At 32.5% G+C, this 72,089-nt stretch overlaps 2 protein-coding genes and 1 long non-coding RNA gene across 3 annotated transcripts; 2 read left to right on the top strand and 1 right to left on the bottom strand.

The window, feature by feature from the left end:
* The first annotated feature begins 14,869 nt into the window (after positions 1-14,869).
* On the top strand, positions 14,870-20,680 carry LOC134695581 (bifunctional 3'-5' exonuclease/ATP-dependent helicase WRN-like). Its single transcript, XM_063556840.1, has 3 exons — positions 14,870-15,845; positions 17,267-17,408; positions 19,719-20,680. Exons 1-3 carry the CDS (start codon positions 14,982-14,984, stop codon positions 20,276-20,278), a joined length of 1,566 nt encoding a protein of 521 aa, XP_063412910.1. The 5' UTR covers positions 14,870-14,981; the 3' UTR covers positions 20,279-20,680.
* Positions 20,681-20,835: 155 nt separating this feature from the next.
* LOC134695580 (uncharacterized) lies at positions 20,836-28,037 on the bottom strand. Its single transcript, XM_063556839.1, has 4 exons — positions 26,483-28,037; positions 25,241-25,510; positions 23,490-24,321; positions 20,836-21,949 (listed from the first exon to the last, which is right to left on the bottom strand). Exons 1-4 carry the CDS (start codon positions 27,695-27,697, stop codon positions 21,213-21,215), a joined length of 3,054 nt encoding a protein of 1,017 aa, XP_063412909.1. The 5' UTR covers positions 27,698-28,037; the 3' UTR covers positions 20,836-21,212.
* Positions 28,038-28,234: 197 nt separating this feature from the next.
* Positions 28,235-39,136, top strand: LOC134696661 (uncharacterized). Its single transcript, XR_010102984.1, has 4 exons — positions 28,235-28,459; positions 34,566-34,664; positions 35,817-35,934; positions 38,873-39,136. It is a non-coding gene; the product is annotated as an uncharacterized LOC134696661 (long non-coding RNA).
* The last annotated feature ends 32,953 nt before the right edge of the window (positions 39,137-72,089 follow it).

Here is a 72,089-nt window from a genome sequence, read left to right as displayed (position 1 = left end):
ATATAACAGAAACTAGTGATTCAATCAATTTAGATAATGTATCCTCATATAGAATACTTTACAGTCAGGTAATGCGAAATACTTAATTTTCTTAAAACTTCATAACAATTTTTTTTTTTATGCATACACATACATTTCGTTTATGATATCCTTACATGTAATTTAATTATTTTATTTATGACAAATTAACTTTGTAAGTATCTTATCACAGTACGCACAAAATTTTTATCACATCGTTATAGTTTGTTTTCCTTATGATTTTTTAATGTATAATTAGGAAGATGATGTAATTTAATTTACAACCTCTGAGCTCGAGCATCTTGCACAAATTCTATCATGTAGAGAAATATCCTGATATTTTCCATATTCATATTGAATAGTGTGTGCTGAAACACGCAAATTTGTCAATTTTTTTTTAGATCAAAACATTTTCATAGTTTGCACTCACATAAAAGTAACTGTACACTTGTTACTTCTTACCATTACAAGGTAACAAAACAACAGGACTAGGATGTTTGACAAGGGATTTTAACCTACTTTATCATATGTTTTTATTTCTTATGTCTATTGTTTTCACCTGCTAGGTCAACATGTCATATATAAAATTGAGAATGGAAATGGGGAATGTGTCAAAGAGACAACAACCCGACCATATAAAAAAACAATAATAACAGCAGAAGGTCACCAACAGGTCTTCACTGTAGCGAGAAATTCCCGCACCCGGAGGCGTCCTTCAGATAGCCCCTACACAAATTTATACTAGTTCAGTGATAATGAACTCCATACTAATTTCCATATTGTACACAAGAAACTAAAATTAAAAAAATACAAGACTAACAAAGGCCAGAGGCTCCTGACTTGGGACAGGCGCAAAAATGCGGCGGGGTTAAACATGTTTATGAGATCTCAACCCTCCCCCTATACCTCTAGCCAATGTAGAAAAGTAAATGCATAACACTACGCACATTCAAAATTCAATTCAAGAGATGTCAGAAGATGTAACGAAAGAAAATAAACAAAATGACAATTATACACAAAAAACAACAGACTACTAGCAGTTAACTGACATGCCAGCTCCAGACTTACGTTAAACTGATTGAAAGATTATGATTTCATCATATGAATATCAGGCACAATCCTTCCCGTTAGAGATTTAGTATCATACCATCATAACATATACGAGAAGAACATAACCCGTGTCATGCCAACAACTGTTTTTTTAATAAATGTGTTTAGTTCCGATGCAAAGACCCTATAAGTGAATCAATATTATTAATTAACGCCAAAATAAGCAATCTTTAATGACCTGCAATAGTATCGTAACTATATCCCTTCTTGATAAGTCTATTTAAAGGTTTTGTTAGTTTCTGAGGTGAATACTGACATTTTTGTGCTTTATAGAGAATATTTCCATAAAAAAAATGGATGTGAAATACCTGAACGTATAAGAAGTCTGCATGTTGAGCTATATTTACGAATGATGTCCTTATACCGATGATAAAATTTAGTAAATGTTTTGACTAGTTTGTGATATCGAAAACCCTGGTGTAATAATTTTTCAGTAATACATAAATTTCTCTCGTTAAAATCTAAAACATTGTTACATACACGAGCGAATCGTACAAGTTGAGATATATAAACACCGTAAGATGGTGACAAGGGAACGTCACCATCTAAAAATGGGTAATTCACAATAGGAAATGAAAAATCATTTCTTTTATCATAAATTTTAGTATTTAGCTTTCCATTAGTGATATAGATATCAAGATCGAGGAAAGGGCAATGGTCATTGTTAGTATTAGCTTTATTTAAAGTAAGTTCAACAGTATAAATTTCTTTAGTATACATACTGAAGTCGTCATTATTGAGAGCCAAAATATCATCCAAATATTTCAAAGTATTATTAAATTTGTTTATCGGCCGGGACAAAAACAAATTCCTTGGCTAGCTCTTTCAGTTTATGTTTGATACGAGAAATAGGTTTATTGTGGTTATTGTTAATAATAAAATGTTCTTTAAAATGTTGAATACGTAAATCAACTATGTTCATTACTGAATTAAAAAATGAGTCCAAAGTTTTTTTGTCAGCTTTTTTCCCGTTTTATCCATTTCGAACAGTAAGTGCGGAGTGAGTCGTGGATGATATTACGACACTCATTCCAATTAATAACTGACGGGGGACAATATTTAGGTCCTTTACTGAGAAATGATTTTATCTCTCGGTCTTGAACGATGTTAAGACCTCCTGTTATAACATGGGAAATGGGTCCATAAATGTATGCGGAATTACTACAGTTACATGAAGTGGGTGTATTTTCACTAATATTAACATCTTTACACAGTTGGTTATAATTAAACACAAATTTGCGGGTAGATTTCTTGTAAATATAACAAATAAGAGGGAGCTGAGTATTGTAAAAATATCCAGGAATTTGTTCTTTAACAGAATGGTCGTTAAATATACCGGTAATATTTACAAAATCAAAACTTTTATTGACATGCTTTATTTTGATAAAATGTTTTTATGATCTTCCGGCCGATCAATTTTTGGAAATAGTTTAAAATAACAATATGCCATAATATTTTGAACTATTTCATATTTTACACTGTTATATGAAATTGTGTTGCAATCCTCCAAAATTTTAATTAACCTATGAACCGATAACGAACAGACCTTTCTTAACAGATAATGTCTGCCGTTGTTTTTTTAAATAGAAATTAAGTCCGAAATATTGGTATGATTGGTCCGAAATTTTCTTTTATTGCGATTTTTTCTAAGACCGTGAGAACGGGTTTTACGAACAGGTTTAGAAACTATATCCAAAATGTTAACGGAATCGGTTCTTGATATATTACCAATTCCCATGATATTATCATTAAGACCGAGAGGGTAGATGTTAAGTTATCTTTATCATCTGATTTTCCTGTATTTGACGAGTCTGGCTGTCTTGTTTTTGCTTTTTCACCTAAATAGTTAAGCATGAAACTGCTCACAAAAAAATATACTATTTAAGACACATAGAGAAAAAAAGATGTAGCTATTTATGCATCAAACTACCATGTTAATAAACATATTGAAGATACAGTAGCATCTCGTTTATTTTAACGTGTTATTGTTCTTAAATTGTAGGCACAATTTTTACTTGCAACATTCACATTGACTTTCGAAATAAAGTTGGATTATCATTATGAGGAACTAAATGCAAATCATGATTAGTAAAATCACAAAAATACTGAACTCCGTAAAAAACAAAACGAAAAATGACAAATGATAAAATCAAAGCTCAAACACACCAAACAAATGGATAACAATAGTCATATTCCTGAATTAGGACATGCATTTTTTTATGTAGACAATGGTGGATTGAACCTGGTTTTGTAGACTTTCCATACAACAAAATGGGAAATAAGATTTGTATACCTGTTGAATTATTAATAGTAAACAATTTTCATAATATCAACTCAATTAACTGATGTTCAAATAATACTGCTAATCAAACAATTACCCACAACAGGACAGGGGTGTTTGACAAGGGATTGTTACCTACTTTATCATATATTTTTATTTCCAAAGCCAGTTGTTTCCACCTGTTTGGCTAACATGTTATACATACAGTTACCTTCCTCGTCTGTTTTTCCTTTATTTGACGAGTCTGATGGTCTTGTTTCTGCTTTTTCACCTGAATAATATATATATATATATATATATCAGTCTAAATATTTGCACAACGGTACTGATATAAGGTGTTATTAAACGAAAATGTTGTTATAAAATCGTGTTGACAAATATTTCGGCTCAACAAATGGCCTTCTTCTTGTGTCACAAGTTTTAACAATACTGATACATAATGTATAAGGTTTGAAAATAGATCAGGTGATAATACAGGTAAGTTTTGGTCGATTGATTTTAATCCTGAATATCATAATTTAAACAAAACACTATAAATAAATATACGTGACTCTGTATATTAACAATAAAAATAAGTGAAAACAAAACTGTTAGTATTTCTTATTGATGCCGTTTGGGTGATGTACATTAAGTTCCTTTATCCAAAAGCTTTCCCGAACCTGTCGCTGTGCATCACTCCAGTGAATGTTCTGTTCAATCACTAGAATTTTCATGCGGTTAAAGTCATCAAGTTTGTGATCTGACTGTCTGAAGTGCTGAGAGACTGGAAGAAGTGGCTTCTTAGATATATCACTCCTATGGCCATTGAGGCGTTTGTGGAAAGGCTGCTTTGATTCACCAGCATATTGGAGGCCACAAACCGAACATTCTAGTATGTAAATAACATTCATACTTTTGCAGGTAACATTGCAAAATATCTTATAGTTATTTTCGGTTGCCTTACTGTGAAATGTTGACGAATGCTGCATCTGTAAACAGCATTTGCAGCGTTTTTCTCCACACGAACGACATTCTCCAGGAGTTCTTCTATTATCAGACACTTCAGCCCGCACTAGTAGGTTCCGTAGACTACTAGGTTGCCTAAAAGCTATCATTGGAGGCTCAGGGAAAATCTTGGACAGTTTGGAATTCTTTTCAACTGATTTCCAATGCTCACGAATGACACCAAAGCTGTTTTTGAGAGATGGGTGATAAGTAAGAACACATGGAGTCCTTTTGCTTTTCTTTTTAACTTTGTATTCCAATAGTTTACTCCTCGGAATTGACTCCGCTTTCTGAAAGCTTTTTTTGATATTTCTGTGTTTGTAGCCCCTTTTCTTCAAGCGAGTTTCAAGTTTACGCAGTTGTCTTTTAGTTGTTTCTGTGTTGGAGCATATTCGCTTGACTCTAAGTGCCTGACTGTATGGAATGCTCTTGGTAAGATGAGCAGGATGGCAACTTTTAGGGGACAAATATTGATGAGTGTCAGTAGGCTTAGAATATAAATCTGTAGATATGATGCCCTCCTTATAAAATAATCCAGATTGAGGGTAAAACGTTTTAAATTGATAACAGATATCAAGCATCAAAATGTAAAATCACAAAAATGCCGAACACCGATGACAATTTAAAACGTAAACACTAGTAGCACGATTTCAGTCTGAAACGGTCATTTTGGTCTGATCACATCTTGATTGACTGGATTTACCGCTAGAGAAATTCGTCCAGATATTTCAGATCGTTAAGTCGCCGTTCAGATCGATAGCCTCATCAGGTAAATCAGTTCGTTAAGACATGTCAAGACGGAAAAGACTGAATCGTCTAGCAGGTTTAGACCCGTTAAGACCGTGTCAGACCAAAACAGACCATGGATACAAAATTACGTTCAACATGTTCAGACCCTGGTTAGATCCGTTCAGTATACCGGTTTGATAACACGAGTTGCGCCCCTTCTACTCGATAATGAATTTTAGATTAATTGTATATATGTTTTTTTAATATTAGGATTTGTTTGAAGTATATTTTGATTAATTAAAAAGAAAAATTAAATCTTCTGTTGATTCTTTATTACTTTTCTTGTTTTGTCGAGGAACTAATAAATTATTCGTCTATATATGTTGTTTATTTTTTAATAAATGTTAGTTTACATAAATATATATTGGTAATTAAATGCATGGACGTATGTTAATTGTATACACACCAGAATGTATGCCATAAACCTTAAAATGTTGTGAACACCGGTGACAATGTTTTTCGTATTTGAAGATTAGTAACGGAAAATCCTAAACGAAACCTAAAAAAGTTAAGGATCCACAGAAATGCTCCGGAGGCAAATTAACACATGCATATTTTTGTTTTATGTATGACATTTGCTTTAATTCGTTTTGTGTTGATATATGTCCTAGCTAATCGTTGAAACTGTTGCTCTTTGTTTGCATGTTTATTATTTTAGTGCGATTTACTCTGTTTAAGTTGGAAAAAAATATTCCCGATATCCGGAAATTCGAAAAAAGACTTCTCGGATCCCGAAACCTGATCATCATACTGCATTCATTCAGTCTCTGTCGGGACGGTGTTAAAGGATCACCGTATAGAAATTTTCATTCAAACAATGTATCCTTATAATATTTATTTTCTAATCCATATGATAGGTATATTGTACTTAGTATATATATATACATATGGCGTTAACTTAAACAAAATCTGTTTTAGTTAAAATGGTCGAGTTCGATGGCACGTGCTAGTAATCAACCTTGTTAACAGGTAACAAAATCAATGATCCGTAACGTAAGAAAGTACATGCCTATTATATATTACAATTACTCTCATCATCATTCTTAATAGAAAGGTGCCGTAGGGCTAAACGTTAATAAAGAATTCATGAATTTGTGTATATGTTCCAGACCGTATGAGTATTTGGACCGTACGCATACGGTCCGAACCGTATGAGTATACTCGTACGGTCCGACCATACGCGTACGGTCGGACCGTACGAGTATACTCATACGGTCTAGTACGAGCTGGACCATACCGGTATTTGGACCGTATGGGTATATTTTAGACAAACATTTATCAACAAACTTTTATTGAGTTTTACAAATATTACAATTAAATAAATAAAGTGAACAAGTGAACATTTAATTGAATTTAATAGTTCTGAAATTAATTGTCTATCGAAATCCTGTTTGGCACTCTCGGCCCGGTTGACACTTGCTGCCACAAGGAACGTCTGATTTCTTACATTTGCATGTCATTGTCAGACATGTTCCTTTACATTTGCATCACTTACTTGCAAGAGAAAAACTTGCATGTTTTGCGGTCGCATGCAAGGAAATTCCGTTTGTACTCCAATGTTCAGTTTCAATTTTCCTTGTCAAAAGTTCAATATCACCCATATCATAACATGAATTCAATATACCAAATTCGCATTATAGCTTGTACAAACTTGCATCTTTTCTGATGATATCATCAACCCTACATAATAATCTGGGAAGTCTCCCGATGCCCTAGCTATCGGCAACAACTGGTATTCGCACAGTGACAAAGCTACCTTTTTCAATTTTTGCATTAGTTTTTGACACTTTTTTATTATATTTTCTCATTGTATTTTCGACAGATTTTTTACAATTTTTGTCAAGTTTCTTCCGTATTCTGTCGTAAGAAGTCATTTGTCCGTCTTTCATTGCTATGGTACAGTTGTTGTTCTCAGGAGGGTCAGTTATAATGTTTACTTCTAAATAATCTAATAACTTCAATTCATCGAGCAATATTCAATTTCGTGTACATGTATTTCTGACATGCTAAATACATGAGATTATCGGATTAAGTTTACGCGACTGTTTTGAATAATTAAAATATTATGTTTTTATTCCAATTACTCTTCAAGATTTTATATTAATTCGAGATTTCAGTTATGTTGACCTGTATTGTAATCACTTGTAAACCTTTAATATAAAGGTTCAGGTGCTTACATTCAATGAATAAATGTTATTTCGGCAATCTGTTGAATTTTTTTTAGTCATTTCGCGGCGGTTTATTCAGCAGTATGACTTTAAGCTACTTTCTAAAATATACAAAACATGTTAAATAGGATGGTCTAGTAAGAATTGAAATTGAATATTTTTTTTATTTAATTAACATGATTATAGGGACTTGGTAGACTTTCAGTTAACATAAACCGTCTTCTTTCTAATTTTTATTTTATTTTTAAAAGGGGAGCAACCCCTGATAAACAATGGGAAAGTTTCACTCGTTTTGTGTCCAAATGATTAAAATCTGAACACGACTGGACACGGTCTGACAACATCTTGACGTAACTTTGTATCCATGGTCTGTTTTGGTCTGACATGGTCTTAACGGGTCCAAACAACCCGCTAGACGATACAGTCTTTTCCGTCTTGATACGCCTTAACGAACTGATTTACCTGCTGAGGCTATCGATCTGAACGGCGACTTAACGATCTGAAATATCTTGACGAATTTCTCTAGCGGTAAATCCAGTCAATCAAGATGTGATCAGACCAAAATGACCGTTTCAGACTGAAATCGGGCTTCTAGTGAAAGTGCCTGATCAACTGGCAAAATCATAAGCCAAAAATCTTAACATGAAAGATAACAACTGCCAATAGCTGATAATTATCAAATGCAAAATTACCAAGTTTATAGATATATTGAATATGGTTGGCACCACATTTTATTTACCTTTTTGTTGTTGTAAAATTGTTGGCGAAATTTGTACTTGCAACACTCACACTGACTTTCAAAATAAAGTCTGACTTTCCGTTATGAGGAACTAAATGTAAATCATGCTAGTATATACATTTGAACCACTTTCAACCCAACAAATTGGTAATCAGATATTTTTGCCTTTGTATACTTGCAAACACATTATTGAATTTTTTTAAAATATTTTTTACCCACTTGCATAATTGATGTACAAATACTTCTACTTATCAAATAATTACCAACAACAGGACCGGGATGTTTGACACGGGATTTTAACCTACTTTATCATATGGGTTTTTTTTTTATTTCTAATGGCTATTGTTTCCACCTGCTTGGCTAACATGTCATATATATAGTTACCTTTCTCATCTTTTTTTCTTGTATTTGAGTCTGATGGTCTTGCTTTTGCTTTTGCACCTAAATGATATATATTGGATTTTGTCAAAGTCCTTTTTTTTTGTAGTTGTAAATTGTATTTTGTTCTGTTGTTTTCGTGTGTTGTGTTGGGGATAACTACTCATCTAGTTCATTTGGTAGATTTAAGCTTGGATGGACGAAATTTACGCGATATGTTTGGTTTGCAGTTTGATCAAAAGAAGCACCGACAAAGCTAGATAATACAATTAATTACTAAATTACAACCTACTACAATTAAATATTAATTAGTATTATTATTTTCACTGTTATTAATATAAGTAAAGGCAACAGTAGTATACCGCTGTTCAAAATTCATAAATCGATAGAAAAAGTACAAATCCGGGTTACAAACTAATTCTGAGGGAAACGTATCAAATATAAAAGAACTACGACTCATCAGAGACACAACACCGAAATATAACACACGCAGAAACGAATTGTAATGTAATAATGGCCACTTTCCTGGCTTGGTACAGGGCATTTTATGAAAAATGGTAGGTTGAACCTGGTATTGTGGCATTCCAAACCTCCTGCATTAATGGCAGTGTTAATTATAATTATTAACATGACAACATAGCACGACAGGGTTACAATAAATAAACAGATAGATGGGCGAATTATAGGACAGAGAATGAAACAAACCAATAATAGCCATGAAAAGCTAACAGGTTGGAAAATATTTGTATACGTCATCCAAATCTAATCTTGACTTTCATCCAAAATCTTTCTTGATTTTCGGAACACGTTTTAGAAATTTAAATGTGACGCCACGTCACTTTAGGCGTTGCAATGACTATGGCTTACACGGCTGTGATTGTCATGTATTCATTTTTATTCTTTAGCTAGTCAACCCTTCAGTTTAATCATGTATATCTATTATATAGTCATGTAATAAATTTACTGTTTGCAAAACTATGTATTATTCTTGATGTTTTTGTCCCAGGCGGATAACCCTGGCCTCACAACTTTTCGAACGGTTGGTCCTTGGCGATCTTTAACTTTGTAGTTGTTATGGCTTTCCTCTGAGCATAGTTTTGTGTAAATATTTTTAACCTGTTACCTTTTGGTGACTATTATTCGTTTGTTTCTCTGTCCAATATTTTCTCCAATTAATTTATTGAAGCCCTGTCGTGTAATGTTGTCATTTTAATGTTATAATTAAAACTGTCATTGAAGAAGTAGGTTTGGCATGCCACAACACCAGGTTCAACGCTAAAAAACTAAGGATTTTCTTATCCCATGCATAGATTACCTTAGCCGTATTTGGCACAATTTTTTTGAAATTTTGGTTCTTCAATGCTCTTCAATTTTTTACTTGTTTGGCTTTATAAATATTTTGATATGAGCGTCACTGATGAGTCTTATGTAGACGAAACGCACGTCTGGCATACTAAATTATAATCCTGGTACCTTTGATAACTATCAACGCACCATTTGTTCATCAAATGCCCTGTTCCAAGTCAGGAAAATGGCATTTGTTACATTAGATTTTATTTCTGTGTGTTTTACATTACGGTGTTGCGTCTCTGTTGTGTCGTAGTTCTCTTATATTTGATACGTTTCCCTCAGTTTTAGTTTGTAACCCGGATTTGTTTTTCTTAAATTTTTAACAGCGGTATAGTAATGTTGCCTTTATGTATAGCGAAATCAAATAGTCCAGATTAAGTTTAATAAGTTTTTAAAAAGTTGACAGATATATTACGCATTATAAAATAAAACCACATTAATACTGAAACCCGAGGAAATTCAAAACGCAAGATATCTTATAAACTGGAAAATAAAAAAGTAAACCCCTCACACAAAAAGATATCAAATACGAAGGGCTCATTATGAAATTCAAATAAAAGACAAATGGTCAAAATCATATGTAATTGGCATTCCTTATGCTTGAAATAAGCTATTGAAAATGATAATTTACTTTTTATTGTTGTTAAATTGTAGGCGAAAGTAGAACTTGCAAATTACACATGGACTTTCGAATAAGACTATCCAAAAAGGACATGGATTGCAAATCATGCTTGGATATATACATTGCTACCACTTTTAACCCAACAAATCTGAAAACAAGGATTTTTGGCTGTGTATATCCGTCAAATTATCCATTGCAAAATATGTTAAAAATTTTCACTCGATTTACTGATGTGAAAATACTACTAGGGCAAAAATGCCACACATGTGTCACGCATGTACCTAAAAACACATGTGTCACAGGTGTGTTACATGCGTTATACACATGTTTCTTGCCACGCATGGGAATCATGCGTGATACACATGCGTTCACATGCGTAACACACGCATGTGAATCACATGTGTCAAAAATACACCTGTGTCACGCATGTGTTGGATAACGCATGTGACCCATGCGATATTTGCATGTGTAACACATGTATAGTAAAACGCATGTGTAACGCATGTTTGACACAGGCAAATTTTGTTGACGTTAAGTTAAATTTTTCACATGATTTTTAGGTAAAATTATTCACTTGAAATTCACTAAAAAAAAAAAATCAAATTAAAAATCAAAAATTGTTTATTTTAAACATCTAATACCTTGCATTTGCCTTGTAAGACATGTTTTCCATTGAAAATCTTAATTTACTTTCAAAAAAATCTATTTTCAGTGAAATTCATGTGAATAATTCATAATAACAATGTTCATGTGAAAAAGTTAAATCAATTTTATATGAATTAAAACATGGAATTAATTAGAGAAATTCAACATTCTTGAGTTCAATTTTTGTAACATACATGTAGATGTACATGATGTATGAGATACAAATTCATCTGAATTTTACTTAAATTCCAAAATTTACTCCATTTTTTATTTGACGAATTTAATCATCAAAGCTATTCACCTTTTTCTGAAGATTTTCCATAAAAGGGGCACATATATAAATCATCAAAATTCAAATGATTATAATACTTATCTTTTATTTGGCATAGATTATCTCCCTTGATAGTGGATTAGATGTAACTACATTTTTTTTAAAATATTTATCTCTTGTTGTCATAAGGGTGGAATGATTCTAGGATTAAACACATGTTTTCTAGAGGTTATTGATGTGTAAACCAGAATGATTAACTCAAACACTGAATAAAAGTCCTTTGATAATGTTTGTGAGTAAAAGCCCCGGTTTACACATTTTATTAAAATAACCTCTAGGAAAACTGTGTTTAATCCTTAAAATTCTAAAACCAACATATATGTTATAGACTAGTAGACTAGTCTTAGGCCAAACAGGTGCTTCATGTAGTAAGTAATGGCGCTTAATTAAAGATTTGCACATCTTATTTAGGATTTTCTTATGTATAGCCCTTTTGTTATAAAAGTGACTGAATGTATATGTACATAAACATTGTACATGTGAGGCTAAATTAAAAATTACCTGGTTTGGTTGTTCAAACAAACGTGACCAATACATGAATGTTGACCATTCTGATTATCTGTCCAAGTACAAAACTATGCTAACAAGAAAATACACATGAGCATATAGAATGTACTTGAAAAAGTTTCAGAGTATTCAGGGGCGGATTTAGGCGGGGGCGTGGCGGGCGTGCGCCCCCCCTAAAATTTGCAAAGCATGGGTTGACTTTAACATATTTAAGTATCAGAAGAGACCATTCCATCTTTTTTAACATTCAAAGTATATAAAACAGTCAGTTTAACAGAATCAACATGATTACTAATCAACTGACCTACCCTTTATTAAAGTTCTGTAACTTATTTTGAAGAAAGGTGCATTTGATGACAAATATAATAGGTTTAAGCAGTTAAAGTAAATACAAATGTTACATTGTATTTCCGGTTTTTATCATAAATTTCTTTGATAATCGTAGTTCCAAAACATCCCTTACTCACTTTTACAATTTCATCATGACACGATCAAGAAAACAGTCGGCAGGTGAGATTCTTTAATAATATCCGTAATGAAAGATAGAAATAATGTTTCAAGCGAAGGTTAATTCATTAATTTGTATCTGTATCTCACTTGCAAACCTTAATATTTAGCTGAATTATGTACCGTATTACATGCTTGGCATCCCAAGAAAATAAAGATATCTGCCTAAATGCATCTCATTCTGGTTTTAGTTGTTTTGTGGCGAACACAAAACCTCTAAAAAATCACAAAAGTAAAAAAAAAACTTCTACTGGTAAAAGTAGAAGTTTTGGTTTGCAAAATATATTGGTCGGGTGAGCAGTTGTTAACTTTCCCGTCTCACTTTGCGTCCGTCTTACTCTATCTGTATGTAAATTGTTGTCAGGTGTGGATTGGGCCGGGGGGGGGGGGGGGGGGGGGGTCAGCTTGAAACTTTAATTTCTTGCTCATTTTACTGCACAATAGTTCGATATAAATACATTTCACCCTTTTGGAAGAATATTTTAATAAATTTACCTAAAAAAAATCCAAATTTTTTTCGCCTCGCTCCGCTCAGCGAATATAAAATTTTGCGCCACCCCTAACTGGTAATCCTACATCCGCCCCTGGTATTTGTCATTGAGGTCTAAGGTAATCTAGCCTGTCATTCAATGCGGCTCATAAGGTTTAGGGGAAAGAAACACTACTATCGTGTTTAAATCACAATAGACACCAGTCACTTAGTCTAAGATCGTCTAATACTTCCTGGGCCTCCCGTAGGCTTAAACCTTGTTCAATGTATAGAATAATATACCTGTAACCATATAACTTTATCATACATTTCTTCATCTTTTGTTTTGGATAAAAGCTGCCTCTGTTTAGTTTTTAGCAAGCACTTGATGGTGGGTTTACTGTTATAAACTTACCACCTCCACGTTTGACCACCTTCTTAGTGTTGTCAAAAGTTACACATGCTTGTGTTCTTTCAAAGTTTATAACATGGGAAATATAAAATGTCCCCAATTTCTCTATTCTATCTATAACTTAAGGGGAACGTAAATATAAATGTTGCTGCCTTCCCGGCATTGTGAGGGAACTAAAGAACTGAGTTGTTTAAGAATAGATCAAACCACGGATTTGTATATTGGATCAACAGTGATAATATTTTTAATCTGTGATACATATTAAACAGTCTTGTTATGAAATTATGGACAGATTTCTCCGGCCTGCAGGTGAAAATAAAACTTTTTAATGCCAAGATTAAAAAAATACAATACATAGTCTTTAGCTGTGGGTTTGTTGTTAGCAGTGAAATCGAAACAGGATACCAATTGCAATAGTAGTTTATAACCATACATCTATAATGAATTGAGAAAAGTCAAAAGAACGAAAGGTAAAAACGACAGTAATCGTTGGACTTACCATCACATAAAAACTAAAATTGTGGCATGCAGTGATCATGAGGGACCTATAAATTTTCATAAGAGTCCCACTGTCGGACTGCTTAAGAGATAGCCTCTCTAGTCATGCTTCAGTGATGCCTAAATAATCAATAAAGTTTTGCCCACATAAAGGGAAGGGGCACAGTGCTCTAAATCCTCCTATGTGCAACACGTACCTCCAAACTCACAGGCACTCGTCTACGAATTTGTTTTCCCTATATACCTTAAAATTCTCTATATACCTTAAAAAGGTATACACAGGCGTTTTTTTTTTTAGATGAGTGCCTGTGTCCAAAATATGATGAGTGAGTTCAGTTACTGTGAATGATAAAATTGAGAAAACAGTTACGAACTTCATCAGGAGCTTCCTGCTCAACATGTGGCAACCTATAATGTTTTAGAATATTTCAAGTGACGGCAAATTTAGTAAGTAAACCTTTGATTTGATTGTTCATACTCCCTCTTTTTTCAATATGACTAATGAAGCAAGATTTAAATTTTTGTACGTGTGTTGAGACTGATATACATGTAATTAGAATTATTGTTAAATTTATAAGCGACATGTACATTTCTAGAAATGCTCTATTAAGCACTAAATAACTTTGTGGTACCACCTCCGCATACAATGTTTATAAATTTGGTATGATATATATATGTTTGTATGTTTGTGTATAACAAATTTGTATTGTCTTGGTATCAATCTTGTGATTTTGGATTTTAAACCAATAAAAATTACTTACTTACCGTTTATTGACAAACATGTGATGATAAGAACTAGTGGGCTTTTCGAATATAATGAGAAGACTGTGTTGAAAATGTTTGCATAGTTCATGTCAGAGTTAAAAATTATTAAACAAAAGATGTTCTTATTTAATTTCCCATTCTCGATTCCAGACTAACTCTCTTATCTCATTAGACGTAAATGCGCGTCGAATACGGAAACCGGGAAATCTTTCACCGTGGCCGTTTTTTATACTATGACGCAAAAGGACGCAAAACGAAAGGTAAGCTGGTTCTCGACTGACTACTACACTTTGTTTATAGACAGCCGGTGATATCCGATGAACTGTTGGTTTTGATTAGTGAAAACAACATGTTTCCAATCAGCCAATCAAATTGCGCGTACTATATATTGCACTTCCCGCTGTAAACATGGAAAAATTCAATTTTATGCTACAATCCAAGAAAGTCTTATCGCAAATCAACATCTACAGATTGAAAGAGTATTCTTTTTTTAAACCATCTCAGGTTAAATGTCTGAAAAGTGCTTTAGTTGTAGATACTGTGTGTGTGTTGCCGACTGGATATGGTAAATCGTTGATTTTTGAAGCTTTGCCTTTCTTCAGTAACGGAGTTGTAATTGTAGTGTCGCCCCTGAATTCGATTCTGTATGAACAGTTAGACCGATATGGAGACCTTGCCATACATTTTAATGAACTTTTGTATAAGAACAGTGGAGCTAAGATTCCTTCAAACGTTAAATATGTGATTGGACACCCAGAACAATTTATTAACAAAGAAGCTTTTCAACTTCTTAAGTGTGAATTAAGAGATAGAATCACTCATATTGTGGTTGATGAGGCACATTGTGTTGTACAATGGGGAAATGGTTTCCGAGAACAGTTTTATGAACTAATCAAGCTCCGGTCATTGTTTCCTAGTGCCAAAATTTTGGCATTGACTGCTACAGCAACCACAGAAATGCAAGCAGAAATAGTGAAAAGATTAGGAATGAAAGGAGTCGGAACTATTGTTGGAAACATGGATAGACCTAATATTAAGTTGGTGGTTTCAACAAGACCAGCAGGGTGTGGTGGAAAAACACGTGTTGAAGACTCTTATGACTATATTTACAGTCCATTGTGTGCTGAACTTGGCAATATGAAGGAGTTATTTCCGAAGACAGTGGTGTACACAAAACTCAAGTGGTGTGGATATGGCCAGGAATTATTTATCCGATTGGATCCTGACCTGAAGGACTATGTAGCTCAGTACCATAGCCCGTGTACTCCACAGGTTTGTGCAATTGTTTATTATAGTACAAAATGTATATAGAATATTGCAAGTTTGAATTTACAACATGTGATATGCAAATATGAAACTCTCCACAAGACCAAATGATAAAGAATTTTAAATAACAAATATAGGTCTGAAACTGTATGACCTTTAACAATGAGCAAAGCTCATACTAAAATAGTATTGTGAAAAAAGTCCTTCTACATTAACACTTCTTATTTGAAGTCAATTATGCATGTGCCATTCTGTAACCATATTTTATGAAAAACATTGTTTATTACCATAACCATGTGTTGAAAGTTAGACAGTCATATGAACAATGTAAGGACCAGTGGTGGATCCAGAAATTTTCATAAGACTGACTGACTGCCTATGAGGGAGCCGCTCCATTCAGGCTTCAGTGATTCCCTATATAAGCAACCAATTTTTTCCCAAAATCTAAATTTGAAAAATAATGTTTATTCTATTCGTTCACCAATGCATCATGTGCATGTATATTGTACTTACATAAACCTAAGTTTCTCTACACGATTTTGCACGGTCACTGTACTGCCTTCAACAATGAGCAAAGCACATACATTGTACCGCATAGTCAGCTATAAACAGCTGACTATAAAAGGCTCCAAAAAGACAATATAAAACAATTCAAAGGAGAAAACTGTATAATGTCAGTCAGGGGTACTACTTGTACAAGTGTATTTTATTGACTTGAAGAAGTGAAAAAAAATATACACATATAAGTAAATAAATAATGTTTGAATAATCTCCCCTTAATTTTCTGAAAAATTTACTTGTATAAGTAAATTTTTCTTACAATCCAACAAAAAGTTTTGAGATGTAAAATCATGCCTTTAATGATTTTTCCCAGGTTTGCTCAAATTTTTTCATTAAAGTTCAATGTTTCATCTCATTAATTCATCAAAGAAACTGATTGAGCAAAGATCTTGTATATTTGCGCAAGGCCTTCAAAAATTGCTCCTTTGGGGCTTGTAAATGAGCAGTGTTAAGAAGATAACAGACAAATGGGACTTTCATTGTCCATGAAATTACACTTAAATGATTAGTAAAGACATCTGCAAAGGGTACACGATTTAAATATCTATTAGAGCAAAGAAATATTCAGAATTCAAGAAAAGAAGAAAGGTTGATTTTTTTACCTATACAAGTAAAAAAATCTGAATGCCGAAGGGACATAACTCAGCCAATTTTTTTTTACCTATACAAGTAAATAAAATTCACTTGTATAAGTATCCTACAAATTTACTTATATGTGTATATTTTTTTTTACTTCTTCAAGTAAATAAAATACACTTGTATAAGTAGTACCCCTGACTGAATGTGTTATAATGTACATGTATAACTTTTTAAAAAGAATCTTATATTTTTTTTTATTGAAATGGAAATATATTTGTATCTTTAAGATGAAATCCAAGGTACTGAACAGTATGGCACAGATGGACAGCAGTATTCGTTTGTTGTTTGCAACAGAGGCCTACAGCATGGGTACAGATGCACCAGACATTAGACGTGTTATTCATGCTGGGGTACCATCAACAATGGAAAGTATGTTATTGTTAATTTAAATTGTACAATTGTGTGTAGATCAACAATGTATACTACATATAAAAAAGAAGGTATTATTGCCAATGAGACAACTATCCACAAAAGACCAAAATGACAAAAAACATTAACTAATTTAGTTAACCGTACAGCCTTCAACAATGAGCAAAAACCCATACCACATAGTCAGCTATAAAAGGCCCATTTTTAAGGCCAAACTAATCAGTTCTTGTGTTTCTTGTATTAAAATAAGGAATAGCACATACATGTGAAACAGTTGAAAATATAGTTTATTGTAATTTTTTAACAAAAAACATTAATAACATAGCCATGACAAATGCATGATAACAGTACATGTTTAACAACATGTAAAAATGTTATACAGGTATTTCCTACTATAAATCACTTTTACATAAAAATTTGAAATTCAATGAAATATCAAATAACAGCAATTCTCGTCTATGACGTACATGTATATATTATTTAACAATGAGGAATCAAAAACACCTGACTAACTATTTTTATATATCATGTATACTGGTACATGTACATGGATAAACCTATTTCTTCAGTTAAAGTTGTAGTAAATGGTGTATGTCACAGATTATTGTAAAATTTTGCATACAACTCTGGCTCTTAGAGCTTCAACTGAAAATCGAAAAAAATAATGCATAATTTATCTCATTTGCATTGTATCATTTGAAATGTAACTGGTTGAATTCTTGCAAAATTGTTGACAAACATAGCCCATTTACTACTATTTGAATTCCTTGACCTTAATCAGATAAACACCTTTGTGCATGTTCCTCAGTTTCTTGAAGAACAGTGTCAATATCTATATCAAACTGTTAACATAACAGATACTACATGACTTAATACTTTTATCATATCAATGAGATAATAATGCATCACATGCTTTTTTTAAATAAAAAAAAATTGTGGCTTTATAACAGTAAATTAAATCTCATATTTTGACTGACACAGGTACAATTATTCATGAATGCCAATATTATTACAGTAATTATGGTTGAATAATACATTGTAACAGTCAATACACATAATGCAATACATAAATACATTGACATGTACCCTGTATTGTACATATCAAAACCAATCTTCTTCAAAAGAATATTGCAGTGTTTGATTGAGTTAATACATGTATAAATATTCAAAGAACTTGTCACAGAAAACAAAAAGATACGGGTAAAATGTGTAAGCTGAGGTCTTTAATAATAATAGTCCTTACCTCCCTTGGACTGTTCATGAGTGGAATGATTATTTTTTTTACATGGCCCTAATTAAGTTTAAAATAGATAACTTTTACTTATACTTAAGGTTTGTTTGAGTTTAAACATCTTGTTATATTCATTTAAGAATGATATTGATGCACTAATTTTTTAAATGTTCAAATCATATTTCTTATATAAATTTTAATATTTCTTGTCAGAAAGCCACGATACAGCTTAGAAAAGAATGGGACCAGAGATAATATAATTACACAAATCAAATATTCATTGCTGTGTAAACTTTCTAAATATTAAGTTTGTGACATTCTGTCAGTAAGGGATACTTCTTGTACAAATACTTTTAATTTTTTTTGAAAAAGTAAAAAATATACACATATATATTAAGTAAAAAATAATATTTGAGTAATCTCCCCTTAATTTTCTTTAAAATTTACTCAAATAAGTAAATCTTTCTTACAATCCTACAAAAATTCTCAAGTTTATCTTACCCACTATCTTAACATGTGAATTTAAGACAAGAGACCTATCAAAATGAGCAAGTCCTCAATACTGTTAGCATCAGGTTAGCATTAACAAACTACTTCCATTGATCCTACAAAAACAGATACCAACAGTAACAACTTGCAATTATTAGGTTTAAATGTGTTATATGAATTTATTTACATCTTAATTATCAACTTTGTCAGTTGAAACCGGTAAGATTTTTTCTCAGTACTGTTTTTTTTATAAAGGGACACAACACCACTACTATCTGTGTATGAAATAAGCCCAGCCTCCCTTCTTATACTTCATATAATATCTAATATTTAAATAAGGAATATAAAGGGACTTAACACCACTACTAACTGTTTATGAAATAAGCCCTGTCTCCCTACTAACCTAATATGAAATACACAGTCTACAGACACTTTTACTCAATCATATTCCTAGAAATGTGTAGGAGGTAAGATAAAACTGATTATTGATTTTGTGTGGCATGAATAATTAATACTAAAAGTATATGCATATAATATACACACAATTGGGAATTTTACAGCAAAAACACATCTCCATATTTTCATTGCAGCATACATACAGGAAATTGGAAGAGCAGGTCGTGATGGAAACCCAGCAATTGCCAAATTGTTCTTTAACAAAATGGACATTTCTTCAGCTGCTAAGGGTATGACTGATGGCATGAGAAACTATTGCCAAAGTAAAGAATGCCGAAGAGACTACATTTGCACTCACTTCGGATTCAACAATTGTTTTGATAAAGAGAAACATGATTGTTGTGACATATGTGAACTTAAATGTACATGTGATAGTTGTTTTGCTCAACTTACAGAGAACATAGAGGAACATTCAGTATGTGAAACCAAAAAAGTAACAGTTAAAAGGAAAACTGTCACAGAAATAAATCAGTTACTTTGTGAATATTTTGAAGCTGAAAACACTTCAGTGGAAATGCCGTCAGCAAGTTTATATACAGGACTTGATTCTTTGTTAGCTGCCAAAATAGCAAAGAATTACAATATTTATGACAACACTGATGTCATTAAATCAGATTTTCCTTTCATTGCTGAAGAAGTTTCACTTAACATTTCTCTTATTGTAAAAGCTATTGTGGAAAATGAAAAGAAATAGCTATATTTTGCAGCAGTGTATATTGAACTCTAAGAACTTCAGTATTCAGTGATATTGTTGGCTTTTTTCAAATCTACCTCTACCCTTTTTTATGATAGATAATAAAATTATGCCTTCCCAAATCACATACATACTAACTTAGGAATTCTGTTTTTAAATTTTCATTTTGGCTTTATCAAATATGTGTATTAAATTATAGCAGAACATGATATGCAGAACAGGATGCAACCCTCTGGCGCACCTTGAAAAGTCGTAAGGTTGTAAGTCCCTGGCGTAGATGGAATATGCTCGTAAACTTGACCTGCTGCAAATCAGAGTGTGGGGGAGAATGGGGGATTTTATTTTAAATTATGCTGGTTGATAAGTATGTATGTTGTTTGGGTGTTTGGTGATATATCATTAATATATTCAGTTGTGTTTTAAAATTTTCTCTTTAAACACAAACACTGTTTAAAGGATTAAATATATAGTGTGCTTCTCATTTTTTCCTGTTTCAGTTATTAAGAAAAGTCCATGAAAAAATTTATTGATATCATATCTTATATTATACTTTGCAGTTTAATCAGAAATCCCCAAAACTAAATATACTGGGTCGCAACTACTAAAAGGCATTTTTAGACACTGTGTATGCTGTTATTGCACCCTGCTTGAACAGTGCTTTCAAGTTTAACCCTGTATGGACAAAACCATAGCTTCTTAAAAAATAAAGACTGTCAAAGTGGACCATGGTTTGCACCTGTGTACTATCATCACATTCTTGTTACTTGATGAATTTGTGTTTTAATGGTATAAATTATCATGTCGAGGGCAACTACTTAACCTTAAGCAATAACATATTACAATATACATGTAGTCTTATGAAAGTCAAAACCACAGGAATTGAACATGTATTCTATCTTTAAGACAGAAATTATAGTGATAAAATAAAGTTTACTTATTTTCCAAGTTCAGTAGCAAACTTTATTTTCTGCTGCAAGATCCAGTTTCTAAATAGGTTCATGTCAAGCTGATTTTCCATTTTTCTTGAAATACCTGGGAAAGTGTCATGTTGGCGTCCTGGGTCAGTTTCAAAAGGTCGTAACTGTCGAAGATCGCTGATCATGTCTAATTCATCATGAATTGAGCTCAAGTCAGAATGCCTTTTACTCCTGATAACAACATTGGAAACCCTATCAAACTGTTCGGAAATATCAGATATTGCTGAAATTGCACTTGTCCTTTTGGATATGAAATCATCTGTTTTGTTGGAAAACATGTGTTTTAAATGTTTTTTTACACATTTGACAATATATTCCATTTGAAGGTCACAAGGTATGTGACTGTCTGTTTTCCCTTTTGTATTTACAAAGAGTGCATAAAATTCCTCTGATGCTTCTTGTTCTGACAAAATACAATACTGGTGTACGAGCAACCTCATTATTTCATATGCATATTTTGACATCCAATTGTTGGCTTTAAAATGCAGCATGGTCACTTTTAATAGACGCAAACCACGTTCTCTGTCTGGTGTTTTACAAAGGCTTAACAGCGCTTTAAAATGAACTCCTAGTTCAAGAACTAGATGTCCATAGGATTGGACTTTGTCCTCCTTTGGTGGTGTTTTCTTCTTCTTTATAACAAAGGATTTGAAGTTACCATTGGCCAATTTCAGACGTAAAACTTCTCCATCTTCTGTAAAACAAGAATTTTTATACATGTATGAAAAAAAATGCGAGTCACATATTAAACCAAATCGGTTAAATAATTCATAAACTATCGGGGTTAAAGGGTAAAGAGCCTGTAGTTAAGTGGTTATTGATAGTTAATGTCTTTTATATTTGGTACTTATCTTATTATTCTATATTTGGTGCTTATCTGCCTATGTTATGAAATTTTCACATATCACATGAACATAGTCCTTGATCACATTCATACATTTCAATGATTGCATGAAAAGAAGATAAAAGACATTTTGTAATATTAATTTCTCTATATTAAAAGTACACAAAATGTAATAGATATATAGAAAGACTATATTTTCATGGATCAGTGAACAAGTTAATTTATTAGGGTTAAGTCCACATCTCAGATGCTAAAAGAATTAGAGGGCTAAGTACTATATTTGGTGTACAGAATTATTTCAAGGTGTTAATGTTCAAAGTTGAGTTTTGGTATTTCCCCCCCTACCCCTGGTAATACAATGTATTATTAACATTTTCCTAGAATTGTTTTACAATGTACATGTGAATTTGATAGGTTTTATTTGACCCTGACCTCATCTCCATTGTTCTTTGCTAAATGTAATTTTGTTGTGTGTGGTTAGTATTTCATATACAATTATAAGCATAACATGTAAGTCAACTAAATTTGGTGTATAAAATGATTGTACAGTGTACATGTACAATGTATTTTGGGTTTGGTTTACCTTACCTTGACATTCTTTTCTTGGATCATGTTCAGATAAGTTGAAGCTTGCAATCAAGCTTTATATTTAGTACTATCAACATAAAATCAATTGTCAGTTAAATAGAGGACAGAGGTCGATTTAGGTAGGGGGCAGCCCCCCCCCCCCCTTTTGGGAAAAAAATTGGTTGCTTATATAGGGAATCACTGGAGCGGGCCCCCTCTTAGGGCAGAGTTTCATATTTATAAAAAAATCTAATTTTTAAAAAGGGGATATATATAAAATTGTGTTGCTTTTTTAAAATAAAAAAATCTCAAACTTTATAAGAATTAAATTTTACCTGAAACAGAAGAAAAACAATTTATCCATTCGGTCCTCACAAACTATGTCAGTGCTGTTTCATTCCATCCAGTGAAATAATTACCTATATTTTACATTTGGTTCATTATAAAATGTGAACTCTTTAAAAGGTTTGAATATTACAGTGGGAAAGGCTAATTTTGTAAGGTCACTCGAAAGTGTGAATATGTTCTAAATTGGTCAGACAATACTTGGTCATGTTTTATGAAGATTTAAGCCCCCGGCTTCGCCTTGGGCTTAAATCTTCATAAAACATGACCAAGTATTGTTTAACCTATAAGTATTGCTCTTTAAGTTTGAAAATTTTTTGACATAATAATATTTTAGTGTCAGGAACATATATTAAGGCAAAACTTTTATCACAATCCAAATTTGCCCAAATGTTCGAGGTTTATCCACTTCTGTGGCTATATATAGTATCAGGCTGCACTCAGTGATGCATTTTATTATTTAGTATTGTAAACCTACCATGAACTTCTTCCTCAGAGTTAGACCTGGAAGTATCACCTTCATTGCACCATACCATTTTGTCAACTAGATCACCAAATATTGATAATATCCATTCCTTCTTCTCACTATCATTTGTAAACTGACTAGGTGGTTCATGTCTATTTATTGTTGGGGCAGAAGTAGGGTTTTCCATTTCAAAAAAAGTCATAACAGCTTCTGTTATGTATGCATCTGTGAAGGATATTATGAAGTCTTTGTCGGCATCATAGTGTTCATTTACATTGACATTTACAGTGGTTCTTAATAGACGATTTGCCTCACATTTCATAGTGCCCATTTCATTTACACTTTGATCTTTGAAAAGTTGTTTCATTATCAACTTGACATAGTTCATGCAGAGATGAAATAGTTCAAAGGTAATTGGAGACAAGTGATCAAAACGTTCATCTGCTGTTATGCCACCAGCTCTTAAGCACTTGCTCCCAGAAAATCTTTCTCTTGTTAACTGGTCACCTCCTATCAAAACTTTAACTGTGTCATTATAGTCTATGTTAGCTTTACCAAAGCTCTCTCTTAAAAATGACTCATAGAAATCTAAAATTTTTACAACCTCATCATATTTTTGTTCATTATAGTGAAGAACAGGTAATGGAATCACCTTGTTTTTTGTTTTCAATTCCTCAGTCAAGGTTCCGTGAAAAAAGTTTTCAAATGGCTTACAAAATTCCTTGAAGAATGGTATGTGTTTAGAAGCCACTTTTAAAATGTGGACACTATAGTCTTCTCTTAGAAGATGCCAATCATTTCTGGAAGGTAAGAAAGTTTCCACTGATGCATATCTGTAGTCCAACTGAAATAAATTAATAATCCAAAATGAAGGTAAAAATAGGGTAAAACTTTTATTTTATTGTCACTATTATATTTATACTAGTACTGACCATGCCTGTGGTATATACCAGAACATAATGGTCAATTGAAATTTTTGATTGGTCATTAGAGCAAATTTCCTAATGCATGTAGAGCAAGACTTTGGTTAACTTACTTGCTTTGTTTGTTTGTTTATTGTACAGTTGTAGTTAGATACAATTTAAATATAATTTATATAGGTTCAACTATGCCTTTATATATATATAGTTTTGGTATGTCAATGTTAAACACAAAGCATATGTAAACGTTTATACAGAAACAAACAAGTCAACCAAAGTTTTATACTACAAACATTAGGAAATGAGCTGTACAATGAAAACTGCTACCTGTTCAATAACTGTCAGTAATGAAATAATGAAAGTGTTCTAGTCTTATTTTATGCATAAATTTCTATTTTTATTTTATTAAAAATCATATTAGACTATATATTTACAAAAAAAGAAGATTGCAAATTTATCAGAAGGAGATATCAGGAATTTATGTTAAAAGCAGAAGTTGACTTTTACTCAGTCAATACGTTATAGGACCTGTTATATGATACTGATTCTCGTCAAAAGTCTATAATTGATAAAATAATATTCAAGTGAAAGATAAAAACTGTTTCGTCCCTGCCAAGGGAACTCATCAGGTGGCTTTTAAATGGCTACCACGACAGTTATTTAATTTTAATTTACTTTCTTTTTTTTCTTTTTATATACAAATATCTAAATATTTGTATATCCATATTTCATACATGTAGTGTTACTAAAGCTGAAGAGCAACATTTACCAGAAATTTTTCTTACAGCTAAACACTTTAAAATATGTATAAAAAAACTCAATCAAAGGTAATTTGTAACATACCTGAGGCTTAATGCTGGAAAGCAAATCAAATGATGTGTTCTGAATGATGCATGCAGATCCAAATGCATGATGCATATGTGCATGGTTGTCTTTTCTTTCATCGTGCACATTTGTCATCCAGTTAATATTATCCCCTACAAGTCTAATTCTTTTTCCTGATTTTAAGGCATCTATTACTGCAGAATTAAAGTGACCTCCATACTTGTCTAATATGGTAAGACTATGTCCATAACTCATGCATGCCCCAATTGAATGTAGACGATCAAATACCTGTAAAAATTGAAATTTCAATAATTTTAGTCTCTTCAAGAAAATGAATAAATTGCTTAAAAGTTACTTTTCAATTCACAAGATGTCTGCTTATACATGTATAACCACGTCCATTGTCATTTTTCGAATAGTCACATAGGGAAATGTACCTTTTCTTGATATTTTAACATCAAGAATTGGTATAGTTAGACAATAAGGTCAATAGTAAACCTGAAGTTGCTTCACTGTAATTACATGTGTGTGTTTGATTACATTTAAAGATGCTTAGAATCATTTGTGGCTTTATTATGGAAGTTAGTTGTTGTTTATCATTTTTTTTTAACATAAATCATGATATGATGGTATTCTTATTTAGATTTTTCTGCAATTGTTATTTGGTTTTTATGTCTATGAATGCCTTATGGTATGAATTTTCTCATAGTTGTAAATAAATAAGCTTTATTTAGAGTCGGCATGGTATATAAAACATAGACAAACATAAGCTCTAATGAGCTTTTAACCAACATTGTAGAATGAATTGAAGTGCGTTTTTATGGATGCTTATATCAACATAGTATGTTTGATTGGTCATTATACCACTGTTATTTTAGTTATCAATGATTCATTAAATTTGGAGGAAAAATAAGCTAGGTAGTGATTTTGCATCTTTAATTTTTTTATATTGAATGGGAGATAACTCTTATACAAATTTGAGTAAAATATTTAAAGAAAACAAATTAGTTGGTTTAAAAAGAGACTCAAAGCAGGTACATTTAATTTTATATACAGTGTTCTCCCCAGATATTTCATTTAGCATCCTGGTAAACAGGAAAAATTAAAATACCATCTTTCTTCTAGAAATTAAAGCATCACATCTATAACACAATCTATAAGAAATTCACTTCAGATAGCATCACATTTAGAAATATAGCATCACCATGATGCTAACAGGCCCTAGGGAGAACACTGATATATATGTTAACTTCAATTTACCTTTTGATCACACAAGTTGTCAAACAAAATTGTATTGATCATGTGCTGAACCTTGCTCAATTCTTGGTTGCGACTCTGTGCTAGCAAAGAATAAATAAACCCTATCCTCGGGACCATTGATGTAATGCGATCAGACTTTGTTTTTTCTGTCAAGTTATCTGGTAGCATAAAACTCAATATTGTGCGACATAAAACTGGGAATTCATCACATAGTTCTTCTACAATTGGACTCCAATTAAAATTTATCATATCCTCAAATGATTTCCCATTCAATACACTAAGCTTGCCTCTTTTTCTGTTTTTTAAAATATCATGCTGATTGGATAATATTTTCATCAGTTCATCAGTTATAAGATGTTTGAAGGAATCATACTTTAAAAGAGTTTGAATAAGTGCAGATCTGGATCCCAGCGGCAGAACTGACACGATTTCAGCTAATTCTACTGGTGATAAATTATCATATTGTTGTTGTTTGACTATTATTTTTTTCAAACTTTTCACTGCTAATGTCTCTTCTTCTTTGGGTAAAGTTTCTTTTGTAGTCTTAATTTTTGATCTCTTCCTGGGTGTACTAACAGCACTATAGATGTGATCATGACATTCAACATTTATAGGTGTATCCTTAAATAATTCTTTACTACATGTAACTGTACTATTTGATTTGTTTTTCCTATTAAGAGCAAGACTATTTGTTTCAATTTCAATTTCAGGTGTAGACAGTGATATCCCAGAATCGTTAAGTGTATCATGATGCTTAGGTCTGATTGGCGTGCATGTAATATTTGATATGTCCCCGAGCTGTTTTCTCACAGTGTTAAAATTTTGTGGTGTTGAAATATTACTGGAAGTTGACATGTGTGTTGATTTGGGTGATGAAGGTGTAGGATTTTCAACATTTTCTCCATTGTTACTAAGTTTTTTGGCAGGGTTTGTATTTTCATCTGTAAAACAACGTTTGGGTGATATCAAATGAAAATTTTGATTACATTTAAATTTGAATTCTCTGACACTATTGTCAAGACTTGACAACTTTCGCTCACATGGTCTGCATATGGCACCGTCAACCACATCAATTTCTCCATATTTTAATAAAAGTTGAGCAATTCTTTTCTTTTGTCCATGACTTGAGTCTATCAATCTCCATTCAATTTTTTTCTCTTTTTGTATTTTACAAACCACGCATATGTTCAGGTTTGTTTTTCGTGGTGACGGCATTTACATTGTATTGAAGACAAAGTACGTTTATGATATTTCATGACATAATTAGAGTTAAACATAGTATGCATCAGTAATTTCTACTGTTTCAGTGTCAGTTCATTATTTTTCTGTGGTCTGAATTTCTTTATTTGCAATATTAGCAGTATTTATCGAAAAAATCGTGTCGTCTGTTTGTTTACATTTTCTCCATTGCCCGGCATTACTAAATGTTGCGTGTATATATATTAAAGTTGATTTATAAGGTTTACATGTAATAATGTCTTCTGCTTCTATCTTTACAATGTATATTACTGATTTTCTCTTCTTGTCTGATTCTTAATTTCTTACAATTCTTGTTATTTCTTAAAAAATATTATCGTCTGTTTTGTTTACATTTTCGCTAATATTCCGGATGTTGTACAGTGACGTTGCTATGTAACATAGTAACGTGAAATCTCGTTAAAATCTCCAGGGCAAAATTTTGCCCTAAAATCGGGCCATACCGGTTGTTTAAGTGAAGCGTAATACAAGCGGATTCCAGTTTAAACGAAAGGACGCTCGTCTGCTGCTTATTTGAAAGGATGATACAAAGATTGAAACAGAAGGTTCACAAAGCTATTGTAAACAGATATATTGAAATGGGTTGCATTGTCGATTAACTGGAAGAAATCGGGGAACGAAACATACATTTTAGAAAGTGTAGGCAGTGTATTGTTTGAGTACTTGGACCATCATGACCATGGGAAAGCGTAATGGCCAAATGTCAAAATATTATGAAAGGTAAATATCATAGACCCCCATCATAATCATGCACATTTTTTAGGAAGATGATAGTATTATACCTTCATGAAAAACATAGGGGTCATTGTGTTCATGTCATGCATGTAAACCAGAAAATCAGTCAAAAATTTACAAGAAGTTTTAAAACGGAAGCAAGTCAACTCGCCCCACTGGTAAACAACAGGACCTTCTTTTTTTTTAAATCGCCGAACTCATGTTGAGGGAGCTTATAGTCTATGCCACCATTTGTATTGAATTGGATACAATTCAGTGGGTGGTGGGGGTTTGATTGAAATTGAATATAAAAGCCAGGATAAAAAAAGGGTTACTTCGACATGTTTGACAACAATGGACAATGCAGGATAACATTTTCATCCTAGCCAGCCCTCCCCCTTTCCCCCCAAAAAAACCTAGTCCAAATAGCTATAAATAACTACCCAAACCCTAGTCCAAATAATTATGACGTCTTGAAAGGCTATTATAATGTTGATGTAAGGCGTCAAAGAAAAAATTATAATAGCCTTTCAAGACGTCATAATTATTTGGACTACCCAAACCCTTGAAAATCAAGTGGTTATACATCTTATCGCTTGTCGATGTAAGGCGTCAAAGAAAAAAATTATAATAGCCTTCAAGACGTCATAATTATTTGGACTGTTATACATCTTATCGCTAATCCCGGCTGACCCCGCCGCTTGAAATTTTGACGCATACAACATACACTTTTCCATTGTACATGTGGCATCATATATTTTGTATTGTGACGTTAAAATTTTACAGGGACTTTTGTGATATCCAGTAATGGGATAAAATCACGGGGGCGGATCCAGCCATTTAAAAAGAGGAGTTCCCAACCCAGGACAAAGGGGGCCTGAGGGTTCCAACTATATGTCCCCATTCAAATGCATTGATCAGCCAAAAAAGGGGATCCCCCCCTCCAGATAGAAATATTTTTAAGTCTGACAGTGTCACTGTGTCTAAACCACACCGGCCGAATTTGATCGGACTCGATGGTATCTAACGTCCGGCACAATGACGGAACATCAATAGACAGAAGAAAGATAGGTTTCTCCTTATTTTCTTATTTTTTTAATGATATCGAAGAATATATATACATATACAACTATTTTCTATTGTGAGATGCAATATTTTCTACAACCTTTCTATATTAACGGAGAAATAAGTCAAAATGCATGTCAAAATGACGAATTGAGTGAACCTTGCCTCGAAATTGTTTAATTTCTCTTTAAATTGTTCACATTGTACGGAAAGAAAGGTACGGGAAGATAAATACCGACACGGAGATTGCAAAACTAGTCATTATGAGCATCTCAATACTTGTATTTATGTGTATGGAACGAAAGAAATGGGTCATGTCAAAATGGAACTGGCCGGTTTCGTCAATGTATACAACCCGGTTTCGTCATAGATTTCAAAATGCATAACCCGGTTTGGTCAAATAAAAAAAATCATAATCGCATTACATTACAATTGATTATTTAATTTCAGAGTTCAAAAGGAGTTTTGTGGGTCGTTCGAAAACAAGTTCGTTCACCGGACAGCGGCTTATTATTTATATGAGTCTCAGATTCAAATAAATAATAAGCAAATTCCTACTCTTATAGAACTCAAATATTTTAATTTTACTTTGCATTCCGAACTTTTTTAACAGCATATTGAGATTAAAGCTCTTTAAATATGCGTTTTCTATATGAGTTATGGGAAAATATGTTGAACATGTTTAAACTTGAAATTAAAGTTTACGGTCTTAAAAATCGAAACACACAATTGATATGTGATTTTCTCGCACAAAAGAATGGACACCTTTATAAGTAATCTAATCATTCCATGTATGTAATCTTTTCTACCATCGTTAAAAATAAATCTTCTTAAGGATAAACGTTGATGATAAGACAAATGTATCTGCATGCATAATCGACATAGAATGTAGGATTACAACTACCATGCATTAAAATAAAATTTATTTATCACTAATTGTAACTATACTGCTATGAACAAATTAGTATAATAGTCTCAGGTCATCGATAAAATTCAATAGTAATTATTTTGTTAACATTATTAAAAAAAACGAGTCTGTACTGTCGCCATTGTGTTATGATGATCGTACACTGACGTTGGTCAATATATTTTGACAATATATACGGACAGACGGATTCAGTTTATTTCAAAGTGGGCGTATTTCGAACAACTTGTACATACCGCCGAGCGTAGCGGGTCGAACAATATTTTGATTATTTTTTGCTTTACAAAATCGTTAAATACAGGAATCAATATTTTGGCAACCGAAGGTGGGGTCGGGGCGTGCAACCTATACGTCATCTAGGTTCGCCACTTATCTTATAAAGTGTATAACGAATTAAAATATTGTAAGAAATGAGAAAACAGGGACACCCGGGAAATCGGATTATGTGAGTTGGATTATGTTTATTATAATAAATGCCGAATATCAAGTTCTTTTTATCGATTTCTATACATTTTTCTCAAATATATATAAAAGTTATATAGGAAAATGATAAGGCAGACAAATATACAAATAAATCGACTTGGCCGATATCCTAATACAACTTATTGACCTTTAATTACGATTTTTTTTTCATTTCTTTGCGTTTTCACACGCCCATCCCAATTTTGTCAGGACGTATTATTGTATACACCCGTCTGTCCATCCGTCCTTCCATCCGTCCGTTCCTTCATCTATCAGTCATTCGGTCCGTCCGTCCGTCCGTCCGTCTAGCTATCCGTCTATCTTTCTGTCCAGCGTAAACATGTCGCACCGTAACTTGAGAACAGCTTATCTAGTTTTCATGAAACTTAATAAAGTTATTTCTTGAAATGGTCAAACGATTTGTAAACCTTTTAGTGAAAATCAAATTAAATCTGTTTGAGTTACAGAACTTTGTAAGTAAAACAGGAGTGTGTTTTTTTTTAACATGTCGCGCCATATCTCAAAATGGTTAATCATTATTGCATCAAACTTTACACACTTCTTAGTAATATAAATCTTAACTTCTGCATACTTTAAGGTGATGTTTTAAATTTTGTTTTTTAAGCGTTAATTAGGTTTTCTTTGTAAAAAAAAAAAAAGGGGGGGGGGGGGGGGGGGGACATACTGCGATGTATCTCAAAACCTATATAAAAAAAATATCATAATGTTAATGTTAAAAAAATAATTAGATATCAGTGTTTGCTATTGAGTATTTATATTCCATTTAAAATTAGTTTGAAGATCAGTAAAATAACGGATACGACTTTCATTAGGAAAATGTGTAGTACTATAATTACCTATGTAAATAATGTAAACACGCCAAGTTTACTTTATAATACATATATATTTAAATTCTTTTGAAAGACAATGTTCAGATCCGTGTTAACGTTGCTTTTCATAAATTGTTGGTTTTAAAAAAATATAAAAAACAGGGTGATATATATAGACGAAACCGGGTGTTGTGTAGTAAACAACAATGACGAAACCGGTGTATTTTTATTTGACATGACCCATTTCTTTCGTTCCATACACACAAATACAAGTATTGAGATGCTCATAATGACTAGTTTTGCAATCTCCGTGTCAGTATCTATCTTCCCGTACATTTCTTTCCGTACAATGTGAACAATTTAAAGAGAAATTAAACAATTTCGAGGCAAGGTTCACTCAATTCGTCATTTTGACATGCATTTTGACTTATTTCTCTGTTAATATAGAACGGTTGTAGAAAATATTGCATCTCACAATAGAAAATAGTTGTATATGTATATATATTCTTCGATATCATTAAAAAAATAAGAAAATAAGGAGAAACCTATCTTTCTTCTGTCTATTGATGTTCCGTCATTGTGCCGGACGTTAGATACCATCGAGTCCGATCAAATTCTGCCGGTGTGGTTTAGACACAGTGCAGTGTGGCCCAGGTTAAAAAAAAATAATTGTCGTCAGTAAAACTGCATTTTCGGCCATCAAATCAACAATGGACGGTGACAAATCTTCAACTACTGTACTGTTATTCCGATTCTAATGCATAACAAAAAGAAATAGTATGTTCATGATGTTAGAGCTTGAAAAAATGTATAAATTTGACATACTAGTACAAAAAAAATCCCCAAAACTTCATGAATGAATTTTGCGCAAAGAACTTACATTTTGTAAGTCATGGCTAAATGTCATTATGTGACTTGAATCTTCATAGAAATGAAAACGTTCAAATTGGAACCTCTTTGATACCAATTCGAATAAAATAACTGTAAAACGGCGAATTTAAGATGGTGTTGTTCTATTAATGACAACATGTAGTAATCCAATCAATTCAAAATTCAGATCCCTCATTAGTTATCCCTGGTCATGCTGGTTTAAGCTGTGGAATTGACGGTAATTATATAAACTTTAGCCAATTGTAGGATAAAAATTGCATTAGAATCACTTATTTACTACATGTATTATTTAATGTTTGCATTTATTGGAGAAAACATTAATTAACTAACCCGTCGCCAGTAAACTTAATTTGCGACCATCAAATCCACAATTGATGCCGTCGGAGCTTAAAATACAATACAGTTATCTCCTAAACTTATGCATGGTCACAAAAAAAGCTGCCTGCCGGGTTTACAAAAAATTCTCATGTTAGGGGAAACCAACAATTAATTATCCATGGCCTTACACTAATGAAAAAAAACAGAGATCAAATGACATCAATTTGTTACCAACTATATATGTCACCATACATCCTTTAACAATGAGCAAAGCCCATACATTTATTATACCATATACTGTAAATTCTGAAATTAATGTATGCATTTATTATTGCTAATTTGTCTTAAATGCGATTTTAATTTTTTCGATTTTGAGAAAAATCCTGTTAAATTCATATAAAATATTTTTAAATGTGAGTTTAAATTATTGCGTTTACAACTCTGTCGCATTTTAGCAATAATAAAAACCTTGCAATAATTTCTGAATTTACAGAAATCAGCTATATAAAAGACCCTATTAAATGAAAATAAAAAATGTGTAAAACAATTCAAACAAGAATACTAACAGACTTAACAACAAATTAAAGGAAAACCTGGACCACTGAATTACAAACTCCTGACATGGGACAGGCACATACTAATATGCAGGATGTGATTGGGGCTGGACTATATAGTTAGCAGTTTGTGGTGCCAAAATAAACCCACCTATATATATAAAATAAGATGTGGTATGATTGCCAATGAGACGATGGTCCACAAGAGACCAAAATGACACAGAAATTAACCATAGTTACTATAGATCACCGTACAGCCTTCAACAATGAGCAAAGCCTATACCACATAGTCAGCTATAACAGGCCCTGAAATAAAACTGTAAAACAATTCAAATGAGAAAAGTAACGGCCTTATTTTATAATTTATATAAAAAATATGAACGAAAAACAAATATGTAACGTTAACACATAAACAAACGACAACCACTGAATTACAGGCTCATGACTTGAAACAGGCACATACATAACCTCAGTCCTTGTACATGATGTGAAAAGGGATTAACTCATCAGATCTATACCATGTATACAAAGAAGAAAGACATCTATTGACTAACAAAAACACACACAAAACGTGCTTTTTGACAGAAAATCTATTGGCATGCTGCAAGATACATGAAAGGTTGTTCTTTTGTTAAATGCCGGATATACATGATACATTGTATATGGATTATAACAGAAATGACAACGTGCTACGTTCGAACATGACTTCAAATCTTTCCTATATCATGTATATGAAAATGGTGTATTTTAACAGCAAAGATCTAATAAACATCTGACGGTAATTAATGCCTGAAATGATTTTAACTCTATACAGCAAAATATATCAATTAAAATCAGAAAGTTTATACTGTAAATGTATTTTTTAGCTACATGTAAGATGCTGTTCACCTGTTGATCTTCTTTCTGTTGTTTGCTTACGTAACATGTTGTTTGCATTCACTCAAAAGAAAAAGTATATATAGTAAAGGTATAAATTAGTGAGCATCAGTTCAACATGTTCATACTACAATGCACATCTAGTTTTTGTCTGGACTTCTTGATTAAATAATTTAGATTTACAATTTTAGCTTGTTACCAAAAGAATGGAAAGTACAGTATTAAAACCACTGGTGAACATGTACTATACATGTAGATGTGAATGTCCTGAAAAAAGAACAGATATCAAAGTATGTTCATCTGTAGAATTGCAGTTAATTTTGATAATTTGATGTACTGGTAACTTATGCTTTAAGTATAATTGTACATGTACACTGTTGATTATTTTTCTATCTTTCCAATGTCAAGTATGCTTTAATGCACCCTTACCCTAATCCCCTCCTACTGTCCCATACAAACACACTTGAGATGTCAGAAGTTCAAATAATCATAGCATCTGCATTACAAGCCTACCTAGGTAGACTGGCCTACCCAATGTATACTTTTGCTTAAATTAAGGGTTTAAAACTTTTGAAAACTGTTGAAAATCAGTTATACTGACTTTTTATGGGCATTATTTTTTTTTGTTTGTGCGTTTGTTTGTTCGTCTGTCTGTCCGTCCGTCATGTCAAAGTTTTTGGTCAAGGTAGGTTTTGATGAAGTTGAAGTCCAAGAACTTGAAACTTAGTACACATGTTCCCTATGATATAATCTTTCTAATTTAAATGCCAAATTAGAGTTTTACCATATTTTCACGGTCCACTTAACATAAAAAAATGATAATGAGGATGGGGCATCCGTGTATTAGGGACACATTCTTGTTTTCTATATGCCTTCATGATTTAAGCTGAGTTTTGATAGGTGATAGTATCATACATGTACTTAGTTTTGAGTCCTGCACATATACATCACTGTGCATTGATTGTCATTGGAGTTAAAATGACAATGACCGGGTTTTTTTAATATTGCTTCTTAGTGTTGATCAATTTACCTTATATATTAAATAAATAAAGTTTAAAAATTATTGTCGCAGATTGAAATTTTTTAATATTTTAAAAATAAGCTGAATTAATGAAAAGAGATTGTGGTTGGATTGTCAACAAGAAAACTTTTCACTAGTCGAAATGAAAAGGATGCTATAAATTTTAGGGTCTCAACAGTGAACAAAACCATACTATAGAGTCAGCTGTAAAAGATCCTGTCAAAACGAGCAATATTTAAATCCAGAAAACTAGTGATGTTCCAATTACCATGTTCAGTATATATTGGTTATAATATATAAAAAAATCACTTGTTTTCTTTCTCTTAACCAAAGGAGAACTTTATTGTCAATTTATTTTTATTGGAAGATAGTGCATCAGGTTCAGGTTTTATATGATAATCAGAGGAATTTAAATTTTCAGTATTAGCTCCTCAGATGTCAGTGGAAGGGGAAGCTATATATATACATTATATGTTTAAATGAAATTGGCGACAGGATTAGATATAGAGGAGATCCTATAGCTACAGTATATGTAACTGGTATGTATTTGTTGAGGTATTTAATGCAAAAATACAGTATTTAAATTTTAATACAAAAATACTGAATTCCAAGGCAATTTCAAAAAAGGGAAATCCATTGTGGTAGTTCCTAGGTTTTAAGAACAAAACATGTTTTTTTTTTAGGTTATTGCTTGAATATACTTTGAATAAACAAACTATGTGCCATGCAGGGGACATTGGAACCCTGTACTTTTTCTTATAGTTAAAACTCCTTAAAAATATATGTCCCTGCATACAATACCAAGAGGTTTCTGTGCACTTTGATTTTCATTTGTAAAGTTTACAAACATTCATACCAAATTTCAACCATAATGAACTTCCGCAGCAGAGATAATCAAAAAAGTAGTGCAAATAAACAATTTGCAGAGCATTTGGAGTTTTGAGTTATACCCCTATGGAAGATAAATGACAAATTTTGTAGCTAGATGTTAACAGAATGCATCTATAGAGCTATAGACATTCCATTTTTATATGACCGCCTTAAAAATTTGGTGTTCTTTGTCATCTTTGTAAGCATCGTCCGAAGACAATAAGTTTCCAGACAGTAACCTTAGTTTAAATGAATGGATCTCTATGAAATATAAACACAAGGTTTGAAACCACAAAAGGAAGATTGGGATTGATGTTGGGGTTATGGTCCCAACAGTTTAGGAACAAGGAGCCCAAAAGGGGTCAAAATAAGTATTTTTCCTAGGTTCCAGACAATTACTTGTGTGTATGTGTATGGATCTTTCTGAAATTGTACCACAAGGTTCCATACCAAAAAAGGAAGGTTGGGATTGATTTTGGGGGTTATGGCACAAACTGTTTATGAAAAAAGGGGCCAAAACAATACTTTTCTAATACTTTGTATAAATTGCTTTTTAGCTCACCTGGCCCTTAAACAGGGGCTGATCCAGTCATTTAAAAAAAGTGTTGGGGGGGGGGGGGGGGTCCAATTACATGTCTCCATTCAAATGCATTGATCGTCTAAAAATAAAGGGAACCTCCCTATGCCGTACGGATCCGTGCCTGTCTTAAGTGAGCTTTTCTCATATGTCCGTCGTTCGAAAACTTTTACAAAAATCTTCTCTGAAACTACTGGGCCAAATTTAACCCAACTTGGCCACAATCATCATTGGGGTATCTAGTTTAAAAATTGTGTCCCGTCACCCGCCAAAATAATCAAGATGGCCACCATGGCTAAAAATAAAACATAGGGGTAAAATGTATATTTTGGCTAATAACTCTGAACTCAAAGCATTTAGAGCAAATCTGACATGGGGGTTAAATTGTTTATTAGGTCAAGATCTCTCTGCCCTGAAATTTTCAGATAAATCAGACAATGGGTTGTTGGGTTGCTGCCCCTGAATTGGTAATTTTAAGGAAACTTTGTCTGTGTTCGGTTATTATCTTGAAATTTATTATAGATAGAGATAAACTTTAAACAGCAATTATGTTCAGCAAAGTAAGATCTACAAATAAGTCAACATGATCAAAATGGTCAGTTGACCCCTTAAGGAGATAGTCATTTTTTTACCAATTTTTCATAAATGTTTGTTATCTTTTACAAAAATCTTCTCCTCTGAAACTACTGAACCAAATTCAACAAAACTTAGCCAAAATCATAATAAGGGTATCTAGTTTGAAAATTGTGTGCGGTGACCCTGCCAACCAACAAAGATGGCCACCATGGCTAAAAATAGAACATATGGGGTAAAATGTAGATTTTGGCTTATAACTCTGAAACCAAAGCATTTAAAGGAAATCTTACAAGGGGTTTCCTTGTTTTTCTAGTCAATATCTATCTGCCCTGGAATTTTCAGATGAATTGGACAACTGGTTGTTGGGTTACTGCCCCCCAATTGGTAATTTTTAAAGAAATTTAGCCGTTTTTGGCTACTATCTTGAATACTATTATAGATAGAGATAACTTGTAAACAGCAATAATGTTATAGATAGAGATAACTTGTAAACAGCAATAATGTTCAGCAAATTAAGATCTACAAATTATAAGTCAAACATTACCAAAATGGTCAGTTGACCCCTTAAGGAGTTATTGCCCTTTATAGTCATTTTTTAACATTTGGTAAATTTTGGTAAATTTTTACATAGTGTCCTCTGTAACTAAAGGGCCAAGTTCATTATAGATAGAGAAAACTGTCAGTAACAACAATGATCAGTAAAAGTTGATCTACAAACACATCATCATCACGAAAACACAATTTTGTGATGAATCCATCTGTTTCCTTTGTTTAATATGCACATAAACCAAGGTTAGCAACACAGGCTCTTAAGAGCCTCTATTTTTTTTTACCAATTTCAATGGGGTTTTGTTCTTGAATTCATAGAGTTCTCTATTAAATATGCTGAATCAAATCGTGTATTATTTTTTTGGGGAATTTGGTCCCTGTTTTTAAATTGGTCTACATTAAGGTCCGAATGCCATATATATTATATATACAGGTAATGTGTAGTACACATGCATGAAAAGAGTTAGTTATCATTATTAATTATTCATTTATTAAAGTAAAAAAATAATATGTAGTATTATTGCCAATGAGACAACTATCCATCAGAGTCTAAATGACTGAATGTTAGCAACTATAGACCACTTTACATGTATGTACAGCTTTCAACAATAAGCAAAACCAATACAGAATTTAGCAAGCTATAAAAGATCATAGAATGACAGATGTAAAACAATTCCAAAGAGAAAACTTACAGCCTGATTTACTTAAAAGACAATAAGCAAAAAAAACCAACCATGATAAATAGCAAAAAGAAAACTATTATTTCTCCACTACAGTTGTTCACACGATATTTAAATACATATATGTAAGGTTGGTAAATCATTACTTATTTAATTTATGTTATCATTTTTGCTTGATTGGTAAGCCAATATTTGATGTTATATAGTGGTTTTTTTTAATTACAGCAACTGTATTCCAAGAGTCTGATGGCTGATAATGTATTACAGGATTTTATCATTCAAGCAACATCTTAGAAGCCTAGGATAAGTGCTAATGTACGAAGGAAGCCTTGGATACAAATAGCAATTACAGCAATTCCATACAGGATAGAACTCTTACACGTGGTCATGATATGGGAATGATGTATTCAAGAAATTTAAAACACATGGAATTAAATATTGTGTATATTTTTTCAACCACAAGTACTTTCTGATTATAATACAATTCAAATTCAAATTATTGTGTCAAATGACAATTATAGTCTAAAATGAATAACACATGTTTTAAACTGAATTTTATATAAATATTTGAAATTACAAGAATTTTTAGCTTATTATGCAGCCAAACTTTGAAATCTTCTAATGGTATATGCTTATTGTTTGTCAACAAATTGATTTGAAATAAGAAGGAAATGGTTGAAAATAACTGCAATTAATCAATATAATGTGATATGAGGTATAAATCAATCAGACAGCAACACAACAACAAAAGCACATAAAAGGCATTAAGGTGCTAACATACAGTCCTCAACAATAAACAGGTGTCTAAACAATTTCATGATCTACTTAATTGACCAGAGTCTACCAATCAAAGCACTGCTATTAACACCAAATTTTTGAAATATGTTTAGTTAGGATGAGACTTTAGACAACTACGGAAACCCTGGCTTGAAACAGGCACATGAATATGGGGCTGAGTAAACTACTTTTTTTCTTCAAAACTTTAAAAACAAAAATAGGCATCTTTTGCAAGTAAGACAATTAATAATAGGTTAGTCAAGGAGTAGTATGTGTTTTTGGTGCGTGTGTCTGTCTGTCCATTCGTCCATCTTATTTTAACTTAAGGATTTTTGGTTAAAGTTGTTGGTCACTGTATATGTAGTTAGCGATGCAGTTGAAGCCCAATCAACTTAATTGACACAAATAAGTGATATAATGGCTTCTAGTTCAGGTTTTGACCCTGACTTTGTGCTATACTGAACATGAAAAGTGTGAGCAGAATTTCAGTGTACTATATTATATAGTGACACTGTCGCACATTTTCTTGGGTTTTTTTTGTCATGCTTCAGCTTATATATTGATTTAAGTTTTGGTTTAACAAGTTACAGATCAGGTTCAAATTGTATTGCAGTCTGATGATTTTTATAAAATGTTTCTTCATGAATCATTCACAATAGGTAGAACAGGATAAATATGAAACTTCAATAATATTAACTATATGTATACTAATCACTTTTGCTGCACCTGAGAACTAACAAACATATCAACAACCATGATAATTAGACATATAGGAGGACATTTTGAAAAATATTTAATACAGACACAATGCCTTTTACATGCAGAAATCACGCATGTATCACAGGTGTATTTCTTGTACACATATGATTCACATGTGAAACGCATGATCACATGTGTGTATCATGCGTATCACACATTTTGAATTTTTTTTAGTACAGGCACCATGCCTTTTGAATGCAGAAATCACGCATGTGTCACAGGTGTTTTTTCCTACACATGTGATTCACACGTGAAACACATGATCACATGTGTATATCATGCGTATCACATTCGTTTTTCACACATGTGTCACATGCGTGGCATGAAACGTCTCTTTCACATGCGTGCGACACACATGTGAAACGCATGTGTCACGCATGTTCACATGTGTGGCATTTTTACCAGTGTACTGCTAATTCAACAATTTCGAACATCAAGACAGGGATGTTTGACAAGAGATTATAATCTAGTTTATCATATATTTTTATTTCAAATGACTATTGTTTTCCTCTGCTCGGCTAATATTTCATACATACAGTTACCTTTATCATCTGTTTTTCCTTTATTTGACGAGTCTGGTTGTCTGATTTTTTCTTTTTCACCTAAATAATTAAGTATCAAACTGCTCATAATGAAATATGCTATTATGTATTAATGACACACATCTATATAGATAAAGAATATATTACTGGACATTCTTATGCATTAAATTATCAAGGGAATAAATATATTCAATATGTTTGGCACCTCGTTTTTTATACTTTTTATTGTTGTAAAATTGTAGGCAAAATATTTACTTGCAACATTCACATTGACTTTCGAAATAAAGCTGGACTATACTTTTGAGGAGCTCCGAAAAAAAGCAAGACGAAAAGTTACTTTTCAAATGGCAAAATCAAAGCTCAAACACATCAAACAAATGGATATAAACTGTCATATTCCTGACATGTATAGACAATTTCTTATGTAGAAACATTGGATTGAAACTGTTTTTATACTTTCCTTGTTTACCTTTCGAATTATTTGTAGTAAAACACTTTCACAATTTTCACTCACATAACTGATGTACAAATTCTACTTCTTAACAATTACCAACAATAGGACTGGGACATTACTTGGGATTTTAACCTTCTTTATCATATATTTGTATTTCTAATGCCTGTTGTTTTCACCTGTTTGGCTAACATGTCATACATACAGTTACCTTTCTTATCTGTTATTCCTGTATTTGACGAGTCTGATGGTTTTGTTTTTTCTTTTTCACCTGAATAATATATATATATATATATCTTTATAAAACAGTCTCGATTGAGGGTAATACGTTTTTAAATTTATAACAGATTTGTTAAGCAACAAAATGTAAAATCACTAAATAATACCGAACTCCGATGAAAATTTAAATCGGAAAGTCCCTTACCAAATGGTAAAATCAAAAGCCAATATTCTTCACATTAAAAGATTACAGCTGCCAATAGCTGATAAGGAAATACAAGTAGAAGACACATGGTCAAAAAGTACGTAATTAGTATTTCTTTTGCATGAAACAACCAAGTTAATAAATATATTGAATATGGTAGGCACCTCGTTGTATTTACTTTTCATTGTTGTTAATTTGTATGCGAAAGTAACCTTGAATTATTCACATAGACTTAGAAAAGAAGTCAGATTATCTATAATTGAAATGGATTGCAAATCATGCTAGTATATACATTTGTACCACTTTCAACCCAACAAATGGGAAATAAGGTTTTTGTGGCTATGTATACATGCCACACTAGTAATTGCAAAACATTTGTATCATTTACACTCACATAACTGATGTACCGAAGCTTCTTCTTAACAATTACCAACAACAGGACAGGGATTTTTAACCAGGGATTTTAACCTACTTGATCATATATTTTTATTTTTGTTAAAGTTATTCTACGACAAACGACGACATGGGACGACGGACGACGGACGACGACAAACACCAATTGATAAGAAAGGTCACTTGCCCCCCCCCCCCCCCAAACCAATCGAGCTCAAAAAGAAGATTTCTGTATAATCATAACACTTAGAAATATAAATTGCACTGAAAAAAGGTCCTTCAAAATAAAAATTAAAACAAAACGATGTATAGAGAGAGACACTCCATCTTGCATACTTGTTTTTAACTTTTAACATTATTCAATCCGAGCGTTACCGTGAGAAATTTATTGACTTAACACACTAAGGCGTCAAAATTATGAACTTGGTATCTTTGATGAAATATTTCTTCACGCCCATCCTCGATAGAAAAAATTACCAATAACAACAAAGATAATATTGGTTAAGATATATCATGTTTTTTGTTTTACTTCGAAACATTCAATGGGACCCAATACACGTACAATTTACTTTATATTGTCGTTATAAATTGTAGGCGAAAAGTATACTCGTAAAATCCACATTGACTTTAAAAAAAAATCATAATTTTCACTCATATTACTGATGTACAAATATTACTGATAATCAAACAATTACCCACAACAGGACAGGGATGTTTTACAAGGGATTGTAACCTACTCTATCTCTAAAAAAATTAATGACTATTTTTTCCACCTGTTTGGTTAACATTTCATACATACAGTTACCTTTCACATCTGTTTGTCTTGTACTTGACGAGTCTGACTGTCTTTAATTGCTTTTGCTTTTGCATTTAAATGATTCATATCAAATAGTGCAGATTAAAGGTAATACGTTTTTAAATTGATGACAGATCTATTAAGCATTAAAAAGTAAAATCACAAAAATACCGAACCCCGAGGAAATTCAAAATGGAAAGTATCAACAGAAATGGTAGACTATAAAGCTAAAACACTTCACACGAAAAGATAACAAATACGACATGGCTCATTATGAAATTCGAATAAAAGACAAATGGTCAACATAATATGTATTTGGTATTTCTTATGCTTGAAATAACCAAGTTAACAAATATATTGAATATGATTGGCACCTCGTAAATTTAATTTTGTTGTTGTTAAATTGTAGGTCAAAGTATTACTTGCAAAATGTACATGGACTTTCGAAAGAAAGTCGGACTATCCAAAATCGAAATGGATTGTAAATCATGCTTGTGTATATGTTCCGAACCATATGAGTATTTTGACCATACGCGTATGGCCATGACCATATGGATATATACTCATATGGCCCGATCATACGATCGGACCATACGCGTATGGTCGGGGTAATTAACACCCTGTTAAGTACACTCTGTTACAGTTTACTTTTTAAACTTATAATATTCATATGGTGTGACTTGTTTATTAAAAAGATGCTATCTTATAGATGATGTTATTTTTTATTATTATAATAGATGAATAAGAATTATAAGTTTCACTTAGTTATTTTATTTTTTTTTAACTATGAGAAAAATACATTTTTATAGTTTTCACTTAATTAACTGATGTACAAATGCTACTGCTAATCCAATCAAACAATTACCCACAACAGGACAGAGATGCTTGACAAGGGATTGTAACCTACTTTATCATATATATTTATTTCTAATGACTATTGATTCCACCTGCTTGGTCAACATATCATATTTACAGTTACCTTTCTCATTTGTGTTTCCGTTATTTGAAGAGTCTAGATATGATGGTCTTGTTTTTGGTTTTGCACCTAAATAATAAAAAAAAAATATAAAACAAACTAAAAGCCAACTAACGCTTGTCTTCTTTTCGGAAACAATCAAAAAGAAGTATTGACAAATATTTTATGTTTTTTTTTCCTTTTTACAAAACAGTATAAAGTTTTGATAAGGAAGGGTAATTATTGGCATTCATACCACATGTTCCTATATCTCTTAAGAGACATTTTTTTAACTTGTCAAGAAGGAGTGACACTATCTAAATATGTTTTCTAGTCATGGATTAGGAATGAAAGTTTAATTGCGTCTATCTTTATGTAATTAATTGATACCTTTTTGACTGCTTTTGTAAAAACTAATCCCTGTACTATATTGTTTTTATCTTGTGAAAATGCTTAGACCTAATCTTTTGCTGAGATATGGTATCACTTAAAGGTATAATGTAAAGCAAATATTGGCTGTTATGTTAGAATTTCAATTCTGCACGTTGATTGATAAAAAGGATACACAAACAGGTATGATTAGAATGAATGATAATCTTTTTTTGGCACCTTTAGATGTTTTATTCTAATGCAATTTGGATGTAACAATCTTTTTCATTGGCTAAAAGTTGCCGTCAAATCCACAGTTGACCAGGCGTAACTAAGGAGGGACCCGCCATTTTGAATTGATGAATCAACAAATGTTCGATTACTACTATATCATCGAAAATAAAACAACACCTACCTCGAAATCACCGTTTTAATGTAATTTTATCCGAATTTGAAGCGAACAGGTAACGTAATAACCTTCAGTTTGTAAGTTTTCATTTGAATGACGTCACGTTTAGACAAAATCATTCATGAAGTTTCGCGGATTTTTTTTTATTTGACAAATTATAAGACATTTTTTAAGTTTTTATTGTATTTTTTCTTTTGGTAATGCATTAGAATCGGAATAACAGTACTGTAGTTGAAGAGTTGCCACGGTTAATTTTGATTTAACGGTCGCAAATCTCCGTTTTACTGTCTCCGCTACGCGTCGCCAGTAAAGCTGCATTCGCGACCGTCAAATCTACAATTGACGGTGGCAACTCTTCAACTACAGTACTGTTATTCCTTAATTTCTCTTCAATGTGCACCAAAATCAGACTTAATAAAGTTTTTTATGCTGAAACCAACAGACGTTGTCGTTATTTGCTTGATGGTTTGAAACATGAATGTTACAGCTGATAACCTGTTAACACTTTGGGATTCATTTGGTCTTAATTCGTTCCAAATCCGCCTTCTGTGTATATTATGCATTTATTTATTCACGTACCTTTGTCTTCTAATTTGCCTGCATCACTTAATTCTACTAGTTGTGTATGTAATTGTGCAGCTCCTGTAAAAGTATATACCACGTTTTTATTTTATTCCATGACAATATCATATGAGAACAATTTTCCAATTTTTCTATGTACAAAAAAAATTGTAAAGCTGAAAATAATTTTGTTCAAGTCTTCTATAACTCAACTGAGAAAGTTAAGGTTGGTGATTTTATCGAAATTGTTGTCGGAACACAACTTCATAATACTGAATTCAAACGTAGAAAACTATGCAAAAGAATAAACTGATGTGTTACCATGTTCGTTTTAAATATAACACAAAAAAGTCGCAATGATCAGCTGTACATGTACGTACATGTAGTTTAATATTAACAACATTATTTGTATTTAATTGCCAGTCTTTGTAAGAATCAGGCAATTAAGATAAAATTCAAAACATGATGAGAAAAAACCCACCGAGCTAATCCTTCTATTTAATACTAATCATAATCCTGAGTTAAAAATTATTAGTCTTTCGTTTGTGTGTGTCTGGTAATATCAAATAACTCGGTTAGAATATTGGTTAGAATGATAGCCAAATAAGAGTTATCTCCCCTTATTTGTTAATTTCTAGTGCATTTCAACCAAAGTGTATCTTCTATTACCAGAAAAGAAAACAGAAATGAATGATATTTTTGTGAATAACTACATACTATGAACTGAAAACAATGTCAAATTGGGTGGGTTTTTTTGTCATGTTGTCATCACTTGCTGATTCTTAGGCAGACTGGCACTTAAATCTGCAACAAGACGAGTCCACTTTTGAAGCAGGTTATACTTATCTGTCTTAAAACCTAAATTCATCCAGGTTTTTGGTGGAGTTTTGTATAATCTTTAAATTAAAATATTGTGTTTTGTGTACTGTTGCTTATCTTTCGGACGCTTTTCAACCCTTAACAAAGGAAGTAAATATAAGAAAGAGTTCACAACACTCTATGTAAACCAAAAATGAAGATTTCTTTTATATTTATTACTGCCGAGGAGAAAAAAACACTGAAAACTAGTTTCTTAAAAAAAACATAACTGTGTAAAGAGACACTCCATTGTCGTACCTGTTTTCAACGTTCAATATTGTTTAATCCGAACGTAACCGAAAGTCATGTGTTGACGTAACGCCCTTTAGCGTACGAAATTATGAGCTTGGCAAATTTTTTTGTCGAGAACATCCTTCAGAAAAAAATAACCTATCACAACAAAGATAATATTAGTTTGTTTTTACTTTCAAAAGTAAGGCAGAACCCAATTATATTGTTATAGTATTTTTTCTATCATTCCACGATCATACACTCGATTGTTTTTACTTTCAAAAGTTAAGCAGAACCCAAGTATATTGTTATAGTATTTTTTCTATCATTCCGCGATCATGCGACTCGATTATTAGATATAACTTCGTGCTTATTTATGACAAGGAAGCGTCCTCTTTTACGACAAGTGCTAAACATTAATTCGTTTAATGCGAATTACCGTATAGCGGGTTATTTTCGCGGGGTGCAAATTTTCGCTTATTTTCGCGGATAGAACAAAATCGCCAAAAAAAATTCCGCCAAATTAAAGGTGTTTATACAAAGGTATAAATAAAAGATTTTAATCCGCCGAAATAATAACCGCCAAAATATTTCATATACCTTGGTCAATTATAATCGCGAAATTTTACACCCGCGAAAATAACCCGCTATACGGTACCTTTGCGCGGTATATAGAAACGAGTGTAGTACTTTTCATCATTCTTGTAAATCTTTTCTAAACGGGAAAAGATACTTAGGATATCATAAACAAACCAATTATTAAAAGGAGACCTAATTCAATAATGACCAGGGACAACAACACTATCCAAATACAATAAATAAAATATAGGATTCAACATTACGAATCACGCAACAAACCTTATTATCCTATTGCTTTTGAAACAGTTTCCAATCTGCTGGCTATAATTACAAATCGTAATATAAACGAGTACTGAACAGAGATGATTATTTATTAAAGTACTATAAAGAGTACTGTACACATATATATTTATCACAAATAAATTATGAGGGTTTGGTAACTGTTTAGATAAAAAAAAAAAGTAACAAAATATCTTAAAAAGGGTTTAACAGTGTAGAAGCATGACACATAAAATTATGTGTTAATTTATTTGGTAATCTGAAATTATGTGGACTTTTGTAAAATGTATATTCAATAGGCTTTTAAATACCTTTTATGGTTTCCAAAGCTTCAATTACTACTGGTGCTGTACATGTTTGTATTATTGTATTTGGGATACTTCCTTTGTTTGTAACCTGGATTTTTTCTAAAACAAATGAATAGATATTGGTATACTTGACTTTTAATAGAAGACATCTGCTACAGAAAAAATACAATAATTGAAACTAATAAGTAGTTTAAGAATTAAATGGAAGAACCACTCTTTTTCGCATAACTACAAATTATATAAATATAAAGAAAAACACTTCTTAAATAAACGTTTGACGTAATTTGTTATTTTTACTGAATCTTTATCTTGTTTGTCAATGACTTTGATATTTAAGAATGTAAATTATCACTTGTTGCACACTTCAATCTATAAAATAAAAGATTTTTTCACACTTATCCTTCTCTATCTTAAGAACCAATATGATCTTAACCTTTTTGGTAGAATATAAAGACAGGTGAAATATGTTCCCTTTTCTCTCTATGATTCAAGAAATATATGTCATAAACTAAACTACATTCTAACCTACCTTACCTAAATACAAAATATATGTACGTCGTGTCAAAGTTTCGATTTTGTACATGTTAACAAATGTACAGCAATATTGTACATGTTATAACTTGAAAAATGCAAAATGAAAGCAATAGTATTATAGTGCTGTTCCAAAGTCATAAAAAGATTGCGAGGAAACAAATCCGGGTAATCAATTTTATAAATCGAGGAAAACATATTAATTATCTAGGCAAAAATACTGAAGTGCAACACATACAAACGCCAATGCGACATCAAAAGAAATTATTTAAAAAACTGCCATTTTCTTGACTTGATGCAGGCAATTTAAAAAAAAAAAAACAATATGGTAGGATGAATATAAATAAAGGCTTCAGTAGTAAACTGCTGTTCGAAATTCATCAATCGATTGAGAACAAAATCAAATCCGAGTTACAAACTTAAACTGAGAGAAACACAAAAAATATATCAGGATAACTACGACACAACAGTAACACAGCATTAAAATGGAACACACACAGATACGAATTATGATATAACAATGGCCATTTTTCTGACTTGGTACAGGACATTTTCAAAAAGAAATGATGGGTCGAACCTGTTTAACATTTTTGAGTGATTGTCTATAAACTGGAAATTATCCTTTTTTATAATGAATAAAATCCGAAAACGTAAATCGAAAGTTTAATTAAAATCGAAAGTAATCATCTGTCAATACATATAAACAATTCACCACAGTTTCTTGCAAAGTGTATAACAATGTTAGAATATTAATATAGAATTTTGTAAGTAAATGTGTTATTATTTGTGACATGGTTATGACTGCTGTGCCGCTTTTTGTTACAATTTAACCGATTATCTTTGTTTTGTTCACGCATCGTTTTCATGCGGTTTTTTTTGTAAATCCAAATGTGAGAAACACATAAATCCTGTGCATATAGTCGCTTTAACTTCAAATCATATAAATGAACTAGGTAGTTAATTATTTTTATAGAATTAAAACTACAAATGATAAGTCATAAGACAATATCCAATCCGAATTACAAATAACATATCATAACTAAATACACGCTTGTTGGATATACGAATACCAATACGCGTCTCAAATCAATACGAATTCAAACATATCAAACCAGTTACATTCAGAAATAGGTAACGTTCGGTAGATTAGACAACGTAGACAACGTAGTTGGTTTATCACAATTTGATATCTAGACATGGAAAAATTGTCCTTTGTTAGTTTAGATAGAGACAAATCGCATAGACCAACCAATTTGTAATGGTGTTCATAAAATTTACGGAGTTTCATTTTTAATCTTTCCCCCTCGAAACTGTGTTTAAGCAGTTTCTGTGTAATTAGCACACTCTTTTATATGAAGTTCGAGAGATGTGATATGCACGAGCATAATGTATCACCTGAGATATGTAAACACTAAAAGATAGGGTAGAGGATATGTTACTGCTGAGAAATCGAAAATTGGTAATTGCGAATTTGAAATCGGTCGTTTTCATACATTTTAATCTTCCATCTGTATTAACAATCAAAAAGTTCAGTATTTTAATAAAATCACTTTCGCAATACTTTCTTGTAGAATCAATGTGGTTCTTCACAAAAAAAAGAATTATTATAACTAAAAAGAGGTACGATTTCCAAGTTTACAGAAAAAGCTATGCTAATGTGATGGTGAAGTTGATCTTTAAATAAAAAATGGGAAATAATAGTGTAATGCGTAGAAAAAAACTAGGTCTTTGTGTTGTTGCAAAATTACAGAGATTGTGATCTAAGACTTAGCAGAAGATGTTTAGAATTTTGAGCATCCTCATCTGCTTACCACCACTGGTTAAATACATCTCATCACAATATGTATTTAGGCCATCTTTTACTGAAGCCAGCACTTGAAGAGTTGTTAAGTCGAACATCAGGATGAAACAGCTATATGTATCATTCTTTATATGAACAGGTGTTGTCCATTAGTTATTGATCTGTTTTGTCATTAGAGGGACTTTCTGATTGAGTTTTCCTCGGAGTTCAGTATTTTTATAATTTAACTTTTTTGTGAAGTTTTCGGTTTCAGTTTAATGACCATTAATTTTCTTTGTTTTCGTTTGTGTTAATATACAAAGAAGGAATGAATGACAGATTTGTGATTTTGTAAAATCTCATCCTTTGTAAAAAAAAATATTTAAGATTACCAGTTGTGCTGCTTATAACCGGGACTTTTGTGAGACATTGCAAATACTTGTTGCTTCATACGAAGACTATATCAGTAGAGGTCTTTTTTGTTGTAACAATAACATATCTGTCATAAAAAAAACGATAAACATCTACAACTTTCAGGTTCCTAAATGAGTTAGACGCCCGTTTGCTTATAATATATCGGAGTTTCTGAAAATATGATCGAATGGCTTGATTTCATTCAGAAAAGTGTCCAGTTCTGGTTCGAATTTTTCGAGATTTACACATGTTCTAGTCTAATCATCACCTGCATCAACCAGTAACTTCAACTGTTTTTTTCTAGTTGATGGGCTGAGGAATTTTAAAAAAATGATCCTTTTCCTAACAACTCTCTTAGTTGTTCATTTGTGATAATGCCAAGGGCGGAAGTTAAAACATGGCAAGCTTGACTATAATTTTATTTTAACGATGCACAAGAATAAATTTCGGAAGTTTAGATTTCCTATCTTTGAGGTTAATAGCTTCTAAAACACAAGATATAACATGTACAAATATACAGCATTCTTGCTATAGCATGTATCCAATATTGCTTAGAAATTGTTTGAACAAAAGATAAGATAATGCAGACATTACAGTACTATGTGATAAAACAACCATTATAAAAATCAAAAGGAAGGTGTATTATTTACATATATTAAGAAAATGAGATATAAATGCCAATGAGACAACTCTGAACTCTTTACAAGAGACCAAATGCAACAACAGTTAACAATTTAAGATGGCCGTAGCACTACGTTATTCAGCAATGCGCAAAGCGTATACCACATGAGCAGTTACAAAAAGTCCCGAAATGGCAAATGAAAAACAATTCAAAGGATAAATTTGACAGCCTAATTTATGAACAACAAAATGAACAAAAAGAATATGCTATATAGCAACAATTGACAACTATGGATTTTCAGGCCCCTGAATTAGGACAGGCTTATATAGAATATGGCTAGGTTAAACATGTTAGCGGGCATCTATCCGTCCCCTAATCTGTGATAGTGGTGTCAAACATAAGAACTAACTTTAAAAGCCGTCGTAAAAGGCTCAAAGCATTGCATGGATTTACATAGAAAGTCATCTAACATGTGGCCGGGTATTTGTACATCCTAACAATCAATGGACATTAAGTACATAGATGAGAGTACTACCATTTAATAACAGATAGTTCAAAGACAATATCAACACATAAACAAATCATGCATTTAACACTCACTTGTCAATCAGTTCACATTCAACATCCAATGGATTTAGTGTAAAGACGTCGCAAACAGTCAGACAAACACATGACCTTGTGCAATGCCAATAAACCGGTATCAACAAATTTTAGGGCCATGCATGTGGATATGTACTGTATATAGCAACAATATCTAGTATGTTTTTAATTCCTTTATATTGACAACAATGTGTGAAAAAAATAAAAGTACAAAATGTATTTTTACAATACGACTAGGAAAGTGGATGCATATCAACGAGTAGCACCATTAACTTAAAGAATTATGCAACTTATCTTCTCTGTTGTTTTGAAAAAGTAGTACACAAAAAAAACATTTTTCTATTTTATTTGTAGAGTGCTTCCTTTAAAATGATATAAGTTCTATACTTTTGTTCTTATTATTTATAGGTTTATTATTAACGAAATACCTGGTACTATATTGCTTTTTTGTGCTGATCTCTGTGTCCGTTTACAATTTTTCAATTTGCTATTTGTAACTGTCTTGCTTTTTGGTGCTGATTCCTTTGTCTGTCTACAATGTTCGTATTTGCTGTCTGCAACTGCATTACTTTCTGGTACTGATGTTTTTGTCTGTTTACCTTTTTTGTATTTGTTGTATGCTTGACCACCGGCATACCCTGCCATACCATCAAAAAAAAGTCCAGCAACAGTATCCACAACATCTCCACTAGTCATTGTGCCTGTATTTATCTTTTCGATTGTGTCACAATATCCGTACATGCGCCTTTCATTATGAATTTCAGAATCAGCCATGGAAATAGTTGCATCCATGGTTGTGCCAGCTGCAATACCGACCATTACGGCTCCTGCTGGACCAGCCACTGCCATTCCCATAGCTCCGCCTACAGTTACTGCTGCTGAATGAGAAGCGGCCTTCATTGCAGCATCGCCACCCTCGTTATCATTGGCTAAATAGTGAAGGGTTCCTTTGATATGTCCGACAACAGGGATACCATTCGCAACACCGCCCATCGTATCATAACATTGTCTAAATGTTTCTTTCGCCCCTTCGGGGTGACCTTCTGCTAATTGAATCAATGAAACTGCCTGCGAAACCACTGGGCATGTTCGAAAAAAATTTACAAGTGTTGTCACTGCTCCATCTGAGTCACCAGCAATCAATTGAAACAAAGATTTAGTCTGAGAATAAATTGGAATCCAGTCACCCATTTTTTATCCAACTGAAATTTATAAAAGGAAAATTCCATGTACCAAAAAATTACCACATGCTATGTGAAATTTATTTATAAGAAAAACGATGTTGAAATGTATATCTTATTAAAGTATTATATGCAATTGAATATTTTTTTTTATTACTGGCATATATATGAGACTCTGAATATAATTGGTCCGTTGGAATTTCTTTAACATGATAAATGAACGGTATTTATAATAGTTGTAAACAAGTGCCAAATACTAATCACATAATAAAACCATCGGTCTAAACGTAATAACATATAAATAGCAAATTAAATATGTCGGAACTGATATTTTTAAGATCAAAGTTTCTGTACTCATTTTGTCTCATTCCATTAGTCATTGAACATTTTTTTCTAAAAAGATAGACGGATAGTTTGTAATGGTATATGCATATCATTTGCTATTGTTGTGTTCTGGTAATCATAAGACAAAACAAAATAAAAGAAAGTGACGTGCCACAGATAATTAAATTCATTAATTAGAGACATGTTCTGTTATAATGGTTATGGTTTAATAAAAAAGACTTCAAACGCCTTCAATGACACTATAACTATTCATCCCATGGACATGTTGAATCGTTCATTGGCTATATATATATGACGCCCAGGTGGTCGTGTGGTCTAGTGCGCTGGTTACAGCGAGGCGATTTGGTGCAACGATATCTCAGTATCATGGGTTCGAATTTCGGCGAGGGAAGAACAAAAAAATTGCGAAAGCATATTTACAGATCTTACATTGTTGGGTTGGTGTTTAGACGAGTTGTATATTCATAATGTACATAGCCATGTATCACCATAACTGCTGGTGATCCGATGGATAAATCTGCTGTAGAGTTGTTACTGACTTAGACGTACTTATATATATACGTCTGAGTCTAAATTAAAAACTACGTTCAAACTTATGATTGCGTTGGATAAAAATCGCAATTCTTATACGTGTGCATGTAAAACAAATTCCGTTGTAGAACGGTCTAAAAACAGCACAAACAACATTTTCAAAAAGACCAAAAAAGGTAAAGAAGTATATTTAAACAAAACGCATTTGACTAACAGGTCGAACAACTGATGTTCTTTAACCCTGCTGTCTACCATTGGCGATTGCCAAATAAAATCGATAACAAAATGTAAAAAAATAGATCTTAATACAAATTTTATACTAAACATAAACCAAAAAACTTGTGGCCAAGATGTTAATCCACAAACATAAGGTGTCATTATTGTTTTAGTACACCAGATTCGGATTTCGACAATAAATGTCTCTTCAGTGATGTTAGGGATCGAGACGGTATTTGGAAGGCCATATAAAATGTATCCTCATTTTTAGATAGACTCTTGAGTTTTAAGAGTCAATATAGGATGAACGGATCATATAAAACGGAGGGAGGATATGATACAAGCCCAAACGAAAAAATATAAACGAGTCCAAATTGAAAACTACGTTCAAACATATGATTGCGTTGGATAAAAACCGCAATTTTTATACGTGTGCATGTAAAACAAATTTCGGTGTAGAAGTGTCTAAAAACAGCACAAACAACATTTTCAAAAAAAACAAAAAAGTGAAGAAGTATATCTTAACAAAAGTTTTTTTGGTGTGAAGGTCAGTTGTCATGACTCTGTTTTCTAAAGCTTGGATGGTGACAAGAAACGCAATTTTCTGATTTTAAACTTCAAATGTGAACTTTATAGATTGATTACAGTTATAACAGAAATCGAGAAATAATTGCAGACGTTCTGTTGATATCACCAATTTAACGGAGCCAAGACAAGGGTTTGTATGGTACACAAATAATGAGTTCTTCGAGACTCCACATGAAAATGTTTGCAAACAAAAGTGCCATTTTGGTTCCCATACTGGTACCGCCAATCTGCAAGTTGTGCAGGTCGATGAAAACAAAATGGTTGTTTTTGAGCTCTTGTTTTAGTTAATGAACCAGACAGTCAGTAGGGGATGTTTATCCTTACAATTCTTCCATACTTGTTCAAAAACGGCTACTCCTTTATTTTTCGGAATATTGGTGTATAAAGAAGACACATCCATCGATACACAAATCTTGTTGTTTGAAAGTAGATTTGATAAAGCCACATTCTTCAAAAAATATGTTTTATCTTGAATATAGAACGGCATTGTTTTAACATGTGGTATAAGATGATAATCCACAAATTCAGATTGTGTTTTTGGTTGGATTGCAATTGACAGATTTCGGTCTTTCCGGAATCACTTCTTTCTTATGTTTTCGAAGCAAGTAAAAACGACCGGATGTGCAGGTTCCATCAGGGCGTAGATAGTCATACGTTTCGTCATCTATGTGTTTATTTCTGTTCATATCTATATATAAACATGTCTTAATTGACAAAAAAACACGTTTAAACCTACGATTGCTTTGTATAAATATCGCAATTTTATACGTGTGCGTGTATCACACATTTCTTGGTAGATGAGTCTTAATACAAACAACATCATCCAAAATGGTGATACAAGGCTAAAAATACATCTGTATCTGCCTTGGTGGTGAAGCGGTCTAGCGCGTCGAGTATTTGTTTTGTTTATTTCTTGTTGTATGTTCTTACTACTACCGCCATCCGAACTCATGTTATTGAAAAAAAAATGACGAGGAAAGGTAACACTCGGCCAAAGGAAGCTATTTTTTTTTGTCAGGCCTATCCGGTGAAGTGGTTTTCAAGAGAGTCTCACAGATTTTTCAATGGAGTAGTCGAGCAAGAAAATAATAGTTAAAATCTGCATATTATGTAAATATGTTTTACATTGTGTAAATCTGTGTTTTTTGATTGAGTTAAGCCTTCCAATTTACCTTTGATATTATTTTTTTCTATGTTGTGATGTTATACTTTTAACTATATTGTTTAGAAAGAGAGACAGTTTGGTACCATTTAAGCGGTTCAAATGTTTGAACCTGTCAAAGTCAGGAATCTGATGTACAGTAGATGTAGTCTGTTTATGTAGTTCAAACGTGTTTCTCGTTTCTCATATTTATATAGATAGTTTCCCGTTTTGATTGTTTTACACTAGTAATTGTTGGAGCCCTTTATAGCTTGCTGTTCGGTGTGAGTCAAGGCTCCGTGTTGAAGGTCGTACCTTGACCTATAACGGTGTACTTTTATAAATTGATATTTGGATGGAGAGTTGTCTCATTGGCACTCATACCACATTTATTTGTATCTTGTTAATGAGTACCATATAAAATGACTGGTTTAGTACATGCCCGATGGGTGTTATAATTTTTGAATTTTTGAAAATGTAGATGTGTATGATAATTGTCTATAGGTTTATTATACTAATCACAGTTGGGCTGGTAACCAAACCACACATTAATAAAGACAATATTAGTATACAAATAGCGGTGTTAAAAAGACATGGATGGAGAGAAACCAATTCCAGGATACAAACTAAAACCAAGGGGAACACATCAAATATAAGAATAAAACAAAAGAACAACAGGAACACTACAGTGCGACAAAAAACGAAAGCAAACATACAAAGAAACGAACTATAAGATACCAACTGCCACATGCTTAACGCGTAACATTTTATTTTAAGACAACAAATTGTGGGTCTAACCGTCCACTTATAATATGACAAAGTTATAAAATAGCACAAAACGACAACGCTACGTGATAGAAATAGTAGACACATCATGCGAACTGCAAATCAAGGAAGATTTTTTTTATCACCGACGGCCATGAAAAACAGACGTTCTTGCGTAAAGGACATGCAAACACTTTATACATTTTTACTTTTATTTTATTGAAAGGCTATTTTATAATTATTTGAACTACAACGATAACATATATATTGGTTTACTTTTATATAATTGTTACTTGGGTGGAGAGTTGTTTCATTGGCACTCATACCACATCTTTCTATATCTATAACACATTTTATAACCGAAACTATAGAAAGAAATTATCAAAACTTAATACATGATGTTTGGATGTACAAAATACGTCGCATTGCAATGCAAATTCACAAAGTCAAATTCGAGAAAAAGGTGACATTCGGCAGACAGGCGACATAATGTAAATAAATAAACTGACACAATATATTCAACTGATCATTAAAGGTTTTCTAACTTCATGCTTCAATTCACTATGTTAAACCAGCAAGTAGGGTATCAACCTTCTAACAAAAGATATATGTATACGTAGACGTGAATCAACGTAGACGTGATTCAAACTGCCAAAACAAAATGAAATAACTGTATAAAATGATTTTTTCCTTAAGAAAAACTAATTCATGTATAAATATAGAAATATGTGGAACGGGTGACTATCTAGATATAGTTGTTACAGGTTTACACCAATTTACATGTACACCTGAGAATTGTATATCCCTTAAGAGTCTTTCGCCTCTCCTTTGATGTTTATTACTATATAGTTTTACCTACATTTCAATAAATACGTTTTCATAAAAAATGTTTAAAAGAGTATAGATTTTGGGTTAGCGCGCGATTTTAAATATAAACGGTAGAATTAGGATGTTGAAGGTTTATGTTTATATTATTTGTTTTTCGTAAATTGTATTATTATGATGTATGTAGTTCGGTAGTTTTCTCGTTTAAACTTTATCATATTTTTTTTTATCTGAGGACATTCATGTCTTCCTTTGGCTGTATGCTGATATAAAACAGATGACAGCCACTTCACTAAAACTTCGGTGAATGAGTGATTCAATGACAATCTTACCACATCTTATTTTTATACAACAATACTTAAAGAATTTAATTTTGAATTGTCAAATCTTCTTGGCAATATTAACAGATCACAATTCAATCCCCTGTGATTTTCAGTAATCAATGAAAGTTATGACAAGACATTAACGATTAGATATCATTTATAAAAACTTGTGATTGTTTTAAGGTTATAGTGTTGATAAAAGTGTCTTGATGTCTTTCCAAATCGTGATTCGAAACTATTATCAATTGCAAAAACAATTGTTTTGTTTTCATCAGAAAATTAATACATGTTATATGAAGTGATGCATAGATCCATGATAAAATGTTTTGCCATAATCAGAACAAGCATCTTTTGAATCCTAAAAGAAATGGCAGAAGCAGCTAACTCTGTGGTTTCGCAATTTATCGATTCGTATACACAAACTAATGCCCCTTTCTAATTATATGTCTGATATCAACACGCAGCTCAAAGAGTAGAAGACTGTACAAAGACTGATAAAACCCGTTGGAACTTCCAAGCAATACTGAAGGTTTGCCATAACAGGTGTTGTAATGTATTAGACGTATTGTTTCATATAGGATTTCGTTTTTATAGACTACGCAGATCTATTGAAACTAATTAAAGTAAATGTTCCATCTCAAATAATACATTTTAGCCTTTAAAATATACGTAGAAAAAGATTTGGTGTTAGCAATAGATATTATCTGTCATGAATATGAAGTTTAACCATACTGTGACATCATTTAAAAAGTAATGAAGAGGTTTTTTGTAAGGTCATGTACATGTACAATCGAACGGATTAGCAACACAAACAATAATGATAACTCCTAGGCATAAATTCAATAAATACACGAAGTTTGAGACAAAAATCACAGAAATTTAAGAAATGTTAACCAAACTTACTTGCTTATAGAAAATATAATAGCAGTTATTATTTATCCGATAATTTCATTTAATGAGGCTACTGGCTTATGTTGTTTTTGGGTTATAATTTGTTTGAATTGTAACTCAAAAGTGTCTGCTCACACTGTCTTACATTTAGGAACGCCTCTTTCTGTTTAGAATTATTACTATCATGTACATTTTGTTCTTAAGAGTGTAAAGCATGTTATAACTTTCTCACATAACATCTGTTTAGCTTCGTACAGACATTTTGATATAGAAAAAAAATAATTATGACTTAGTCTATACTCTTGGGTTTTGTTGTCGATTTTCACCTTTGTTATTATTGCCGGAGTATTATCGCAAACAAATATTTTGTTGACTTTAGTGTTTTTATACCGAAGAAATATTAGCCGTATAAAAAGTACGACGGTCATTGTCTAAATTAAAAACCATCCTAGCTGTTTGTTTGCTGAACAGTTTCTAAATTTAATGCCATCCTAGTTTTCATTTGCTGACCAGTTTTCCAATCTACCATGTCATGAGGGAATTCGAAGAAAGGGACTCCAGCTAGAGAAAGAACAAGCTTTAAAAAAGAAGATGTGGTATGATTGCCAATGAGACAACTATCCACAAAGTACCAAAATGACACAAACATTAACAACTATAAGCTAGTACAGTTAATCCAAGATCATCTGGTTAGTCGATTTTTGATTTTAGTAGTGGCCAGGGACCCTCCAAAACGTCAACTGGGACAGAATCCAACATATTTTACGAAAACATTCAGTTTTCACAAAGCCTTCCCTGTCTTGAGGAAAGTTTGTTTGACCAAATCAGTTGTTATGTACCCATGAAACTAAAAGATAAGATTCGAAAACATGAATTTATGGACCTAAGTGTGTTGATTAAAACATCCAGAGAACTGGCAAATATTCCTGACCATGATGGTGATTTAGTTGTAAAAGGGGGTGCCATGCGGATTGAATCTTTACAATGTCGCGCTCTACCAAAAATACACATATGGACAAGCGCTTTCATGATTTATATGAGTATTTTGCTAGGGAAACAGAGTTACAGTACATGAGATATATTTGTTTTGAAGCAAATAAATCACACGGTTGAGGAACATACGATGAGCAATTCAGACTCTGAAAAGCAGAAGACCTCAGTCATCTTGGCCTGTCTTACCAAGACTTATGGTCATTTTATAGAACAACAGCTATGAGAAATCAAGGTCAAAGTAATGTAAGTAAAGTAGGTGTCCGTTTTCAAAGTGAGGCTCTTCATTCCTTTCGGACATCGTTTACCTACAGATTCCAAAAACTTAAAAAGTGCTATTAAGAGACCAGATACATTTCTTCAAAAAATTAATAAGCAAATAGATGCAGGGCGTATTGCTGGTCTCTTTACATGTAGACCTTTTCCTACTTTACGAATCTCGCCAAGGAAAACGACGGCCAGTTTAGAGTTATTCACCTCTTATCTTATCCTGAAAATCTATCTGTCAATGATTTTATTGATCCAACGAATTGTTCAGTTGTCTATTCAAATATTGATGACGCTTTCGATTTTATAAAAATATACGGAAATAAAACATTAGTCAGCAAGTCCGACGTCCGCTCAGCATTTAAATTACACCCTATCTCACCGATTGATTTTGTCTTCTTGGTTTCAAAATTAAGTTTGGGCTTTCAACATACCATTGAAATTCCAATGGGTACCAATTGCGCTCCTCTACTTGCAGAGTTGCTTTTATATTCCTATGAAGCAGAATTTATTCAAGGGCTTGTTCAGAAAGGAGAAAAGAATTAGCCCAGTTTTTTTAATTTCACCTTTCGGTATATTGATGATGTACTGTCTCTTAATAATAATAGATTCAGTGATCAATTACATTTAATATATTCAAGTGAACTTGAAATTAAAGATACTACCGATACAGAGAAATCAGTTTCATATTTAGACCCTTTTCTCGAAATGAGTACTGATGGTAGGTTGAAAACCAAAACGCGATGATTTTAATTTTTCTATAGTCAACTTTCCATTTCTGTGTAGCAACATCCCAGCGGCACCAGCATATGGAGTATATGTAATATGTTACTCTAGAGCTAGCTCAAAGTACGTTGATTTTGTTGAACGAGGAATACTGCTTTCTTAAAATTTGCTTGGACAGGGATATGAATCAATCAAATTAAAGTCATCACTCAAGAAATTTTACTGTCGCCATCATGAGCTGATTGGCCATAATGACAAAAGTGTGTCAGAAATCATATCTGATATTCTTCCTCAGTTATAATAATCTTTCATCATTACCGAAGTGAACAAAGAAATAACACGACGGGTGCCGTATACGGTGCAGGAAATGCTAACGCTTCCGGAGCACCTGATTTCACTCCCGGTTTTTGGTGAGTTCGTGTTGTTTCTTAATTATTATTTATAACTGCTGATGTAAATGTCATTTGATTTTGAGGGTTTTGTTTGTTCCTTTGTTTTGTTTGTTATTGTCTTAATCAAGAATTTAATGATGATAAAAACCCACCTTTTTGAGCCTCAATTACTTGTGCTTTATTTGACAAGTTTGGGTCATTTCTACACTGGGCGGTTTCTGTAAGAAAATATGAGGGCGCCATTGTACACTAACTTGACGACTTTTTTATTTTTGAGAAGGGGCGGAATCAGTCAATGTGCTGACCTGCTTCATACTTCCAAGGCTATTTGCAATGACCTGGGAATTCATTTAGCGGATCAGAAAACAATCTCTCCCACGACTCGACTTACATTCTATGGTGTAGAAATTGACACTTCCGACATGACTCTCCGCTTACCTTCAGATAAGCTAAATGAATTAACTCAAACAATATCTTTGTTTTTTCAAATGAAAGAAGGTCACGCTTAGAGAAATGCAATCCCTTTTGGGTTCATTTAACTTTGCATCTCGTGTTGTTGCGTCGGGGAGAGATTTTTGCAGAAGATAAATGGATTCAACGATCGGTTTGAACAATCCACGCGCGTACGTTACAGTATAAGAATAACTTCGATCATAAAAGCTGATATTTTGATGTGAAAATCATTTTTGCAAAATTTTAACGGTGTTACTCTTATGCCAGATAGATTAAAACAAAATCGGGGTAACAAACTAAAACTGAGTACATAAGCGCGTTTTATTGTCTTATATTACATTTTTAGAACTATTTCCAGTCATGGTAGCGATCATTCTGTGGGAGTCTGAACTTAGAAATAAAAAGGTGTTGTTTCGTATTGAGGGAGCAGTGTACATTATTATTAAAAAGAAATCATCAAAATCATCGGATGTTATGATTTTAGTTAGAAAGCAGATCAAGTCCCAGGTAAGGTCAATACTATAGCTGATGCTATTGTTCTTTGCCAGTTGTTCCGTTTCCGGAACCTAGCACCACATGCATCTCTGACACCAACTCCAATTCCGAACCAAGTATGGATTCTGTAATAGAGGAATTAGCTAGACTTTTTTTTTCCGATTCGTTACCCTAAAATACATGGAAAAGTTATTCAAGAGGAAATCTGTTATTGCTTCATTCCAACTTCTATATACAATGGATAAAGTATGGCCGGTTCCTGTTGAACAGTTAGTACAACTTATCGCTTATTTTTCCTTGAAGCATTTTTCTTCAGCTACAGTTCGATTATATATAAGTGGCATTTCTTTTTCTCACATAGCACGTAATTTAGAGAATACTAGTTAGAATTTTGTGGTATCGAAAAGGCTTGAAGATTTACACAGAAATCACCCACAGAGAGACAAAAGGGCCCCGGTAACATTTCCATTATAAGGACAGATTACAGACGTTCTCACTAGTATTTGTTCATCTACTTATGAATCTTTATTATTTAAATCTTCATTTATTTTGGCATTTTTCGCTACGTTACGTGTAAGTGAAATTACGACAAAAAATAAATCTGATTCTAGTACCGAGTCACTGTAATTTTTGGATGTGGTGGTATCAGATTGTCAATTAAAAATTACCACTAAGAAAAGTAAAACGGATCAGACAGATTATTCAACGTTTATTGTGATAAATAATTACAAAAATAACGCAAGCATTTGCCTTGTATTAACCTTGAGGAAATATTTAGCTGCACGATCTGCGGTTTCAGGTTGTAATCATTTATTTATGCATTTTGACGGCTCACCGCCAGTTAAACTCGTTATCAACTGTCAGCTATGCTAAGGAAGTCAGTTAATTTTTGTAACATTCGAAACCCTTACCTTTTGAAATCGCATTCATTTAGAAATGGAGCTGCCACAGAGGCGAGCAAATGTGGTAATAATGACGAAGCTATTAAAAAATGGAGAAGGCGGTCGTCAGATGCATTTAAGCGTTACATCAGAATTCCTTGGTGAAAATAATTTCAAATTTTCAATTTCTTTATATGTTCATGTTGAAATAAACAACGTTCTAACAAACTCCTTAAATAGTTTTTGGTTTGTAGGTCATGGATAATGTGATCTTCTATTCCCCATTCGGCTGGCAAAACAGCTGCTAGCCAATCTGGTGGGAAAACCTTAATTCGATAGGATAGGAGTACAAGTTAAATGGATACTTAAATCAGGAATGAAATGGAAAGAACTAGATTTATCTTTCGAAAGTGAAATTTAAAAGTGGCCATCCCCAAATTATATATTTATACATCTAGGTGCAAATGATTTAGTATTCATGAAATCAATAAAAGCTAATAGAGAACATCAAATGTTCAATTTTGAGAATACAGGTTTTTGCAACTGACATTAGAATAATATGGTCAGACATTTTACCAAGGCCCTATTGGCATGGAACATTAAGGCCAAAATTAGTAGAAATAACTAGAAAAAGAGTATTTTTTGCCGTAAGATCATTTATGAAGACCGAATGCCAATATATTTCCAGATATTCAGCTATCAAAGCCTCTGAATTGGCATTTTCTTAAATAAGATTTAGGCTCCCATTGTAACTTTCGTACTCGGTGTTGCTACAGGTTTTCCGACTAGATAAATGAGTGGAGAGAATGTTTGGCGGTGAATAGGGATTTGTAAGACCCCCATTCATTCGTCGGTGCAGGGAGACAATAAACGGACTTGGAACTGTCCTCCTCTGGCACATATATATACCCTACCAGCTCTTTAGTGGAGAGTAGCAAACAATTTCCTAGGGTTCACTCTTGCCATCAAGAGGAATCCCCTCCATTTCTTGTATCAGAAGGGAGGTGTCATCTACACAGTACACGTAATTTAGGTTGTTTGCATTTAAAAAATCACGGAGAGACTGTTGCTTTCCGAGGTCTGTGTAAACAGAGGGGGATTCTCCGTTAAGTTCACTCTTGCACGTAGGAGGGATATTTTGACACTTAGGTTATCAAAGGGTCACCGGTATGCTCTTTTCAATCCTTTGGATATCGGTTTGTTTGTCTCCCTGGAACTGGTTAAACATGTTATCTGCGGCCTATCAAATATCCACACATACATATTTTGTACATATGCTTGTTGTATTATTAGTAATAAATATTCTACAATTTGAATTATCTGTTTACAGCGCCAGTAACATAAGTTAAATCATTCGGCACGACAGGGTCTACTCGATAGGTCACGTTAATTTTTATATTCATGCTATTTGATTTTTTGTATCATGCATTAAGAGATTGATTGATTTACAACTGATGTGTATTAAAATACTAGTATATATATCTAGCGGGACGGCTGCAGTGCAAGTGATTTGGTGTCACGATATCTCACTGGCATGGGTTCGTATCCCGGCGAGGGAAGAACAAAAAATTTGCGAAAGCAAATTTTCAGATTTAACATTGTTGAATTGATGTTTAGACGAGTTGTATATTATATATATATATATATACATATGATGACTTTTCGTTCTGATTCGAAATTTTTATACAATAAAAATATGTTATAGTTGTTAATAGACCAGCCCTCGGCTCTGTCGTGTGGTATTGGACTTTACTCTTTTTTGTTATTCATTAGTATGATTATTATCAGGGGTTGTGATATATGGGTGTTAACGGAAGAAGAAGTCCGTTTATTAATGAAATCTGTGTTCACTCTTTGAGTAATGTTACATGTAATACATATCATAATAACAAGATACTAGAACACACCCGTGATATCGCGGGTTCGCTACTGACTTAAAGTATATAACTATACGTATGCCTTATTTTTGTATTGGCATTGTCATCTGATAAAGTCATGCTGATTATAAGAGTCAAAAGTTTTCTCTGCTTTCAAAATTTTTCTGTTTGAACCCGTCGACCTGGAACTTATCAATAATCGGATATATCAATTATTTGGAAAACAAAAGGTCCTGGTATGGAGTATATCTTAACCTATATTAGTTATAAATAAAGTTAAACTCTTTGATGCGCTGTTTTACGTCATGCCCGCAAACAAATTAAAAACGGTACCTATACGCCTCATTTTAAGGCCAGATTTTTAGTATTCGTATTGTTACCTTAGAAAGTCTTTACTGATTAAAATACTGCAATAGGGAACAATTTAACAATGGTTGAATTTAGTAGTGTCCACCCGGTGGTTATGACCAGTGTATATAGCAAAATCCTAAGCCTTATTTTAAGGCCATATTTTCAATATTCGTATTATCATCTTAGAAAGTCTTACTGATTAAAATACTACAACAGGGAACAATTTGACAATGGTCAAATTAAGTAGTGTCAACCCTGTGATTATGTCCAGTGTATATAGCAAAATCCTAAATACACCGTTTGGTGGTGCGCCTGTCAGATGCTGAACGGACAGATAATGTAATAGGTAACAGGTATCGGTTTCGGATTCGCCCCGGAACTTGTTAATTATTGGCAATATAAATTATGTGGAAAACGAAAGGGTCAAGAGTGGTCTAATTTTTAATTTACACCATTGTCCTTGTTAGTTATATATAAAGTTGAATTCTTTGATTTGTCGTTTTTACCCGATGACGGCTGACAAATTGGACCTGGTTATTTTAGTATTATAGATAAACAGATATTGTATGAGTGCCAATGAAACAACTCTTCATGCTAATTGTAAATATATGATATAGCTCTGTTACTTAAAAAAGGTGAGGTTACCCAAATTGCATCTACTTTGGCAGTGTATTACACCTATGTTTATTTATGATCTAGACAAAGTTTCAGTATGTGTTTGTCTAGTAAATGTATATATAGATTCTTACATTGATAACAGTGGATTATCGGATTTATCCAATCGAGATAGTTAAATTATCAATTTTTATGTTCGAGCCGAGCCACGAGTAACTATGTAAGAATCTGTTTCTCTTATGATTAAAAAGACATTTTCTTTTTTTGTGAACTGAAAATCCCCTTCGAGTGCCTTTTACATTGCACAAAGTTGTCAATTTCATTAACACCTGTTATCAAATTTTGTTTCATCCAGTTAGCTAAAAAGGTCATGACCCTTAAAATCATCCAATGATCTTTTGAGATCACCAGTAACCACACGTTGATTAAATTTTTTTATACAATGGGTTCGGAAAGGGATAAATTTCAATAGAATTAGAGAACCTCATTTATCCTTCAACTCAACCATATTAATTTGAAGTTACATTGAATCATTGAGAACGGTTTTGACTTGCCCTATAAACGAGTCATGTGTCTGTTGTGTAAAGTACTTACATTGCATTCAGGCTTACATCCGTATATGCCAAATAACTGCTGTTTTGATTTAAGTCTTCAAATTTTTAAAACAACTTTGCAATGCTCTTTGCTTACTTTCAATACTAAAAGAAATAAATGTTTGTTACATAATTAAACTTGATAACTCATTTTCTAAATCTCTTTTATTTTATTTTCACAGAGTTTAAATGTGTCTGTCTATAAATTTTTAAATTATCAACAGATCGTGCATCAAAAATTTGAAGTTAAACCTGTGCTTTTGATTTTTTTTTTTTTTCATTATTAAACACTAATTAAACCGATTGCATAGTACAAACAAACAAGCACATCCTTACCATAAGTTTTCGTCTGCTGTTAATAATAAATATGTTTAACTAATTTGTACACAGTCATATATTGTTAGGCCTTGGCTTTGATTATACAAGTTCTCATACATATATGGACCTATACATAATTGAGATGTGATCATACAATACACACACGATATATCAATGTGTACATCTTTTTTATATATATAATGTATGTATAAGAGGACCACTTACTACCATTTCAGAGTTTGATACTCCACTATTTGTAGGGTCGAACATATTAATATTGTCATTGAATAATTTATCAACGGCCTGTTAAAAAAAAATGTTTTGTTATGAATTTTCCAAATTAAAAGTTTGCAATTAAATATTTAGTTAATATTATTCAAATTCATGTGATATATGCGACATTGTTTCTGAACGTAGAATCTAATTGTTTGTCAAAGGTATACTTTTGTGTGACTAACCCAGTTTTATATATTACAATTTCCGTATACTGTCAGATTGTCTATTCGACCGTATCTTGAATAGTACACGCAAAGGTGTATATTCAAAATTTAATAATATTTGTTTGTGTTTACTATTCGCGATCTTATCAATTCGTCGAAATTCAAACCGCATCTGATTTCAATCCAAATTTAAAAAGGCATCCATTTATGTTTTGTTGTATTGTTCAATTTAATCAATCGTGTATTCATGACCAACATAGATAAGTATGTACCAGTTTATAAGACATTTTTATTATTTTAGTCAGCCATTCGTTATCATGACTCGAAATCATTATCTCAAGTAGAACCTCACAATCAAACTACGTTTTAAAGTAGATTGATTGCCTTCAATTTGTAATAAGACTGGCATTTTATGATATTTGTTTCGTATAGGTAAGGGATGGAAAGAAATATTCTATGAAAATTAAATCGAGAGGCTTTGATTTCACTTAAAACATATTTGATTTCAAATCAGAGGTAAAATGTCCAGAAAAGAATTTAAAAAAATCATATTTGTATAAACTAGTTGTCGTTTGTTTAATTAGGAATCGCGTGCAATTATGAAAATAAGCGCTACATCTTTGAAGTGTCGTTTTCTATTTGCGTTCGACCTATAAATTTAATATTCCTTTGGTATGTTTAGCTCCTCTATTACATCTGTTTATTAAAACCGAACAATTAACTGTAAATCATTTAGCAATATTTAATATATATTGTTTTGGCATCAAGAATTAGAAAAAGAAAGTCCTAGGACAACTAAAGCTATCTACAAAAAAAATAGTAAATCAAAAGAAATATCGAAGTCAAAGAAAAATGGAAATGGAAAGTCTTTTATCCTACATGTATAGCAAAATCTAAATCTCTATCATATTTAACGATTGAAAAACAATTATTATATAATAGACCACTTTCGAGTTCATCCGTCACCGGAAAAAACTCGTCAATTATACGCGCCTTTATCACCGTCATTTGTGCGTTTAGGGGCGTCGTCACTTCCTTCCAATGTTGAGCGAGTGGTTGGGAAACTATAATTCTTTTTTGTACGAATTATTCGGCAAATTGAATTCTCAAAATTGACAACCAACACTGCTGTCATTAGGGAATTGTCAGTAAGTACCTACAGAGCAACCAATATTTCTAGTTTATCCTGCACAAAGACGATCACTAAGACGCTTGATGAACGTAAATAGTGCAGGGATACAGGCGACCCCCTCTATCTGGTAAATGACGTCAAAAAGGCGTGCGTAATTGACGAGTTTTTGCCGGTGACAGATGAACTCGAAAGTGGTCTATTGACTTGGCACAAGTATTTTCATGTAGAAAATGATAGACTAGGCCTGTCATTATAGCTAGCTATACCTTTCAATTGACAGTCGAATACAATATGGACTGTTGTGTGTACGCAAAGCAAACAGACAAATGATTAGTAAAATTGTCAAAAATTTGAATACAGCAGTCATCATTGTGTTATACCTTGATCACTTTCAAAACAAATAATTATTTCAACCAAGAAAAACTAAAGGCATATATACACTATTGAAATATAGATTCTAGGTACTGACGTTGTTGACCTTATTATTAACGTGTTTAAGTGAGTTTATCTGTCTTTATATATTTTTTTACTGATTTTGGTAAATGTTTGGTGATACTTTTGCTAGGCTCGGTAGTCACACATTCCGCCATCATTTAATGGTCATTTTTTGTATTCTTTAAATTTATTGTTGCTTATGTAATGTGTTTTTTAAAGAATTGAATGCTTCTTTTTTTAAATTTATGGGGTGTAAAAGCGTTGACCGAAGTACATTTTGTATAAAGCGCGGAAGCGCTTCATTCTAAAAATGTACGCACGGTCAACGCTTTTACAACCCTATAAAGTTACAAAAAGAAGCATTCAATACTTATAATTACATTTTTAGCTAGGATCATGAAAACACAATTTTTATCAAGTTTTATTTAATTCACCTGTGCACTTTATTGTGGAACCTCGTGTCATCATGAATGATAAATGTTATTGTCTCATGCATTTGCTTACGGAATAGCATGTAATGTGCAGTTTGCCAATCAGAATAACGTATTATAATGAAATATACATCTAATGTAATTATTAAAGAATGCAAAAAATGACCATTACATGATGGCGGAATTTGTGACTACCGAGCCTAGCAAAAGTATCACTAAACAATAATCAAAAACAGTAAAAAATATATAAAGACAGATAAAAACACTTAAACACGTAATTAATAAGGTTAACAACGTCAGTACCTAGAATCTATATTTCAATACCATCATGCATTCTTTGTGAAGTTGATGCAGAATATTTATCAACTAGTTACCTTCTCAACAAAAACGAATATTTTTATTCGGTTTTCGAAAAAAACAAAAAACGAAAAATGAAAACACTTTCGTTTTTTGTTGTTCTGTTTCTGTTGTTTCGAAATGAAAAGCGAATGGACGAAAATTTACACAGACCCTTCTGATGGACTCTTTTAGAAATAGAACGAAACGTTATTTGAAATAAACCTCATCCGTCAACTGTCTGCAAAGACACTGGTGACGTTTTACAAAAGAGGGATGCCAGATACCAGAGGAACAGTCAAACTCATAAATCGAAAATAAACTGACGCCATGGCTAAAAATGAAAAAGACAAACAGAAAAAAACATTAGTACACATGACACAACATACAAAACTAAAGAATAAGCAACACGAACCCCAAAGTATAAATATCAGCTGCAAAGTCTTGAATAAATACATATACAGGTTCATTTGGTATATTGCTTCTAAGGTGGTACAATTTGAAAATAAACATGGAAATACAGGAAATGATAGTTTATATAATTTATTCATTGAGTTAAAACCTTTATTAACTTATTTCATGATTTTATATGTGACGCCTCCCCTCGTAGGGGACCTCGTATATTGAATTTTGTTTGAAAATGAATAATGTCGTAAATAAGAAATGATTTAGCAATAATATTTGTGGAAGGGGTGTCCAATTGTTCCCAAATTATATTCAAACTCTGGTTTATATGAAAGTCACCTATATTTAAGACGGTAAAGTTGCGTTACTGATTCCGCAATTGAAGAACATATTCTACAACTGAAACATAACATGTACCACACATATTCATCAAGTTTTTAAAAACACTATTGCAGTAAAAGAAAATATCATTTTAGAGCCAAAGTATGGCTCGTTTTGTATACTTTCAAGCTCATTGTTTTTCTTTTTCTAAGCGGCGTTCAATTGTATTTTTGGGCGGTTTTACATCTTTAACTTCAAGCGTTTCCGTGCTTATAGTTTATCATGTTTCATTTATTTGTTAAACGCATCGGTTAAACCATTGGTTTGCTGATATATAGAGAAGTAATGAATATCATGTGTGTTTACATATAGCACCTTGTGATCTAACAGACGGATCTGTCGCAGAGTCATTTAGTTCGACGTACAAATATTTCTGTGACTGCATCTTATGAATCTCTACGATACATGATTTATCTATCTTCATGCATAAAATATCATTTACTGTTTGAAAAGGAATACTAGGCCATCGTATGATATGTTTGTTAGTTCATTTAAGGAAGGCTAGTGCGCCGGACATAGTGCAAGCGTTAATGTCACGATATCAAAACAGCATTGGTGCGAATATCTGCGAGAGAAGAACAAAAATTTGCCAAATGTAACACACGCATCAAATTTACGTGAACAAATATATATTAATTTGTTTAAAAAATAATGCCGTATATTATTTTACTTTTCTCTGAACAGCTTGGGGGAACTAATTGTGCGTAGATGTTTAGGTAAGCCTTTCTCTGATGTCACAGCTCATCTACTCTCCAAGTATTACACCTTACCAAATTCTTTTCATTGTTTGCGGTAAGCGGAACTGATTCACCGGTTGAGACATTTTAAGTTCGATAAAAACTCCGATTGAGTAATATACGTGTAGTGTATTTAGAAAACTGAAAATCTTCGTCATATCTGTCCTTTTATTTATTAAGTGACACTTTTTTTTTACAAAATTCAAAACAAACAAAAAGAAAACGTTTTACTATCACGAAAAGTTGGTACTTATTTCAAAACCAAGTTCAAATAAAACTAGTTGCAAACAAAACCGCATCAATTATAACAGGCAAAATATAAAGAAGTTCTGTAGAGCATTTCGTTTACACAAGACTAATTTATTGGCATTTAGTCAAATAAGTGCAAAACAAAAACAATGGAAAAATTACCTTCGAAAGAGAACAAAATACATATCGTTTTTTAAATAACAAAGTTCCCGATCGGAGAATATGTGAATTATTTGTTAGTTATCACATAGTCTCGAATGTACCTTCAATGAAGATTAAATTCCAAGAAAATAACCTCGATAATAAGATTTCATGTCAGCACAAACATTTATATAACTGCAACGTTGATATCCTTAAACGATACGTGTATCAGCAGTTGAGTAGTCTAAGCTTTATTACAAAGTACACCCAGGTCTGACGTTTTTGATTTATTTCGTCTAAATCGATGACAAATCAATCAATCATTCGACGAAACTGATTGATGGATCCTTATTTGAAACAAAGAACACACCAAACAAATAGGAAAAGTCGATCAATTATTAATTAATTCTTGATTTTGAAAGCCATTAAAAGGTATCTAAGGTGAAGATATTTGCTTTTATTTGTTAAAGATATTGGTATTAGTCATCTTATTTTAACATGACTGCTGATAGCATAAAAATAACAACGCATATTTATGCAATTTCAGCAAAATTGAAATTGATTAACTCAGGCACATTGATCTGAATTCGGTGTTGTCTTAGTGTAACTCACTGGTACACTAAACACAATTGCGTTCCCATTGGTAACTCTCAATGTTAACATGCAGTTTAAATCATGTTTTGTCTACATACAGTCGATAGTCAATGTAGGCCTTGTGGAGTTTAAGTGTACACAAAACAAGGCATTAAGAACATTAGTTTTACCTTGTATATATTTAAGGAAGGAAAAAAATTTGAATAAAATTGATATTTTGAACAATTATTAATAAAGTCCTTTGCAGAAATTGTTGTCTAAAATTTACATGTTTATTTGTTTAAAAGAATTAATTTACTTTATTAACCCCTGATCACGAATTAAAGCAGCAGCATTGCCGCACCCATAAGGCAGCAAACATTTGATTGGGGGTGTGTGGTATTGATTTGTTTGGGAAAAAAATTGTTTCAAAATTAATTTTGGAGAAAAAAAAATGTTTTGACCCAGATAAAAAAAAAAAATTTCACCCTCAGCTCCCAATAAATGTTATGCATGAATTGAACGAAAGACAAAATGATTTTGACATGTCACCAAAATTTGTCCTGAAAAAATCCTCGAGTCTTCGACTTGACGTTCACAGAAATATCCGCCACTTGCCTTTACCTAAAAAACGATTCACGCATAAATGCATTACCAAAAAACGTGTAGGTATGTTTGTCTAATATCTCATATCCGTTAAATTACACTTAAAATAAATAAAAACATAACCCTCTCCCTTTGCCAAATACTCCTTGGATAGTGATCCCTATATCAATCTTT

The sequence above is a fragment of the Mytilus trossulus genome, chromosome 14 (genome assembly GCF_036588685.1).
Source record: "Mytilus trossulus isolate FHL-02 chromosome 14, PNRI_Mtr1.1.1.hap1, whole genome shotgun sequence".
Classification (NCBI taxonomy): domain Eukaryota; kingdom Metazoa; phylum Mollusca; class Bivalvia; order Mytilida; family Mytilidae; genus Mytilus; species Mytilus trossulus.
This window is presented reverse-complemented; position numbering and strand designations above follow the sequence as displayed.

Coding starts and splice junctions, on each gene's coding strand:
- LOC134695580 (XM_063556839.1), bottom strand. CDS start 27,697: ATGCCGTCACCACGAAAAACAAACCTGAACATATGCGTGGTTTGTAAA. Junction 24,322..25,240: donor TTTCCAGCATTAAGCCTCAG/GTATGTTACAAA, acceptor AATTTATTTCAG/TTGGACTACAGATATGCATC. Junction 21,950..23,489: donor CTCTGAGGAAGAAGTTCATG/GTAGGTTTACAA, acceptor CTTGTTTTACAG/AAGATGGAGAAGTTTTACGT.
- LOC134695581 (XM_063556840.1), top strand. CDS start 14,982: ATGGAAAAATTCAATTTTATGCTACAATCCAAGAAAGTCTTATCGCAA. Junction 15,846..17,266: donor ATAGCCCGTGTACTCCACAG/GTTTGTGCAATT, acceptor TGTATCTTTAAG/ATGAAATCCAAGGTACTGAA. Junction 17,409..19,718: donor GGTACCATCAACAATGGAAA/GTATGTTATTGT, acceptor TTTTCATTGCAG/CATACATACAGGAAATTGGA.